The sequence below is a fragment of the Dermacentor silvarum genome, chromosome 2 (assembly GCF_013339745.2).
Source record: "Dermacentor silvarum isolate Dsil-2018 chromosome 2, BIME_Dsil_1.4, whole genome shotgun sequence".
Taxonomy (NCBI): domain Eukaryota; kingdom Metazoa; phylum Arthropoda; class Arachnida; order Ixodida; family Ixodidae; genus Dermacentor; species Dermacentor silvarum.
The window spans coordinates 59,626,496-59,694,431 of NC_051155.1; the positions used below are offsets into that span (position 1 = coordinate 59,626,496).

The following is a 67,936-nucleotide window of genomic DNA, read 5'->3' on the forward strand; positions in this document are numbered from 1 at the left end:
CGCTCGACACTTGCTAGCCGCGCTGTCAAAATTTTCGAGGTCAATTAGCGCACTGCTGTTGCTGTTTAAAGGTTGTTTAATCGTGTTTACGCAGCACTTCCTACTCTCTTACGATATACTCGAGAAAACAGGAACTCTTTCTTACTCTCCAAGTCTTAGGATTGCCATCGATGTACAAGAACCGTCACATTGTTGACTCGCTGAATGGCGCGGCCAGTGTTTGACACAGTCGGTGTATGTTCCTCTGTGTCAATGTTGTCAAACCAGTTTACTTGTTTCTTGTTCTGAAGGCTTACTGTAATACTGCACCGTTAGCCTTGAATTGGAACGTTTCTAAGCAAAATGAAATGCTAATGCATTAAGAGCCTCGAGTGAGTATCTCTACAGGAGTGAATACGCTTTTGTGGCTAATGCAAAGGTTAGCGTGGTCCTGTCATTGCGTTATCTTCCGTGCGCTTCTCTCGCTGAATTCGCAGCCACCCTACTCTTATTCAACGCTTCTTTAAAAGTAGCTGGCGGCTGCCTTCTTCTTCGCATTGCGACTAGAACTGCATCGCTATGGCTTTCTCTCATTGGAAAGCGACGCATGTCGACAGTCGTCTAGTCCACGTCTGCAGTATCTGCAGGAATCAAACGGTATCTCTTGAGCAGACACCCCATTATTTAGCTTTCCTTATCCGATGTCGTGGGGCAAGCGTAATGTCTGCATAGAATCTAGTCGGAAGATTCAAAGTGTCCACGGAGCATTCTCACTAAGAATCGTCTGCTGCCAATGTACCTCAGAGGCATTAAATCTCATGCTTGATGTACTGTACTTTTGATATCGTAGCTTTTTCCGTGACGCGCGCTGCATGTTAGAGGAGCAGCGATTTTAGGACTGATTTGGCAGTGTTGGCCGTACCTCTGTAAGCCCGGGGCTGCCAAGTGGAACGCCAAATCACATTTCTACTTCCACAGCCACTTATACAATCGTTGCGTTACGCATGAGGCTGGCCTGTTACTTACCTGTGTTCATATGCCTTGCGGCAACAGGATCGAATCAAAAGGATGAGATCGCATGTGTTCACCAGTAGCAAGGCCTCGCTGATTGGTATTTTCTCACATTAGTAAAGGTAATATCCCCCACCCCCCAATTTCATAATTTTCGAGCTCGTCGTCAAGCGGAGGAACACCTGCTGTAAATAAGCGGCTATCGCCAGCCGCGTTGTGTTGTTTGAGCGCAAATATATTAGTACATAACTCAATGCATTAAGCGAATGGTGTCATCATGAGACCCTTGAAACTTGTTTGAAGCCCACGCGACATACTAAGTGCTAACTAACTTAGTACACACTAAGTTCTTCCCTTGCTTTCATACGTCTTAGGTGAGTATAGTGAAACCCGCGAGCACTCACGTGCTGTGTTTACGGCCGCATATGCGTATTAAAAGTATGAGATTCTCACCGTAAGCCATTGTCTAGACAAGGAACTTCGCAATGAGTTAAACTTTTTCCCGGGCCTGTTTCGAAAGCACCGAAAATTTCACTACTGCAAAATACAAATACATCCCATTTGCAGCGTGCGTCCTGGAAGACGCTACACAAGCACATTTGATGGTTGCTGGAGTGTGTGTCTGCCTGTGAATACTGTGTATACATCTGTGAATACAACGCAGTGTCGAGAGCTAACCGGACGCGTTTTGTACTTAAGATAGCTTTGAACCACTGCTTTTCATGCCTATCTCTCCTTTCTCCCCGTGAGGCTGTTCATCGTTCGCTCCTCCGCTATTGCTCCAGCAAATTCCCTGACGCTGGATCCTATCGAACATGCCGTGCCTTTTTAAGCTCTGCGTATAACTATTATATGTATTTGTGTATTCGTGCTATTGTGTGTGTGAATGTGTGTGTGTGCGTGTGTTGCATGGGTTTGTGAAACACACCCACCAAAGAAATTGGACGTGGCGGACGGATCACCGTAAGGCGTTTCCAAGCGTTTCCCGGGTCGCAGTTATAACCTTATCGATGACAGTGTCCCAACGATGACGAAAATAAGTCCAGGTCATTTCAATAAAGCAAAGTTTTTTTCCAAAGGATGTGTTCCAGAACGTCAACGCAGTAAATACTTTTAACGAAATAGTAATTGCACGCCATGAGGTTTTACAGCCATCAGTATAATTGGATGATTGTGGAAAAAAAGGAAATTTAACTTCTAGTGGTATCTATGCTTACAAATTCACTCTGCAAAAAGTGCTCTTATCAGCGGTAGTGATATAAAAAATTAACAAATACACCATAAGGCTTACTGTGTCTTTGAATTCCGAATATTGTGGTTATAATTTTGCACTTCCGAACGTCCCTTGCTCAGTGGCACTCCGAGTACCACTTTGATAATTACCTGACTGGATATCCAGCGGATCTTGAGTGCCGGCATTGCTGCATTGTGTTCTCTTGATTGCTACTCGAGATTGAAACAGACTATAAGCAGGAGATTGCGTGCTCAGAATAATATGGACATGTATGTCAGTTTTTGTGCGTGCCACGCAATTACGCGAACAGTGTGTGTGCCAATACGTTGCTTCACCGAATGCCAACCAATACCCTAATGCGCTGCAACCTTGGATACACGTTCAGTAATTCTGCCGGTGTTTCCTTTTTCATTACACCGAAAATTCATGCACGAGCTATTTGAACACTGTAGACACAGTGAGCTCATGGTTCTTAGCCACCTGTGGGAACGCTAGGCATGCTTTTACGTGGACAGGTCTTTTTGCAGCATGACCGACATGTGGGTGTATTGATTACACTGTTGTTCAGGTACGCTTGCCGTGTCTTCTCAATTGCTATAAGAGGCAAGTTTGTAGCGCGACTGTCGCCAGAGGTACGGCCCTTCGTTATGCGATGCAGTGACGATGTGCGGCAGGATCGCGTTTATGTTCCTTCTTTGCTCACTTTCGAATGCAAATTGTGTGTTGTTAATAGACGCGTGGTGCCTGTACATATGGCGTCTTGCTGTTTTACATATCATTATAGTTGTGTGTTACTCGTCACCATAAGTGTGTAAGATCTCGAAGAGATCATCCGCATAGCGCTTATTTTTGTTAATTCGTTGGAAGGTTTCTGCCGCACGTGAGTGGCTCACGTGTTCTTCCGCACTTCACCGTGTTGTGCGAGAAAAAAAAAAAAAAAAACCACGATCAAGTGCATGTGGTTGTGAAATCCTCGTAACGCTCTTGTAAAATTGCGGCTAGCCGTGTTCTCTCGCGAAGGCGTATGTTGACATTCCAGAAGATGAATTAAATGCTTTTTCAATGCAACTTTTGTCGAGCTTTGTCTTTTGCTGTGCATGATGAAAAAAAAAAAAAGGAAGTTGGCGTACTTCAGTGATTCCTCCTGCTTTTAACTCAGTTACTTAAACAGCAGCCGACTATCACAGCGGACAAAGCTATCCTTGTAAGATCAACAACTACGCCGTGGTCGCAGCGTCGTCTTCGTCTGCTACAGTACTACTGTCTATTGTGAGCTCCGAATTACTAAATAGACGCCACAGCTCTCAGAGCCTGTACCACGAGAACCAGCGCAAATAAACCAACCGCCAAAGCGGTGCGATAACGCACTGGTTAGGGCGCGTGTCCATTTCGCCATTTCACACTGCCGCGTCCATTTTCCCGTTGCACATTGCCACAGGGGCATGAGTTCGAATCTTCCGAACCTTTATCACACCAACGAGCTTTGGAATAAAGCCTTGGCCAGCTCCGACCTCGAGTATCAGTAACGGCTGATCGCGAGGGCCCGGGACGCGGCCCGAGCCGAAGGCATTCTGGAATGAAAACGCCTCTCCAAAGCTACATTCACACAATAAAAACGTTTATCCTCTCTCTCGAATACCGCCACTAGTGGTGGACAGAGCTTAGCTTTAAGTGCGAAGCACTTTAGGGGCCCGGGCTGTCGGCGAGTGATGTGATCTCATGTCGTCGTGGTCACGCGCAAGACCAGGGCCAGAACAAGTGCAGAATTGACCAAAACTGGTTCAAAATAAACTAACATGATTAAGAATAATTTAAAAGATAGGAATAACCGAGCATTAAGTGCATGAATTAGCAGAAACTCGCGAAAATCGCTACTAACTATCGTCAGTAAATGCTTTGGCTCCATGTGCGTGGCGGTTTCCCACCAGTTGTGCCCACAGGTGCCAGAACGGATGATGGATTGCTAAACACAAGACAACACAGGATAAAACGAGATAAACACAAGGGAAACACCGGCGAATCACTGCTTCGCACTTCCCCAGCTTACTGCCGAGTTTGCCAAGGCTTAGCTGAGTTAACGGCGTTTCATAATTTCTTAAACTCTACACTGACGCATGCTACTGTTCAGCAGCATGCTAAAGGAGCGAACGGCACGGCGGAGGGTGGCAGCCGATAGATATAGACATTATCCTAATACGAAAGCTAAGCGCGATGATGTGCGGAGCATGGTGGGCGTTATTGCGTGTGGACGCGGCGGCACAGCTTCGAGCTAAGTTCGAATGACGTAAAGAATGGGTAGCCCGCGAAGGCTAGGAAGCGTCAATGTTTGACTACCAAAATCCGCGCTAATACAAGGCGCGTTGTAAAACTTGTTGCTGGAAAATGCTCTTGAGGAGATGCCCTTTAAAAAGGTACATATTCCACACCGTTTGTAAAACGTGTTTCATTTGATAGTTTGAGAGACTATCATAAGTTGTAGTTACAGAAATGCTCTGTAAGCAGCTAGTTCGACCAAGTTGACGTTTATTTCGCTATGCCAAACGGAGTGAAACGCAGTGAAAACTGGATACGCATATCTCGCTGGCATCTTGGCATCTGACGACGATAGTTTCTTGCGGTCATTGTAGAACGAACTTCGCGGCCTTCTTCTCTTGTGTTTCTCCTCTACACCGCACTGCTTGGAAATGTCCACTCGTGCTTCAAGTTTCTCGCAGCTTTAAGAGCCGAACTTTTTCACAGGTACGTTTTCTCAGTGTTCCTCACAGACACGCACAAGACAAGGTACATTCTCGCTCACCATTGCCACAAGCGAATGTCATTTCCCCGAGGTCAAGCTTGCGAAGATGGTAAGGGGTAGCGGAATCGGCGGAAGGCTGTCGAACAAACATAACGGCGATTCTGGTCCAGACTTAAATTATGATGGTGGGGGGGGGGGGGGGGGGGGGGGGTAAGGTAAGGAAATCCAAGTCTCGTTAGTCGAGCTGCAGCTTCAGGGACGAGAGCAGCACAAGAGCATGGTGGCAGTGTCGATCGAAACCAAGGCAGGTCCACACGGCATCGAGAAGTCCGCTGACGGTTGGTTGGCGCAGTGTGCAGGATCACTGTTATCCGTCGTAATGAGATTATCTGAGGGGGTGAGGGGGAGAGTTGCGATAGAGTTTGCAACTTCCCTTGGGGATCCAGGGTTGCCGCTGTTCAGCGGATGGTCGCATTTTAGGTAAGGTTTGTGCCCACAGACAATACCAAAAACTCTTACACCTATAGGCTTAAATAGTTTTGTTAAGAAGGACGAAGAATAAATGCAAAATGCAAAAAAGGTAAGGCATGCAGACGCGAACACAAGAGAAGAGAAGTGGACAACACGAACGTCGTATTCGTATTGTGCTGTCCACTTCTCTTGTGTCCGTGTCTGCACGCCTTACCTTTTTTGCATTATGAATCCTTACCAACTAGCTCAGCTTTCTGTCGTTTAAATGCAAAAGGTAAGTCTGTTTACGTTTTTTTTTTGCACTGAAGTAAATAAAAATTGTTCTAACGCACTTTTCCTATACCAAGATGCTTTGTTCGGCCCACTCGTAGCTTTCGTTTATAACTAGTACTTTCTCAAGTAGCACTTATTGTGGTATATCCTTCAATCAGCCTCGCTTATCTATTGAAATTTCATTTCCTCGTATCTAGGCGTCCAAATGGGTCTTGTAGGCAAACTGCTGCCGATACTCTTTTACGAAACATACATTTTGTGATTGGCTCTCTTTTTCTCGTATGTGCATTTCACGGACTGAGTGAGCGTCGAGGCGAATCCTTGCTCAGATAAGCAGGTGAATGTGTCGCAATCTTAAATATCGCCTTCTGTGTGAGTCAGAGCGTACTTTACGGCAGAATAGTTAAGAGCTCGGATCGTTTTGATCTTTGTTCATGTTGCTTGCTGAGCAAAGGGGACGTAAGCACAAAAGGGAAGCGCACGGGACAGGCGCCGACTGACAACTGACAGTTTTGTTAAGATGGGCGAAGAACGCGAAAGGTAAGTCTGTTTGCGTTTCTTTGGCACTTCAAGCAAAACGAATCTTAACCATTTCGCCCAGCTAACCATCTTGACATTTCCTGTAGTGAGAGTGATTTATAAGAGGCTACACAAAGAACCTTGTCTGCGGGACGTTTGTACATCGTTGAATCGGAGTTATGATCGACCAAACTCTATACAGTCCTTAAGTTGCGTCAGACTGAAATAACTTCCACAGCTGGTGTGGTGGACAGTTCGCGCCTTTCTATCAAATGTACCTCAAAACAAGCGGTCTTACAGAGGCGTTATGGTCTTACGTTACTTTAATAAGAAATTTTCCGTGTAGTGCTTACTTGTTCGCGCATAATTTATCCCACCAATGACAGGGCGAAACAGTGTTGTAGACGCCACTTTTCAAACTACAACGCGTCTGTGGCCCTCTGTCGCGAACTAAGGAAAACTGTGCCTTTCCTTCGTGTCAACAGATGACAGTGCATAAGCCCATTAGTTGCGAATGTGTCGCTGGATGCGTCACATTCAAAACACGTTAAGCGGGTCTTCACACGCACAGCGCTCGATTGTGGCTTGAACGTGTGTGTTTGCGATGAAGGCTCCTTAAACGTGCTCGCTCTACGCCGATCTTGTTAAGGGAATATAGTTGGCGGCATAGGAAAATAATTGGCGGCATAGGGTAAATAAATGAACAAACGAAAGCTACGAGTGGGCTGGACAACGCATCTTTGTATAAAAGAAGCGGCGTTAGAGCCCTTTATTCTTACATCAAAGAAAAAAAAAACAGAAAAAAAAATGTGACAGGTATGATGTTATACGTGTGTGCTTGAGTGCGCATTGTTGGGTGGTAGGGTTGCATTTTTGAATTTGTAGGCAATGCCTTGCGAACAAATGTAACCCCGCTCGTTGGAATTTGCATTTAATGTGATAAAATGAGTTGCGTCACAACCGGTGAGTGGGATTTTTTTTTTTGTCTCCTTGCGATGTGACAGAATAAATCTAGGCTATATCCCCGCTTTTTAAACCGCCGTTTTTACATACAAAAGGGTGCTGCGTAATTTGGTGCCTCGAGCACCGGTGTTTAGATGTTGTGAAACCGTGACAGTAAGTGTAATCGTGGCCACTGCCTTTACGCAAACACATGCTATGTTTTCGATCGTTTTCATTGCAACATAAAAGACAGAACTACGCTGAATTGAAGCTAATCAGAGCAGCCCATGCGTATTTGTATGTCGAGCTGTGGAGCTGTAAATGCTGGCCAACATCCTGATGAACCGGGCATTATGAAAATTCCATTGAACCGACTAAGAATAATCTCGCTTTAAGTGTTTGCTCTCTCCAAGTAACGAAACGAGGTTACGAACTTATGAAAGACCGGCAACATTTTTGCGCAATTTTTAGATAGCTGCAACTGATACAACCTTCGGAGTGTAGAAGACACGGATGTTTATTTTTGGCACTTCCATTTATACGTGTATTGTATATGACTCAAGCAATTCATAGAAGATGAAGCAGACTGCAGGCTTTTTTTTTTTGTCCTTGTCTTCAGGTAACATGACTGCACACATACTTGGTAGCCTGGAATCGCGACGTGTTTCGGGAAATCGATAGCAGGAAACTCGGACATGTTGGGCAGATACATTAAGCGATCATTGAGCTCATAAGATATATTAGGCTATTTGCCACTTCACGTTCATGCGCCTTGCGATAAGAAATATTGATTTCTTAGTCATAAGACAGGACTATAAATTTCTGTATAGCGCGCACAAGACATGCATGGTTTCTACCGAAATATGGGGAAGAAAAGAAGAAAAAAATGTCACAGTTTCGCCCTAAGGGCGAAGCATTGAATGCGATAGCAACACGGCAATGTCATACGAAGGTGAGCGGCTTTGGTAGCAATATGAATTGTAGTTAACATGAGCTGATTAAGTAAGCAGGTGTGCTGCGGCGTAAGTAGACCGACATGAAGAGAGACTCGATGACCACGAGAAGGCGCGTGTGAAACGGTGGTGTTGATGAGAAGCACTTCCCGTGGGCAGCGCGGGCGAAGGGACACACCTGTAGCGCTGCACTGCCGACCCGGGCAGCATTGCATGTGTATATAGCGTGCGTTGGAAAATGTGGACCGACTATTACTAACTGTGGTGTGAGCGCGCACAAACAAACATGAATAGATCACACTGAATGACTGCAGACAACGACTGTCAAAACGCTGGCAGCAAGCGCATATACGCCGCAGCGGGCGAAGGTACGTGCGGTCTATCGCTTCAACGGAAACTGAGCGGCGAATGCACAGCGCATAAAGGTCAGAGCCGTGTGGAGATAAGAGACGGTGCGAGCGAGCGACGAGCGCGGTTGTTGGCAGAGTAGAAGTGCGCCCCCCCCCCCCCCCCCCCGCTCCCTCCGGCGCTCGCTTCCCGCTTCCTTGGTTGCGCTTGGAAGATTGAGTGCGTTCGCTCTCCGTGACAGCGTGCGTCCCCGCACGCTTCCGTTCGGGCATACGGCGCTCGGCGAAGATTTTATCTATACGGAACCTCACGGTGACGGCGACGCCGACGGCAGAAATCCGGTGGAAGTGTCTATATAATTGCTATCGCAATAAAACTTAGTAGCATTTTATCAGTTTGCGAAAGCCGCGCGGCAATTGAGCTGGGTGTTGGGGGGCTAATGTATCGTGTGTCTAAAGCAGTGGTACTTGGAGCACCAATTGTTATCATTAAACATTGTTAACCGACAGTGGTGGCTTAGTGGCTCTGACGTTCTCCTGCTGAGCAGGAAGTAGCTGGTTTGATTTACGCACAGCAAATGCATATAAGGGAGCGGAATGCAAAAATGGTCGGGCACCGAGCTTTGGGGGCGCTTTAAAGAACCCCAACCAGAAAGTAATCGGGAGCTTTGCTAAGACACGCATAATTTCTAAGTTGCATGTTTGCTTGTAGAAACCCCTATGCATTATTTTAATTAAACGCTGTTCACTTCGCATTTGCTAGTAATGCAATGTAGCTATTGCGATGAATACTACAGGGAACGCTTTGAAGCGTTTTATAGCAGGATGGCGGCACTGCTGCTTTTCAACTCTTACCATGTATATAGCGTATATACATAGTTTCAATAGTCACACGCTTCTCCGTGTTTGAGTGATGCGTCGGGGATATCGCCTATAAGATGTGTTACTCTACCTGCTGGTGCATGCATAATCGTTGGTGTCAGGCGAGACTAAACTGTCAGGGCGTTTACTTGAACCCCATAAAAAGGAATCGAGTCCGCTTGTCGGGCAGAGGTTTGCCTTTCAGGCTCTTGTAAGCACTAGCTGTTCGATTTGAGCGAGCGTATAGTCGGGCTGAGCCAGCCAGACCCACCTAAACACGGATAGGTCGGGTCGGTCAGCAGAGATTCATGTAAACGTTGCCTGTGAGCTGTCTGTCTTAACTTGCCATCAGCAGACTTGTAAAAAAAAAATCACCGAGGATTACGATACTCTCTAATGCGTAATTTGAGCGCAGCTCTATACGTGTTTTCATTTCGCGATATATTGGCTGGCGCGGACAATCTGTCTCGTGCGGCGCGTTCCAAACGGAGCGAAGTGTGGCGCGACTGCTTCGCTAAATGGCAGATCTTGAGGGCGCGTGGCTGACACGTGGGCGCGATTCACAGCAGCCGCCGCAGACAGACCTCTGATCATGCAGCGCTTTATCAACAGACGACGTGTAGAGTGCCTCGATGCGCTCGCCCCCGCGGACGGAGCGCAGGCGAGCGAACGCATCGAGGCACCCTAAAGACGCGCGCTACTCTGGCGCCATCTCGTAGCCATCGTCGCCATACTTAGTTTTGCGCGGCACTACGCTTTTCGCTTTCGCCATATCCTCCTCCTCCTTCGCTTTCCTTCTTGCGCTATCTTCGCTCTCGCCGTCTTTCATCGCCCGCTGCGCTTCGCATTCGCTCTCATCTTTCGCTGTGCTCGTGCGCTCGGTTACGAGGTACGACGTTGACGCTCGCCGCTGGAACGGGCGCATATGAGCTGCGCTCTAAAAACAAGACCAGGTACGGTTTTTTTAATGGCTCAGTTCGCTGCTTTCTTTCGGGTGGAACGTCTTATGGAAGCAGCATGGGCTCTAAAGTTCTTCTTGTGGCTTCCGTTGGCCTTTCTGGCGGCTATGTGCGGGAGATTTGTCATTGTTTTCATCGCTGGCAGCTGGTCATATCGATTTTTAGGTCACTACTTCGCCGAAACAGCACGACAAGCAGCCGTGAAGTATACATTGTAGCGCAAACTGGAAGAGCACAAAAGGAAGGCATACGGATTGATGCTCAGTCTCGCAGTTGTATACGCATGGACTTTAAGCAAGCCAAAAGCAGGAGTGATTGCATGAACGTGTTGCTGCAAGGTTGTCACCTTGCAGCTCATAACCTTGCTGGGGGCCGTTTAGTTAAGGCAGCGTGGGCAGGCACCATGGCGTAAGCAGGGCCCTTTATCCACCCCAAATTGTTTGTCATTTGCGATTTGCATTTCAACCGTAATGAAAATGCACGGAGTGCTGTCGCGCATATCAACAGTCATTTTTTTTTCATGTTCGAATGCTTTAATAGTATAGCTTGTAACCGAATGGGTCAAAGTCGTCAGTGTTTGACTACTCGTACCGTTATACTCTCGCCTTCTAAATGGGAGTACCGGTGTCCCGAGCACTGCGTGCGACTGCGTAAGACGACCTAACGCTATATTAAAGCGGTACCATGCCACAGTCGTGCTCGATGGTCGTTGATAATGTTGCTCTACACTTGTGCCTACTTGCATGCATGCCTATATTGATGCAACCTATATTGATGCTGCATTCGCTGGGTGGTATATAAGCTTCGTCTGTTTTCTCCACACCTACTGTCCTCTCAACGATATTATGAAAGAAAACTTGTAGATCTTGTAATCAGGACACGGTGACTTCGTTATACGACCGAAACAGCAAAAAAAAAAAAATTAGAGTGAGCTTGACGAATGGTGCGAATAACGCAGGAATCACGACTGAATACCTTCCCTGAAGCCAAGTATATTTTTTGCGTTTTAGAATATGTGCATTTAACAGGGCAATGGGGGCAAGATTCATTGACGAGAGGCGGCACAAGGGTGCCGCCTCTCTCTCTCTCTCTCTCTCTATATATATATATATATATATATATATATATATATATATGTATATATATAAAGGGTGTTTCAGCGCACACTTTCAAAGTTTATTTAAGGTTGCCTGCGGCAGGTAGCACAATTCTAATTCATGAGCTGGTCTACTCGAAGAGGCAGACATTACTTCCACAAGAAATTGAACTGCATAATCGAATGATTCACAAAAATTCACTAATTAAGTTTTAAACTAATTACCTGATGGCCCATATTGCAATTTACACATTGAAGCCGCGGAGTTCGTAAGGCGGATCCACTTGGAATTGATTCTCAGGATGACACCAGTTTCGAGATATTAATTCCCGAACTTTGCGGAGAAATGCATTGACGTTACAGTTAAGTTCGTTCTTCAATGCATAAAGCGATGTTTTGTTAAGAACCTAACTGGAACGCCAATGCATTTCTCCGCAACGTTCGGGAATTAATATCTTGAAACTGGTGTCATCCGGACCATTCGTTCCAAGTGGATCCGCCTTGCGAACTCCATGGCTACCATTTGTAAATGCAATATGGGCCATCAGGTACTTAGTTAAAAACTTAATTAGTGAATTTTTGTTAATTATTCGATTATGCATTTCAATTTTTTTGTGCAAGTTATGTCCGCCTCTTCGAGTAGACCAGCTCAGTAACTATAATTGTGATATCTGCCACAGGCAACATTTATGAATTTTTGAAAGACCCGCCGGGGTGGCGCAGTCAGCTAAGGCGTTGCGCTGCTGAGCACGAGGTCGCGGGATCGAATCCCGGCCCCGGCAGCCGCATTTCGATGGAGGTGAAATGCAAAAACGCCCGTGTGCTTGCGTTGTAGTGCACGTTAAAGAACCCCAGGTGGTCAAAATCAATCCGGAGCCCTCCACTACGGCGTGCCTCATAATCAAAACTGGTTTTGGCACGTAAAACCCCAGAAATAAGAAGAATGTTTCGAAGGTATCGTTATCTTTATTTTGGAGAAGTGAATTCGCGAATGTCAGGCTAAGGGCCATTACGTCATGCGAAATAGAAGGCAAAGGCAGAGGGGAATCATAAAATAAAGGTGAAGCCCTGACTCTAGCAAGAAGTACAGAAAAGAGCGTTGGTACAGGACACCTGTATACAGGGCTGAATGTCCGGTAATCGTTTAGGGTGCAAGTTTACACGACGAAAATGGCGGCGCCGCGTCCAATGAACACCCGGAAAGCTCCAGAGTTCTGGGACGATGTGAGCTACTATTCTTGCTTTTCAATGTTAAAAAAAATAAAGAAAGAAGACTTGTATTGGTAAAATGGAGTTTGGACTGTGAAAATTTGTTAGTAGCCGAAAAGAGGCACCGCATATACGAACTCTCGCTGGTAATCCCAGTACTTGTCGCCCTCTCAGAAGAAAAATTGCAGTTTTCTTGTCTTTTATTGACATTTTCTAGTCGTTCTCTGCACGTTTCTTCGAGAGCGCATAGCCTATAATAACACACTTTTACTGCATATTGATCAGCTGTTTTTGCTCATAAAAGGACATTTACACTAATTCGCTGACCTTCGATGCGTCGGGTGCATGCGCGTGCGAATGCGCGATGTCGTCTCGCGTAGTTGCATAGGCGTCCGTTGACAGTTTTGACCCTACGGTAGAACTTGTTGCTGGGCGAGTTGGTTGAGATCTGAGGAATACATTGTTGCGCTAACAGGAAACGGAGACTTAGAAAGAAAAGTAGGAAACGATAGGTCGAGCGCCGATCGACCTATCGCGCTCGATCTATCGTTTGCCACTTTTCTTTCTAAGTCGTTGTTTCTTGTTAGCACAACAATGTATTCCGCAGACCCGACGGTGACCGCGGCACTTGCGAACGCAAGAGCCACGAGGTCGTCCTTTTGAAATACAAGTGTGCACAGCATAATGTTTTGCTCTATTTCTTTGCGTGTTGAGTTACGGTATACGTTAACGTCGGACGAGGCATGGCTCCTGAACTTTATCGAAGTGTCTTTGTTTCACTCACTACGGATGCAGAGTTCCTGTTCGTGACCTGTTGGTGACGTTCGTGCCCAAATGCATTTATTATATTGCTGAAATAGGTGCAGCTTATATTTATTCCGAAATTCGACAATGCAAAAGCATGCCAAGCCTAAAAGGTGGCCCAGACACCTTGACTGTACTGCATCTCACTGGTAGTTTGCAGCATCACCGAATGTACGAGGCGTACACAGGTAATACCCTTGCGCAGCAGAATGTAGTTCCTGGCATAACTGTCTCATTATTGGCGGTGCTAGAAAATTTTATTTTTGCTTAGTACATGACACGTTACTGCGATACGGGACATGTTGCACGTGCGCGTCGTGTACCGTGAATTACTGGGGTGGTCAGCAGAAAACGCGGTACGGATGAACACACCTCGAGGGGCATTCGGCCTTCATATTTCTCGATGGACATAGTTGAAATGATTCGGATAACTTTTACTTTGTCCGTTGTAGGGATGCTACAAGAAAGTATTTGCTCTACAAAAACATGTGGTCTGGATGACGTTCCGGCAGCACTCATTAGAAACTGTTCTTGGATTTTTGTCGTCTTTTTCAAAAAAGTCGCAGTTTCGCCCGAAAAGTGAACTGCGGAATACGCAGTTGCTGTGAGATTACAACGCCGCTCCCCTCCCTCCCCACCCCCCAGAACCTAGCGCGCGACGGAAGATGGCGCGTTTCGTTCCCGCCTTCCTCCCTTGCGCGCGCGAGATTGAGCCGCAATCGTCGGCTCCCCTCCCACGCTTTCTTTCTCACATACTGCATATAGCGCGCGGCGACGGTGTTATCGCCCTTGGACTTTATACGGAACATGACGGTGACGGCGACGCCGGCGGCAAAAGTGTGCCTGGAGTGTGCATATTATTGCTATCGCAATGAAATGCTGCAATTAGAGTGCGGTACTTTGTTGCGTCCCGAATCGGCAGAGCGCATTCTTTGGTTGTTTCCATCGAGGCAGCCCCTTTCATCAGCGTCGCCCAAACGGCGACAGTGCCCGACACCGATGGTGACGGGCAAACAAGTGCCCCAAATGGGCAGTGCGCATCCTTTGGGTGCTGCCCCCGATGCCATCCCTTTCATCAGCGGCCGCCTACCTGGCGACGCGGCCCGACACCGGCTGTGACGCGATGACAAAGAAGCTCACTTAGAAGTGACCACAACTGCCACCCTTCGTGGAAGTGCGAACCAGCACGAAGGTCTCTCTCCCGACCCTGGCAAGACGAACGCCACGGAGGGCAAGAAACCAAGTCGACGACTTTCGTGGAAGGAGTGTGAATCCCCTGTTTCGAGATTGACTCGACCTTGCTTCGAAGGTTGGACATCGGAGGTGGAGTTCTGTCGACAATACGACCCCTCTGATTGGCCGCATCAAGGCCATCTAATTCCCTTGTGTAGGGAACTATATATATGGGGAAGACGACTGTTTTATAAGCGGACACTTTGGTGCAGTGGTGTGTCCTGACGTGTTCTTATGTGTACCGAGACATGTAGTGAGGCTGACAGTCAAAGTGCTCCTACATGGAGTGGGCTTTCATATTTGGAGCCACTGTAAATATGTCGAATAAATCACTCTTTCTTTCGCTTCTACTCCCGGACGTACTCATCCCTGTGGCTGAAGGATCACTGGCCCAAACGCTACCCCAAGTCCCAACAAACTGGTGGCAGCGGTGGGATGAACCCTTCGGCCAATGCCAGCCGCCACCAGCTGGTTCGCGAGCAACTGGATGGCAGCAGCAAGATGCAGCCTGCAGCAACGCCAGTCGCCGGCAAGTCGTTCGTGAGCGACTGGATGACAGCGGCAAGATGGAGCCTGCAACCAAAGCCAATCGCCGACAACTGGTTCGCGAGCGGCTGGATGAACGCAGCGCATCGTGACTGCACGGTACAGGGTGAGTGCCTGGCTTTGCGCTTGAGTCATCGGATCTTTTAGTCTAGTCTTTCTAAAAACAGATAGAGCGCGTACAACTGCCCATTTTGATACAGTGGTTGTTGCGCATCTCAGTGGAAGCAGCTTTCAGCATAGATCTGAACTAGCTACTAAAGCCAGACCTCGTACCCCTATGTGGGAAGGACGTAGAGACCTACCGGAATTCTAATCAATTAAAGGCGATTTGGCACACTTATCCAGGGAGTACGTCGCGAAGGTAGCTCTTGCAGAACTCCGAAGTGACACGGATTCGCTAGATAAGAGAACCAGTGTAGAGTCCAATTCGTCAGAAAACTGCGGTAAAGCACAATGTAGGCAGGGCAGTGCAGTTGTGGACAGCTCCCAGGTATACGAGTTACCTTGCGCAAAGGAAAATAGCTGCATTGTCCCTAAGTGTTTCAAGCTCTCCACCAGTCGAGGTAGCATTGAGAGGAATGATTTACCCGCAAATTATTCAGACTGTGCAGTTGAGACGTAAAGCGTGACCGACGATATAAGCGCCGGTAAGCACGAGGTGCCAGCGGAAGGCTCAAATATGAGCACTAGAAAACGTGCTAGGATGAAGCGGCGTCGCTCAGTCAGGAATGCGGCGGAGAGAGCAACGCGGCTGAATGAAGGCGCTAAACCCAGTGGGGAGCGCAGTCAAAGAGTTTGAATCGCGCGTTTGTTTCTTGGAATGTGTTTCCAGACAGAGCGAGTCCGAACTACCGAAGGTGGAAACAACACTTTGTTTGTTTCTTTATTTTTACTGTTTGGTTAAAGGTTTTGTTATCTGTGAGACTAGAGATCGTTTTGATTAGCACATATCGAGCATTTTTTTTTATTCGTTTATCTTAGAAACTCAGCAATATTCCGAAGGAGATGGTGTGCGCGCGCATAAATTTTTGTGAAAATTATTTTCGACGTGTGGTTCTTTTTTGGGCCGATAGGTTTCTTTTTTTTGTGTGTGAGATACGCTTGCAGCGTCAAGTCCAGGTTATTTGTTTAAATACTGTAGTGGCGCGCTTGAGTATCAGTTCACTTTTCGGTAGTGTTCGCGAGCTTTTCTTTGAAAGTAAAACTCCGTCGTCGATTCGTCTTGCTTTCAGTATTCTCTGCAGCGAAACGTATTCGAATATGGAAGTCCAACTAACTCCTCTGCATGATTGAAATGATGTATTATAGGAGCTAAGTCCTCCTAAATAAAAGCTGTTGATTGCGGAATCAGAGAAAGCACAGAAAGCATTGCCTTCGGTGTGTGCGAAATAGAGCGATATTCCACTTATACTTCTTTTCCCATATTCCAATTCTTTATGAGAATGCGTACTTAGCCTGCCGATTGTTGGCCAACAATTGCCATTTACAATTTGTAGGAAGCTTTAGATAAACAGTACATCGTAATTTCTAGTGGGAACAGGACTACTGCGAAGTTACAATGACACGATTGTGGTTAAAAGTTCGTGAAATGCACTATAGATAATAAAGAGTGCCTCTGAGTGTATGATTTAATATGATATTCTACCATGCTGCTCGGTAGACACTTCGCAAAATTCGCTGTTAATATTACTGACAGGCTCGTGCAGGCAGTCTTCAATATTTTCATGGTGCAAACAAAATTGACACTGCAGGCTGCAGCAGAGGCCTCACTGTTATAGAAAGCGTAAAAAGTAGCCAGAACTGCCCCCCCCCCCCCCTTTCTTTTGCATCTGCAGCTCGATGAGGCCTCGCAATAAACAAATAGAGAGTGGGAGGTGGAAGAGAGATATACAATTGAAAGGCATAAAAATTACCTCAGAATTGGGCCCGGTTGGCTACACTGCATTGTGGCAAGGGGTAAGGGGATGAGAGAGAAAGCATGCAAGAATACAAGAGAAAACAAGAGTTTAGGAGTCGCCGGTGTATTTCAAGTGTCAGGGCTGCGTCCAGTAAAGGACAGCAAAGTACAGACTGTTCGTGATCACGCTTCATGGGCCACATTTATTGGACAATATCTTCTGCATGTGTGTAAAAGCTTGTGTTGCTGAATTAATCTCCCGCTCCTTGGAAAACATCGTTTCCTGGCAGTCTTCTCATAAATATGAGGTCCCCAAGGTTTGACATAGATAAATGTCTCTACGTACGGTGTAGCAGGTGATGAACCTGTCAACTCTGCTTGCATCCGCGCACAAATAACCTTTTCTGACAAACTCTCCGACCATCTGCGGAACATTTACCTGTTTAATTTGTAAACATTTCACTTAGTAAGTGAATGCTTACTGCAATTTATATAGCCTATAAAACTACAATTCTTTCTTCTTGTAGTTATCTAGTACCTTGCCAAAGCTATCAATGCTTCACTTTTCGGATGAAGTTGCGCCTTTTTTAAATATCACTGATACTTTATACGTAACTTCATGGGGAAGGTGATGGCGAAAATTTTCCTGGTGTTTTTATATAATTGGTATCGGTATATATGTGTACAGTCGAGCGCCTTTCTAACGAAGTGCTCGGGGCCTGCGAAATCATTCGTTATACATGTCACTTCGTTGTAAAGGTCGCGCACCTCGCACTGCTCACAACAAAACCGGGACAGAATTATTCCTTCGTTGCACAGGTCATTTGGTTGTAGAGGCGCTCGACTATATATAGGCTACTACTTGTGCAGTGAGCAAAATAAAGCCTTTTACGGCATTGGTGGTCAGATATCTGGTTGCTACATGCGTTTCCGGCAGTATAGTTGTGCAATTATAAGAGAAAGAGAGAGAGAACCCCACACACTTTGGCGCATTTCGTTCGATGTTTACTTTGTTACTCGTAACGTTTTTTTCTTGTTGTGCAGTAAAATTCCCAGTTCATTTTCAATTCAATTCAAAATGCACTTCTTCCACATGTACACCACGTGTTTATTGCCTGGCGCTAACAACTCGTATAAGAACGAGCAAAGTGAAGGCGCCTTTCTGTTTGTCTTCAGGTATTTCGAGTCCACCCAAACTTGATAGCCTGAAAAAGGAGCAATATGTAAACGGTTGTTTATCGTTGAAATCCGGGATATTCACCAAGAAGAAAAGCTAATGTTCCTCCTTTATGTCCACTGATTCATTTGTTACATGCTCAACTTGCTCAACACAATAGTTGCCATTTCAGTGGTAGGTAAGTTGAATAGAATTTCTAAAGAGCATACAGACTGTGTTCATTTCTGTAACTAAAGTCGCGCGATATGTGGCTGATCTTAGGGAGTGTAATAGTGCGTTAAGAAACCGCATTTGCCGACTGCACAACGCAGAGAATGATTCAAGGAGTATACGCGCGTTGCAATTTTTAAACACAGTCAATTGGCACAATAATAAAGAAAACGTGGCAAGCCGCTTAATTAGTGTTTGAAATATCCTGGTACCATGATAGTTGCAATATACTTTGACACTAGAATAAGTATTCTCATTGCTACAGAGAATTTTCCAGCTAACAGCTGCCATCGTTATTTAGGTCCTTTCAGGAATAGAGACGTACCCAACATTGAGCTCCAAAAGAGAATGCAGTGCTCGTAGTCAGTGTATACAACCTGAAAGACTTCATTGTGCACTTGTCCCCCTGGAAAGTAACACATATGCACTTCAGAGTAAAGAAAAATAAACGTGGTGTAACAAAAGAAAAAAGTAGGTATTTATCCTATCGCAAACAAAATGGCGATGGTGCGCAGTTATTCATAAAGGTAGGTGATCGTGTGCCTCATACTTCAGTATGAGGTGTGCTTTACTTCACATTATTCGCACGCACGCACGCACGCACGCACGCACGCGCAGACATGTAATTGGGCACATTGAATTGGGCATCTTTTTTCCATGATCGAGGACATACAACGTTCTTCTAGAAGCTTTGCATACGCTGGGGCATCATAGTAAAGCCACCTTTCAGCACAAATTACGAAATCATAATATTGTTCAACACTACACATATTACTCGGTGCATTAAAGAAAGTGGTAAAATCAATGCAGTATTTACATGATCTGCATGCATACTTAACGTTAACCTTTCAAGATACCCACCATGATCAATACCGACGCTGAATTCGTTATTATGCAGATAAGCTTCATCTGTTTTGTTCAGTTGTACTGACGTGATATTCCACCTGTAAAATTAACAGGTAAAGACATATTGTTCATTACCACTTGTCTCATATGTGGAACGGGGTGAAGAGGTATACGGATGAAGTTATGTTGATGTGAACGTCGTTGCATCGCTCTTACGCATGTGCAAAAATCGCTTGAGCGTTTCAGACGTGCGGTTAAGGTATCAGTGCATTATTCTATAGACCCTTTGCATAGTGCCGACAACCCTGAGCCTAAAATGGGCTCCTGTCGCCATCGTGAAGGATAGACGGGCTGACTATAGGCCAGGACGCGCGTAGAATGTTTGTGGCCCGCGCGTGCTCCGCTCCAGTTCACATGGAGTTAGCTGTGTGTTCTGACGTATGTAAAGTGTGTTCGCCGCATAACAAGGCCCTGGAACGCAAGCTTGATGCCCCGCACCGGAACGGGATAGGTGGAATATCTTAGCATGCCGCCGCGCTTATACAACCACGAAGATGTCGTTTACTATTGCAAGAAAAAAGCGGCTACAGGTAGAGGTCCTGACTACATGGAGCTACAACTTCTGTAGAGCCTTACGTCACTCAAGATATTGTTACATAGTAGTGACGGTGAATAATACAGCAGAAAAACTGCGAATAACGAAACTAACTTTTTATTGGGCGAACTTGTACCCAAAAAAGGAAGTTATACACTCAAACCACAGCGATGGCAGCGATGGCGGCGATCGTCGAAATCTGATCAGCGGGTCAAGCATGTCGGCTTTTATATATGAGTCATCGAATGTTCCAGAGTAGTCGCTGGTGCCCGCGTGTCTTCCAGAAGGTACTACACAATTCGCGTCGCGCATACAATCAGATTACACAATGCTCGGTTACAACAGACAGTGCATAGAACCATCGATAACGTTCGAGAAATTATGCAGGCGCGTCCTGCGCTGAGCTATAACATTTGTTAACCGGTGAAAAGTGGTCACCTGAGAAAGATAAACAAGTACACGTGTCAATATTGTAATGGAAGACCACTTAAATTAGCAAAGCAAACCAAGAGGCGCGGCAGTATTATTCCGCTTAGACAATAAGCTGTATAAGTTAGCTTAATGCTTACCGTAGCTCATTTTTATGCCGGTAGCCGTACACGTACATAGGCACGTGTTTGGTTGTTGAAAATGGGGCTTTTGCAACGCAGAGGCAAGGATATTTGAAACGAAACGTATTATTCTCTGAATGGTATAGAAGGAAGAAGGTCGTCGTCGTTGCTTCGTGCATAAGCTGTGTAAGCTGTAACAAAAAATAGACGGCTATATTTCCCGCCATTGCAGAAATGTTCGACGATAGTAATCTAATGAGAGTGCATGAAACAACAACAACAACAACAACAACAACAACAACAACAACAACAACAACAACAACAACAACAACAACAACAACAACAACAACAACAACAACAACACATATTTGCATAGCGCTTTGTATGTCTCTCTTTTGTCACGTCCATTGCTTTACGCATTTCCTTTATGTGAAAAATAACCGACTGGCCCGAATTGGCGCTCTGGCATCGATTATCATTTTTATTTTTATTTTATTTTGTGGACGTAGAAAAATAGGAAGGTCGGCTACGTTAGACCCGGCTCCCGAAATTATTCGCACACTCTTGCCACACGTAGCGCATACAGCAAAATTGATGAAATAGAGGCTGACAACTACGTCACTGTAGCTGGAAGCTACAGAGGAAGGCCATACACGTCGCTCTGAAACAAAGCTTCTCAGCTGAAGGATAATTATACGGGCATTACCGGCGCCTTTCTGCGGCCGACGCTCCACTAAGTGAGCTATCCGAGAAGACAGGGGATGGAAGGGTAAGAGCGAGTCAACCGTGCACTCAACCCGAAAGTGTTCTGCTGAAGTCCGAAGTGTTGAAGTTTCCTTGTGAAAACGAAATGCGACGTCCATCTAAAACACGACCAATATGCAACAGAGGTGAATGTAATGTTTCCAATTCACGAATTTGCCTCCTGCCAATCAATGCCCTGAGGCATCGTACGGCTACTGTATGGAAATCTCTTACATCTATTATACGAGTCCTTGACAAATAAGAGATACGCATATTTTTCCCCTTCCACAAAATCTAGCACGGAATATCAAGCTTTCATTACTGAATTGATTCACGCGCGTTCTATCCATCTTTTAACACGAAAGTGTTTTATGCCGGGGTCCACCAAGACTTCACTGACGTATTTCCGTCACGGAAATACGTCATAGAACATAATACAAAGAAAGAAACCAGAAGAAAAAGTTCCATAAACATGCAAAATTTGGAAATCGAACCCACGACCTCTCGGTCCGCGACGATAGATCGCCGAGCGTTTAACCCATTGCGCCACAAACGCATTTGCAGAGAGCTACACAGACGCGACTTATATATCTAACACTCCTCCGTGTACCCGCGCTCTTGCTCGGGGCGGTGCCGCCGCCTACGAGCAGAAAAGAGAAGTACTGCATTATGACACTAACGCGCACCGACAGTGAACGCTTCGGTGGTCTCAGCACTACGACGCCTCGATGCCAGCATTCGAAGGGACGCTGGCATCAAGAAGCACTACCAACGCCACCTAGGTGGCGTTCACCGTACTCAGCACAGCGGAGCGTGGCCTCCGCAATTAGCTCTGAAAATGTTTCTGAAGTTGATCGCGGAGGCTGCAATTACGACGCGCTGTACGCGCTGATTTGACTCGGTGACGATTCAGTTACGTGCTTTGTCTTGCGCGTTGTATTAGTGTGTCAGTTACGTGCTTCGTCTTTCGCGTTGTGCTAGTGTGTGCAGCGTAGTGCAGCTTCCATATGCACCACGGTTGCTCATGGTCATCGACGTTGGTAGTCGTGATGGAGGAGACGTGCCACCAGGCGTCAGCGTGGGTGCATCAACGCCTAAGGGCGCTTTAGCCACAAAACACCAATAGACATTATATATCAATGTGCAATAAACATTACACTACTTCTGTGAAGACACGTTTCACTTTCGTGTTCTATACCGATTCCTATATAAGAGGGATCAACCACATTTTTTTTAATTATCTTTGTTCGAGAAGGCGCTGGTGCCCGGTTACTCCCTTTGTCATTATTTCTGCCACACTCAACGATGAGTAAATTTCATGCAAGGTTAAAAGAAAAGATTATATCTAACAGTAAGATCGACAAAACGAGAAAGAGAAAGACATAGCCAGATCAACACCGTTACAGCCGTTCATGGTGCAGGATTGCAAGTAATACTAGCTAGAGCTAGGTCGCTTCTGCTGCTTTATTTTCATTAAGAATTGTAACAATGCATTTTAGACCTCCGCTGGGACGGCTCACGAGGTCGGTATTCCAAAATGATTTGTTTTGACAAGGGTCTGTCATTAACGTGAGCTGGCGCAGCCGCAACCGATCGCCTCTGTGCACTGTATCGAGGAACTGAAAACTGGGGTTATAGTACGTTCGGTTTCGTCTCACCTTTCGCGCATTGGGCGCATCTTCCAGTGCTTTGGCGATGACGTCTCGGGGCGTGCACACGTGTGCGTTGACGACGCTGACGCGTAAAACGATGAAAAAGCTTCCGAGTGCAGTGTACATGTTGCGCTTGGCTATAGATACTGACCGCACAATGCGTTTGTCTCCGTTCTAGTCACTCGTGGACGTTAAACGCTATGATTGTGTGCAAACACGATGCGAACTTCTCGAGGCCGCGCGAAGGGCGGCTTTTGAACTTTCTTTATTCTTTTTTTCTCCAAATGTCGACACTCTACTTAGATGGACGTGTCTTTCAAGGAGTATAACGAACTGAGATTTCTACCGGTACTTTGCCGACAGCTATTAAATTGTTCTAAGGACCCTTGTGGGTACACAATATTAATTCGGAAGCGATTACGTAAAATATTTGCACCAGATATAAAATAGGTTGCTAAACTGGATGGGAATTGTCTGGACAGATTCTTTCCTTCAGGATTTCCGTGAAAATTGGCTCTATCTTGATGTAGACCGTGTAATGTCGTTACAGATGAGGAACAACGCAGAATTGCCGCGCGCCTGGCCGCTCGAGGCACTTTGCGTGTATTCACGGGCTTCTTTCATGCTCGGAAAAAGACTTTTATGTAGCACGTATTGAGCAACTGAAAGCTGTATCGGTAGTTTTTCATGGTGCTCTACACTTTTCTCATTAACACTTTTATAATTAGGACAGTAGTTCTCGAGGTAGATAATTATAATTACCTAATGAAATCTGAGTAACGAAAAAATTACTGACGGCTACTCCACTGCACTGGAAGCAATACGCACTAGGTTTGCTTCGCGTAACGCGGTTCCTCTTTTTGTTTTTAATCGTGCTGCGTGATAGCTGGGACACCCTGTATATGTGGACTTATATTAGGCCGTTTTCTGTGCCAGGGAAAAATGAAGGGTGAGAACCTCAAGCTGTTATTACAGCAACTTTTGGTTTTCTTCGTACCATTTTAGGGGCGAAGCTCCTTAGAGTCGAGCCTTGTCCGCCGTCGCGCCGTCGTCGCACCGTCGCGCCGTTGTAGCCACGCTAGTACTCGCCGCTCCCGCTAGAGGCACAGCTGTGCTCTCTTTCTCTTTCTCTCTCGTTCCCGACACGCTCTCTTTCTCGTCCGTAGCTAGGGGCGCTGCGGTGCACAAGGGCGTTCGTTCCCGTCCCGACGCGCTCTCTCTTCTCTCTCCTCCGTAGCTAGGGGCGCTGCGGTGCACAATGGGCGTTCGTTCCCGACGCGCTCTCTCTTCTCTCTCGTTCCCGACGAGCTCCTCTCTCTCTCGTCCGTAGTAGGGGCGCTGCGGTGCACAAGGGTCGTTCGTTCCCGACGCGCTTCTCTCTTCTCTTCTCGTTCCCGACGCGATCTCTCTCTTCTCTCTCTCGTCCGTAGCTAGGGGCCGCTGCTGTGCCAAGGTCGTTCGTTCCCGGGACGCGCTCTCTCTTTCTCTCTCGTTCCCGACGCGATCTCTCTCTCTCTCTCGTCCGTAGCTAGGGGCGCTGCGGTGCACAAGGGCGTTCGTTCCCGACGCGCTCTCTTTCTCTCTCGTTCCCGACGCGATCTCTCTCTCTCTCTCTCTCTCTCGTCCGTAGCTAGGGGCGCTGCGGTGCACAAGGGCGTTCGTTCCCGACGCGCTCTCTCTTTCTCTCTCGTTCCCGACGCGATCTCTCTCTCTCTCTCTCGTCCGTAGCTAGGGGCGCTGCGGTGCACAAGGGCGTTCGTTCCCGACGCGCTCTCTCTCTCTCTCGTCCGTAGCTAGGGGCGCTGCGGTGCACAAGAGCGTTCGTTCCCGACGCGCGCTCGCTTTCTCTCTCGTCCGTAGCTCTGGGTTACCCGAATGATCTCCCGGTGCTTCGCCCACTCATCATCATTCAATTCGTGGATATGCGGTGACTTCTTTGTTTATGTTGCATAAAAAAAACTTCACCGACGATTACGATACTTCCTAATGCGAAACTTGAGCGCAGCTGTATACGTGTTCTTATTTCGCGATATATTTGCTGGCGCGGACAATCTGTCTCTTGCGGCATGTTGCAAAGGGAGCGATGTGGCGGCGCGACTGCCTCGCTAATTGGGAGACCACCAGAGGGGGCGCGTGGGTGACGCGTGGGCGCGATTCACAGCAGCCGCCGTAGACAGACCTCCGCTCATGCAATGCTTTGTTTCCATTCAGACGATGAGGATGATGATTTACTGGCATGTCCTTTGAAACAGGGCGGTGACAAATAGTCACCTAGCTTGCTTGATTTAATTTGGTCTGCTATACATGTTTTTATCTAGTATTTTTGTATACATCTCCTTAATCTTCTTTGTCTTCCTTCAAAATCTACCTTCTACCCCTACCTATGACTGTAAGAGATCCGGTCGTATCAATTTCTTCTCTGAGTTTTTTTTCCACCAATACTCTAAACGTCTCTTGCTTATCTCGACGGCTGACCGGTTGACGCTTCCGTCCAAGTTAAACCCAAGCGCTTCTGAAAGGTTTACATTACCTACGGTTCTCACTGCACATCCCTTCGCATTCCATTAGGATGTGCTGAGCGGTCTCCGGATTTTGGCTGCAGCATACACATGCCTCATCTGTTCCCAATATTTGCTTCAGTTCCCTAAATTTGTCCATAAACAACCGGCTCGAGCCTCAAATAGCAAAGCCCTTTGTGCTATTGTACAGATTTTCCCTTGTAATTTCTTTCTTCTCATTCTTGTAAATCTCCCTGGCCCTTTTTGTTCCCATTCTTTGCACCCAATTAACTGTCTCTGTTTCTCTCACTTTCTTTCTGATGATCGACTCCTGGTTGTCTATTTAGTTTCAATTACACTGTAGTGGTTGCCAACTTTCTTGACCTCTTCCTCCATTCGGTGTCCACGCTTTTCAAGTACAGATACTTGTGCACTTTAGCTGCCCATTTATTTCATCCATGTTCCTGAGTCTTTCTTCAAAACTAATTTTGCTTTGTGTTTCTCTGACTTCAAAAGACGGCCAACCATGTCACCCTGTTCTGCCTCAACGCGCGCTACTCTGGCGCCATCTCGTGGCCATCGTCACCGCAAAGCCCCTCGTGCACAGCACTAGGCGTTTCTTCTCACTGCTTTCGCCCTACCTTCTTCCGGCGTCAAGGTGCGCTTAGGTCGAGCCATATCTCGGTGGAGTGGAGAAGCGCGCGAGTGAAGATTAGCGAGGTCCTCGCTCAACCAGTTTAACGTTGCACACCGGAATTTTGCCAAGCTTCAACAGCTCTGCTGTTAAAATGTTTTGGAATGTATGATAGATGCAGCGCATAAAAACAACAAGCTGAACTGCAGAGACACGAAATGCGAAATGCAAAGATGACCTATAAGTGATGCACGAAAACCTTTAACAATTTGTTAATCATGGGGTTTCCGTGCGAAAGCTACAGCAGAGCTGCGAGAAACTTCTTATTGGGAGGTGCAGGTTAAATTTGACAAGCCACTGCTGTTAAGTGCGACCACTAAGAAGCTTGGCTTTTGAACAGTTCGCTATTTCATTGGTAGCAAAGAGCAAATAATCAGACGACTGAATATATATATATATATATATATATATATATATATATATATATATATATTACTAACATAAGCAAGAGCTTTCGCTTACGACTGGAACAACAAAATTGACAATTTATTTATTTATTTATTACTTCTAATACTCCCAAGGCCCGGAGGCATTACAGAGAGGAGTAGTCTAAAAGAGCCATAGGCCTGCGCGGCCCACGCAGCACAGCCACAGCGTAAGCTGCAGGAGCGGCTCCATACGAGCTTCATTTTCGGCCGCACGCACTAGAGGTTCTTCGCGGCGAAGTATCTTTGCGTCGATTTCGCGTGAACTACGAGAAAAGCCCCCTACATGGCACTTGGGTGCTCCAGGTTTGTGCTGCTCTCTGCACAGCGTTCTGTTGAGCCCGACATTGCTTGTTTGCAGCCGTAGCTCTAAGATTCGCTTCTTCAGCAGGGGTTCGTACCTTGCGAGGAGCCGCCATAACGCAACGTTACTCGACTAAGTTCAGCTGTTGAACTGGCCGTTGAACTCTGCTTAGATTTGCCGCCAGAGGGCGGGAGCGCTGCAGGAAGAGGTCAAGAAAGTTGGCAACCAAGTACAGGATTGTTGAAACTGTAAATAGGCAACCAGGAGTCATCAGAAAGAAAGGGAGAGAAATAGAGACAGTGAATTGGATGCTAATAATGGAAACGAAAGGGACCATGGAGATTTACAAGAATGAGAAGAAAGAAATTACAAGGGAAAATCTGTACGATAACACAAAGGGAAATGACTTGCTTTTTGAGGCTCAAGCCGGTTGCCTAAGGATCAAAACATACCGGACCAAATATTCGGAACTAGAGGAAGCATGCATATGCTGCAGCAAAGATTCGGAGACCACTCAGCACATCCTAAGGGAGTGTGAAGGGATTCACCCAGTGAGAACCGTATGTAACGTGCACCTTCCAGAAGCGTTTGGGTTTAAAGTAGACGGAAGCATAAACCGGTCAGCTGTCGAGATAAGCAAGATACTTTTAGAATATTGCTGAAAAAAAAAAAAAGCAGGGAAGAGATTGATACGACCTGATCTCTTACAGTCGTAGTTTGCGGCACAAGGTAGATGTTGAAATGTATACAAAATGATAGATAAACAGCATTTATAGCATACCTGATTAAATCAAACATGCAAGGTGACTATTTGTCACCGCCCCGTTTCAAAGGGGATGCCAATAAATTATCATCATCATGACCATCAGCTCTACGCGGGTGCAACTTTGCGTTGGCAAAGGCGCTCGGTTCCTACGACTTCGCAACTTACGAACGCAACAAGTGTTTTCACCGATGCCTTTTTAACAGCGGAGATGTTTAAGCATGGCAAAATTTCGGTGTGCAACGTTAAAACTGCTTGAGTGAGGAGGAGTGCGCGGCCTCGCTCGCACGCTCCTCCTCTCTCGCAAGCATAGCACGCGCCGTGCGCTATGCTCGCAGGAAAGGGGCCTGGACATTGTTGTGATAGCTGCGCCGAGCACTTCTTCAGCAGAGTCATGTGACCGCGCTAATGAAAGCGTGTGCGCGCCGGCGCCCGGGCATTTCTCCGCTCTACCGAGGTATGGCTCGACCTAAGCGCACCTTGACGCCGGAAGAAGAGGCTGCCCGACGAGAAAAGCGCCTTCAAGCCACGCGGGAAAGGAATCGCCGTCTTCGTGTAGATCCAGCCTACCTTGCCAACAAAGCCGCCGATATGCGACGCCACCGAGCCGATCCGTAATACCGAGAACGCGAGAATCAAGCCAAGCGTCAACCCCCAGCCTTGCCATGATAGCCTAGCCATTCCCTGATAGCCTAGCTTTGCCCTGATAGCCCAACCTTTCCTACAAAAAGCCAAGTTAAGCCAAGTTACGCCTACATCAACTAGTTGCTAAGGTGTGTCGCCCAGCTCCGCTGTTTCTTCAGACTTGGCACGGCTAGTGTCGAGCTGGCCGCATTTTTAATGTTTTTATAGCCTCGCGTTAAGCAGATTGATTGAAAACTTTACTGAACCATGAAAATGCTGCTGCGCACCCCCAGAGCGCGCTGTTGGAGTCCTTAGTCCAGGGCCCCAGCAGCCCTGGTCGTCCGCTGCGCTCTACCAATTAGCTGTTGGTGATTAGTACTAATTAATTATTAATGCGAATGCATTGTATGGCTCATGAGGCGGAAAATGCGGCGTAGGCGGCGTTGGCGGGACGACACGATGGTCTAAAAAGTCAAAGGAGCCCAAGTAAGCCAACTGAGGTAGTTGATGACGTTAATTAAGGCAGAGCGAATTAAGGGGAAGTTAAGGCACAGTTAATTAAGATAGAGTTAATTAAGGCACTCGAAGCCATGACTATTGGTGGAAGTCGAACCCACGACCGTTGCTGTTAATTAAGGTGGACTTAATTAAGATAGAGTGCAGGCAGTCACAGAAGTTTGAAAACTGAACCTAGTCTAGTAAGGTTGCCATAACGTGTACCGAAGAGTAATCACAAGGGTCGAGACTACGCGGCGCACATGTCACATCCCTTGACTCGTGGCACGATACGATGCTGTTGATGATGATGATTTATTGGCATTCCATTTGAAACGAGACGGTGACAAATAGTCACCTAGCCTGCTTGAGTTAAGCAGCTCCCACTTCATACAACTGCTTCATGTCGGGGCACATGGTGGCATATAGCGCAACTGCAATGCAAAGTTTGCACGCCTACATTACAGTCTCTTAGGCGAAACGTCAAATTTGCGTCACGTTACGAAAGGAAATCGGGGCCATCAGCGCCATTTTGTAAGCGTCGCGCCTACGTCACGCCTCGAAGAAAATGGCGGAATGTCCAGAATAGCGGCTCTGCGCCGCTGCGACGCCAACTTTACGGGCGTGCCGCCGACTCGTCGTTTCCGTCAGTGGGATCGGCATTGCAATCAGCGGACCGTCGAGCGTGCGTTCCAATTATCGGCTCCAGATTGCAGGTACGTTATTCGGCGATATAACGTCAACGGCCTTAGTGAAGTGATACGAAACACATCATATTGAGACTTGTATTCCAGTATGACGGGGTGCAGCGCACCAAACTGCACAAACCGCACGGAAGGGGGCAACGCTTTTTATGCGGTGTCGAGCGGACGGACAGACGTGCGCCGGCAACTGGTATGGCTACTGCGTATGGACAGAGACGGCGTGCTCCGAAAGGGACCAGGATATACGAGGTGTGCTCGCGTTGTTTACACGTAAAGCAACATTTTTCTCGTGTAACACCCATGTTAACGCCTGGCATGAGAGGTTGTTCACTTGTAAGATTTTTGGCGTGTACGTGCAGCGCGACCACGGTGTAAGCACGACACAGAAGCGCGGCAGAAAGAATGAACGATACCTCTGTATCGCGCTGCACATATACGCCAAGAATGTTACCAATTCGCCCAGCTCGCTGTGTTGCTTGTACGATTGTTCTGGCTATGCGGGTCCTAGAACAGTGTGTTCAAAACAGAGTAAACACTAGCAGATACAATTTGCCCGCTGCACCCTGGTTTTTCTCTGCACTGCTTTTTTTTATCAGCGTTTTGAGTTTCCAGGTAACGTTGGTTGATGTGTTAGTGCCCATTGTTTTGTATTAAGCGAGAACCTCGCGCGCTCCCGCTTATGAGACAGCTTCAGCATTTACCACCCGCAATATCTTGCTTGTTGAATCGGCGTTGGCTGAAATGAGGAATGTAAAATTCTGACTGTATGTTTAATAAGCGCTGTGTTATAGTAAACTGACCTTAAGGTGGCTTCCCACTCCGGCGGCACGATCCCTCCGTTTTCACTACTTTTGGAGCAACCGTGGCGACTCTTCTACTTGGGATATAAAGCCTGGGACTCTTCTACTTGGGAAAAAAGCTTAATTCTTGTGCATTCGAACTATGTATAATATAAAGAAATTGAATAATGTAATCTAGAAATAAATGTTCAAGATCCATGGTTTTTGCGAACTGTGTCTCAGTTGTGACCATATTTAGAAGACACTACCGCATTTACTGCATTTCTGCTTGCTCTGTAGCTTTAGGACATATTTATCTATTTTCTAGACGCAGCAAAATAATGTTGAATTTTTACTTTTTGGATAATTTGCTTTTGAAGATTGCCAAATAACGCAGACTTCTGTTGTAAACAGCCCGGCAACTACACGCTCAAGGAAGCTAAATTATGGATAAATTAGAGTTCAAGGAATTTTCATTTAGGACGCAAAATTTCATTCATGTATCTGTATTAGTTTTAAACCGCAGCTTCGTAGCTTTAGTACCTTCCCGCAAAAATGGGCAAAAGTAGGACCAGAATTCTAAATATTGCTTAATTTCGGTCGCATTATTAGGGAAACTAATAAATTTACATGAATGAAATTTTGTGTCCTGCTTCCATCAGCCATTGGTCATCCATTCCTTTGTACGAAATAAATTTGATCTAGAAGCTCCTGCATCTTGAATCTTTTTCTACTTGCAGATTTGCTGCTACGAAGAAGCTGTTTAGTCTGCGGTATTAATGAAGCATAAAAATAGGCTTTGCATAAAATGTGCGCATGTGAACATTTGAAATGCGTTTAAGTCTACGTGTATGCACCACATATATCGAAAACGTGCAGCTGCTGTGAACGACGGTTAGTTATAAATGACGCTCTGTTAAGGGTCACTGACATAACTGCAGGCACAATAGTTATCTTGGCGTCGATGATTAATCAGCTGGTTTGGGCAGCCAAAATGCGCTCACATAATTGTCTACCTTACGTGTGTGAAGTTTTTTCTTTGCAATGCCTGTCTTTGGCGAGGAGACGCTGGAACACATTCTATGTGTTCACTGTGCTGTGGGTCCCGATTCGATCAGCAATCAGATGCTGACAAAATTAATGTGCCATCCGAACGAAGCCGAGCTCTTCTGGTCATATTTGATCACGTCTGGAGCACAGGAGAGATCCCAGAGGCGTGGAAGATAGCATGGGTGGTGCCAGTACTCAAATCCGGAAAGGATCCTGCGAACCTCGCCTCATATCGGCCAGTATCGCTAACATCATGCGTATCAAAGTTGGTGGAAAGACTAATATGTACGAGGTTAACATGGTATCTTGAGCAAGGAAATAGACTGCCATTGTGTATGACCGGATTTCTTCCACGGTTGATTGCCCTGGACAGTGTCTTGGATTTACTAAGCCATATCGAGCACCATCGCGCAGACGGCCTTTCCACACTCGCCATCTTTATGGACGTTGCCAAGGCATACGACTGTGTGCTTCATACAGGCATCATCAGCGGACTCCGAACCATGGGCGTCTCGGGAAATGCTCTTCGATTCATCCATGAATTTCTAAGAGATCAATGTGTCCAAGTTAAGCTCGGAAGTATCATCAGTGATAAGCGACGAATTTCCCTCGGCGTCCCACAAGGAAGTGTCCTATCTCCCTTGCTTCTTAACGTTGCCAAGGCCAGCCTTCCATATGCGCTGAAAGTAGGTCGGACGGCAGTTAAAATGTCCATCTAATCTACGCTGAGGACATCTGCATTTGGATCTCGGGGTACCAACACAAACGGTTGGCCCGGATAGCCCAGGGCGCAATCTCCACCATCAAACGCCACTTATCGACGCTTGACCTATCTTTATCAGCGGAAAAATCTGCCTTCATGCTTTTCCCGGGAGTGAGACGCAAGTCAACACGCCTGACGCTGAATATCAGCGGACATTCAATTCTTCGTGCAACTCATGTTCGATTCCTGGGCGTCACCATCGACAGCAAGCTACTATGGCGTCGTGCGGTCGAAAGTGTTGTGGCTGCATCAGTGCAAAGAGTCAACGCACTTCGTCGATTGGCAGGTGTACGTTGGGGAAACAATACTACGTCCATGCTTAAACTGAATGCTGCACTGACAAAAAGCCGCGTTCTCTATCAGCTCCCTCTGATATCACCATCATCGAGTCAGTTCGAGCGCTTGGAGGCAGTGCACAGAAAGGGACTTCGCTTGGCGATGGGAGTTCCACGGGCGGCTTCAAACAAGAAAGTCACTTATGAGGCAGAGTCTCTTCCACTCCGCCTCTTGGCATCTCAAGCGTTGCTGACGCAGCTATTAAGGCTGGGCGAGTCCCGCGCAGGCACGGCACTTCTCCGGCGGCTAAGAGCAAGAAATCGCTCACATTTCCATGCGGCGCTGAACACTTAACAATTTTTAGGATTGGAATGGCCTAAACCAAGTCGCCTTGACCCACCAAGGTTTTTTTTTTTTTTTGGACGTTACCTGCAGCCTCAGTGTACCCCATCTACCGGCGACACGCACCATTTCAACTGCAGAAGCAAAGTTTATTGTGCTGGACTACTTGAGCACAGCGTTTCAAAGCCACCTACAAGTGTACACAGACGGTTCGGTGTGCGCACAAACAGATAGCTGTGCAGCGGCATTCTGCATACCATGCCTTGATGCGTCATGGTCTGGCCGACTGGATCGCGTAGTTTCCTCTGCAACAGTAGAAAGCGCCGCAATCACCGCGGCTTTGCGGAAACTATGGGCCTTTTCTGCACGAGATGTCGTGGTGATGACGGATTCCAAGTCAGCGTTACAGAGATTACATCGTGGCCTACCTCAAGAGGAATTTACAAGGCAATCTCTGGCACTGATATAACGATCTAACGAGCAAAGTATTTAACATAAGGTTTCAGTGTATACCATCACACATAGGAATTGATGGAAACGAGAAAGCCGACGCCCTTGCACGCCTAGCGCTGACATGTGTCCCAAAAGTGAAAGCTCCAAAAGCTTTTCAGAACCCCAAGGGTGCAATCCGCCTTCACTTTAGGGAGATCCACAAGAATCCCCACGAAGCCTGTGTGAATCATGGATTTACCCGCGAAGAAGCGACGCTTTTATACCGCATCAGGACGGACTCCGCGTACACCCCAGCTTGGTTATTCAAGACTGGGCTTCGCGCTTCCCCACTCTGTGCTTTCTGTGGTGACATTGGTGACATCGAACATTTCATTCGGCTATGCCCGCAGTTTGACACAGAAAGAAAAGCGATGGTCGACAGCCTACAAGAGAGCGGTCTTGCACACAGGACCTTTGAAGACGTTGTTTTCCCCGGAGAACCCGCGGCAATCAGGAAGAGAGCGCAACGACTGCTGATAGCCTTCCTGCGAGACACGGGGCTCATCGACACCTAGTGACACAGCCCTGATCTCAACTCGAAGGAGGATCAGGTGGAACAATTGCCGGCTATGTATGCCAGGCTAACCCCGCCTGCTTCGACTTCACCACCACCCATATTCTATGCGACTGTCCTTAATATAATGTTCAGAGACAGTCCCTGGCGTCCGTGGTAGTGCGCCTTGACAATAGACCAATGTCAGTTTAAACGGTTCACATGTCGACAAAAGACATAGCAGCTGAAGGCAATGAAGGGACTGCTTAAGGTTTTGAAGGAAACGGGCTTGGACAAGCGGCTGTGACAGTGATGTCACGTACCACGCAAGAGTGACGGACTGACTGACAATGTGTGTGCCGTGCTATGTGCTCTCTCTCTTCTCCATCTTTCATTCTCCCCCATCCCGCTCCAATGTGTAAGGTAGCAGACCGGTTGTGCTAAACTGGTTAACCTCCCTGCCTTTCCTTCTCCACTCTTTCCTTCCATCTTTAAACACCCTTTAAAGACTTTCTTGCTTTCCGGCCTCGGCGAGAAAACTTCATATTGACACGTGTACATGTTTATCTTTCACCGGTGAAATCCACCAGATGTCACGTAGTAGTGCCGCTGAAGAAAACAGTCGTAAAACTGTGCATGACGAAACTGATTCTTTATTGGGCGAACATGTGCCCACAAAAGCAAGCTACACTCGAAGCACAACGATAGCGGCGAACACAGACGGCGATCGTCAAAATCTGATCAGCGGCGAAACGCGTCAGCTTTTATACATGAGTCATCGAAGGTTCCATATTAATCCGTGGTGCCCGCGTGTCTTCCAGAAAGTATTAGACCATTCGCGTTGATCATACAATCAGATTACATAAGCGTCGGTGACAACAGACAACGGATAGAAGCATCGATAAAGTTCGAGAAACGTCCAATACATACAGGTGCGTCCTGTGCCTAGCGATAACGTTTAACATTTGTCAGCCTGTGAAAAGCGGTCATCAGTGAAAACATGTACACGTGTCAATATGCATGCTGAAAGACATTGCACCGCTTTTTGTTGCAAGGTAAATTAGCGCTCTTTTTACGTCCCTGACGATGGCATGGATGGATGCAAAACTTTAATGAAAGTTCTGGGGTACGCGACTCAGCGCGCAGCGGGCCGCTCCCACGTTGGGACAGTCAGGCCATGCCCGACCGCCGCATCGTGGGCCCTCTGCACAGCCCATATAGTCGCGCCTCGGCATCGGGGCTCTTGATAGCGGAGAGCCACTTGTCCTCATTGATTTGTTCCGTGCCTCGCAACGACGGGCAACGCCAGAGCATATGGTCTAAGCTAGCGAAGTCATTGCAGTGCCTGCAAGAACTACTGGCATAAGTGTCGGGATAAAGCTTGTGTAATAAAGCCGGGCTAGGATACGAGCCTGTTTGCAATAATCTGAGGGTCAATGCCTGCGCTCTATTTAACTTCTTGTGAGGAAGGGGAAAGTCTCTCCTGCCGAGATAAAAATGCTGCGTAATTTCGTTATATGTGGTCGGTCGATCTCTGTTCTCCACCAGTGCGGACCGGCGGGGGAGTTCTCCATGGTCGCGGAAAGCGAAACCTCGCGCCTTGGAGTGGGCCAGCTAGGTTAGAGGTTTGTGGGGCCTCCCATGATGGATCCCATGTGATCGGGGAACCACGTGAGAGTGTGGGTGGCGATGCTTTTGCCCGTCGAGGATGCGACAAGCTTCCTTACACACGGCGCCAACGCTGAAGGCGCGGATGGCTACCCTGGAGTCGCTGAAGATATTGCCATGTTTGTCGTCCAGGAGGGCCAAGGCTATGGCCACTTGCTCGACCGCACACGACGACCTGATTCTTACCGAAGCGGCGTTAACGGTCGAACCCGTGTGGTTGATTGACACTATTGTGAAATTGTTGCTGTTGCCATACTGGGCCGCGTCAACGAAGCAGCTGCCGCCAGCTAGGGAGTTCTGTCGTCCTAAAGCCCCTATATATCGCCCGGCGCAGGAGCGCCACCGCCCTGGCCTTCCTTCTTTCCACGTTGCGCTGGGGATGTATATTGCGCGGGCGGGGGATATGATGAAATAAGCTGCGCGATTTTGAATGCTTTCAACTTCGTGGATTAGTGTAATGTGACTATGGGGTCTCAGATAAAAGGAGGAGTATGTGAGTTTAGAGCGAACTAGGTTTTTATACAGTGTCAATTTGAGCGAGGTAGGCTCAGTGTTGAAGTTGCGGCGCAAGTATTCAAGCATGCGGCTAGCGTTGTTAGTAACTTACTTCTATGTCAGTATGCCACGGCAGGGTGTTGCTAATGTGAGGGCCAAGGTGACAGGAGAATTAGGAACGCCGTATGAGCTGTGTTAGTTTCCGAACAATGAGTTACTCACATAATCCACATTTGGCCGGGGCTAATTGTCACGTTGTCCGTTGTCATTAAAATAAATTATGGGGTTTTACGTGCCAAAACCAGTTCTGATTATGAGGCATGCCGTGGTGGGGGACTCAGGAAATTTAGACCACCTGGGGTTCTTTAACGTGCACCTAAATCTAAGTACACGGGTGTTTTCGCATTTCGCCCCCATCGAAATGCGGCCGCCGTGGCCGGGATTCGATCCCGCGACCTCGTGCTCAGCAGCCCAACACCATAGCCACTGAGCAACCACGGCGGGTTCCGTTGTCATGCCATTGTCGTATTTGCACCGTTGTCACAAAGTCACCGCCATGCCGTCGTCATCATTGCATCGTCATTTTGCCGTAGTGATTTCATTATGTGTCATGCTGTCGTCCGCGTACAATTGGCGTCATTTTACCATCGCCATGCCATTGTCGGCATACCATTGTAATTATTTGAGCATCGTCAACCCATTGTCGTCATTCCAACTCCGTCATCCCAACTCCGTCATCCCATCGTCCTTGTCATGCCGTCGTGGTCGTTTCGTCGACGTGATGCGTGGCATGTGCATGGTCGAGCGCAACGAGTTCATGTTGAGCGAGGCGGTTCCCAATTAAAATGTGTCCAACTGGTTCATGCGGTATATACTTGCCAATGATCGCTAAGCAGGAACAGCGTTCTTTGCACACACCAAGGAAAGCTTCGCCTAAACCTATTCCCACAGTGCGTGGGATCCGCAGATCTTTTTTTGTATTTTTTTTTCAATTCCTTTTTGCACATGGACTGCAGTCGGCATGCGTTCTAGCGTGTCAACTTGAATTGTGAGCTTGTAGCTTTTGTGTCATGTATTGTGAACGACACGGCAGGAACTCGTTTTAGTACATTTGTATTATTATGGCTTTGCTCTTTCCAAATTGCTCCTCTTTTTATTGCACGTCGGTGCAAAAGAGTAGCTGGCGCCTATGCAAGGCGTTACCATAGTTTAGACAGATTTAATAAATAAACAGGCTTGCTGTTTAATTTGTCGTATAGTCAATCGTTACTTAAAAATGCAGGGCTACCATTACTTTTAGTGTACTAGAAAAACTACGTTTAAACAATAATTCGCTGTTAAGCTTGAGCACAAATAAAAAAGCCCCAACGTCATCTGAAAAAAAAAGGAAAGAAAAGATTTACTGGCGTTCATTACGAAGGTATATGATTTTGAATTGCTATAGGTAGCAATCAAAATGATTGCTACCTAAGAGTTCTTGTTGTCCGGTTTTGAACAGTGACCGTTATGGGGACAAAAGTTCCAATCATACGCCCAATTTTTTTTCCTTCCAGCGCAGGCTTCGTATAACAGGGTACACATATAAGGTATCTTTTTGTACTTTAGTAAGTAGTCCGTCTGCACCCAGACTTGGTGGCCTGGAAAAAAAAAAGAAAGCAAAAAAAAAAAAAAAAAATTCAGAGCCCTTTCACTACTGTGAAGATGGAAGCCAGCGAAGCTGTGACTATGGTGGATCTGCTATAGTGAATATTGCTATATTGAATTTATATACTATCATAATTGACTATATTGAGCGTCTTCGGCATGTTAGTCAAAGAGACAGGACACCGGCGTCTTGTTTTCACCCGGCGCGATGGCCAAGTAGTGCGCTTGCTGCGCCAAATCCGCCTCATCGTCATAGACTAGCATGTGTATGAGTCACAGCGTCCATAGCCGCGGCACACTGCACGGCATTGTCAGGATCCTTGAAGATGTGGTTAAACGAGCGTCTGTCCTATGCCGAGTCGAAAGGGCAACTGCTGACAACAGCGCATGCGCGATCTCTACGTCCCAAAACAAAGGGGCACAATGATTGGTGGGACGTACCGCCGCCGAGTATCACGACACTTGTGAAAGAGGTCTATAACAATGGGCCATCCATCATCCGTTTTGACACCTGTGCTAAGGCACAACTGGCGGGAAACCGCCACGCAGATGGAGCCGAAATTGTTGTTCAACGCGTCGTTTTGTTGTTGCTCCAGGTGTCGTTGAATGCCGTGCCAAGCACGAGCACGTGCTTGGCACGGCATCCAACAGCACGAGCGCAAACCGAGGGGCGCCAACGAGTCAGCTGCGGAATAAGACGATGACACTCTAGCCAATGCTGATGATGATAGTTTTGTTCTCCACGTGGACACGATCCTGGGGAAGTTAGCCCTTAACAGCTTCGCTGCAAAAAATTCATATTATCTAACATTTAACAAGTATTTTATGCCAGATATAATTGTTCATTCATTTTCGAGGCCAGTACTGAAATGCCGTGCACTTTCGGGGAAATTACGAGAAAAATTTGTCTTCGAGATGGTCGAGGACGAAATCGTTTGTCCGATGATTCATTAAACACACCTCATAATAGCGTTAAATGTGTCAGTCATTCCGCACAAAGGTGCTCATCTTTCCTGCAATACAGCTCAATAGCTATGTGAAATAACTCATTTTTGATGCCTCTAAACAGATCGGACTCACTTTACCTTCAAAATGTTTGTAGGTAAAGTGAGTCCGGTCTGTGTAATGTATCAACCAAATGACGGCTGACAAGAACTTTAAGTTGGTGCTGAGTAACGGTGGCCAGGGGGAGCCGAAGGCTTCCTCAGGTCAAGTCGGTGGCTCCGCCCACGATGGCACCGGGAGGCGAAATCCCGTTGCGATGTCGTGGGCCCTCTGGAGTGCCTGAAACTGGATGTGGTGGTGGTCGCTTCTGAGGAATTCCTCCTACTGTTCCTTTGTGGCAAGTATAGAGTTTTCTATGGCTGGGCACAGCCAGAGAACATGATCAAAATAGCACGAATCGGCTCCGCATTTGGGGCACGACTGCGGGAAGTCTGGGTCTATCCTGCTAAGGGACCGCGGAGTGAGGGTACGTGCGCATTTGTAGCATTCTGAGCGTACTAGCTTGTGTTTTGTTTAGTTTTGGGTAAGGAGGAGAGAACCATCTCCTTCCCAAGCAGTAGTGTGAGACGATTTCGTGAAAGCTGCACAATCGGTCTTTCTGGATGCAAGCCTCGTTACGAGGATGGCTGTTGACGGCTGCGCGGGTCGTGAAATCGCGCGCCAGCCGGTGAGCCTGTTCGCTGGGGTTGCAGCCGTGCGGTTGGACCGAGTCCTCCAGGTGGGCTGGGAACCATGAAATGTGGAAATATGCTTCCGTGCCGATTTGACCGAAATTAGTGAGCGTGTTGATCGCAATCGTATTCGCCGTTTGGATGCACGCGCCGCCGAAAAGGACCTAACGGCTGTACGGGAGTCCGAGAAGACGAAGAGGGGAGAATGTGCGCTTTGTATGACCAGGGCGATAGCCGCCTCCTCCGCTTCGTGAGCAGAATTCGTGCGCACAGAGAGCACATTCGCCAGATTGCCTTTCACGATCCACAACCAATAGGGCGAACGCGTCTCCGCTGTCGTATCTAGCGGCGTCTATGAATAGAGCATGTAGTCCCTGAGTGATCTGTTTGAGGATTGCCGAAGCTCTCGCGCGTCTCCTACCCTCGTTGTGTACTGGGTGAATGTTCCGCGGAATCGGGTCTACCTTAATTAGGGAACTAACGTTTTTAGGTAGACAGACTTTATCCTCCGGGTCCTGCCTGGGCTGAATGCCCGCCTCTTCTAGTATCCTAACTCCTGCCTTGCTGGACGATAGTCTATAAACCTGCACCGCTGAGTGGGCTTCTATAATTTCGTCGATCGTGTTATGGAGCCCTAGCTTCAGTAGTCGTTCCGTGCGCGTCGATTGGGGAAGTCCCAGTATACGTTTGAGGCCCATTCTTATAAGCGCGTCTAGTTTGTCCTTCTCCGCCCTGCTCCAATTAAGGTAGGGGGTTATATAGATAATGTGGCGTATAAAAAAGGCCTGAAAAGGTTTGATAAGATTGTCCTCCTTCAGCCCGCTTCTTCGGATGGAGATGCCGGTGATCATGCTGATGACGTTTCCAGCCTGACCAGAGAGCTTACTGAGAGCCGTCGCGTAGCAACCCTTGGCGTCGATGAGCAGACCTAGAATTTTGACCGAGTCTACCCTCAGTATTGGCTGCCCGTTTTTGGCTTTGATAACTATCGGGAGACTTTCCAGAGGCTCGAGCTTTCTGACCCCCTGTCTAGATTGTCTGTACAGCAAGAGTTCCGATGTGGACAGGGAGAGATTAAGCCCTGTGCCGGAGAGGAACCCCTCGATGGTTGCTAGCGCGTTCTGTAATGAGTGTTCAATCGTGGCCATTGATCCTCCCGGCACCCAGATCAAAAAGTCATTCACGTAAATGGCGTGTTCCACGTTCGGAATCTCAGCGAGGCGAGCGGAAAGCCTGTGCATGGCTATGTATGAACAGTAGCGGGGAGAGGACCGAAGCCCTGCGGGGTACCACGGTTTCCCAGCTCGTATGGACCTCCCGAAACCGTTCCTAGCCTGATGTGTGCCTTGCGGTTTGCCAGGAAGGACCTTGTGAACGTATTGAAAGTTCCTTCCCAGGTTAAGGGCAGAAAGTTCTCACAGTATGTGCCTTTGTTTGACCCTGTCGAAAGCTTTGGCGAGGTCCAGCGCGAGGATTCCCCTTACGTCGCGGGTCGTATTATCAAAAATAGCCCTCTTGAGAAGAAGCATAGCGTCCTGTGTTGACAGGGACTGTCTGAACCAGACTAGGTTGGGCCTAAAGAGTTCCCTTCTCTGAATATGTGCAACGATTTTGCTGTGGATCGCGTGTTCCGCGACCTTGGCGATGCAGGACGTAAGAGAGACGGGCCTGAAATTGTCAATGTGCCGGGGCTTATCCGGCTTAGGGATGAGTACTACTTTGGTGGTGCGCCATTCTTCTGGGACTTGGCCGGAATTCCATACCCGGTTGATCTCGTCTTTAAGTGTTTCGATGGCCCTGTCATCCAGGTTCCTGAGGAGTTTATTCGTGACTCCGTCCGGCCCCGGCGCCGATCTGCCGTTAAGGTCTCAAATGGCTCGTCCAGATCTGCGCCGGATGGCCTTCGTAAGCGATTTCCTCGCCCCGGCCGTCCGAACTATGGGCCAGGGAGACGTATGTGTACGCTAGGTTTTTGGTTACCTCCTTCTCTGTGAGGCCTATCGAGAATTGTTTCTTGACGAGTCTATCTGACGCGGGATTGAGTTTGCTCCTGGATTGCTTATCGCTGTTAAGATTTTTAAGCAGGCTCCATTTACATCTACTTCGCATGCGACCGTCCGTTTCTGCACATGTTTCATCCCATTACTGTCTGGAGATTTGGGATGCGTAGGACTCGATTTCCCTGTTGAGGCACGCGATTCTCGCCCTGAGTCTGCGGTGGAGTCTATGGGTCCTCCACCTTTCCAAGAGGGCATTCTTTGCCTTCAGGAGGTGGGCAAGCTTCGAATACATTTTAGGTGCCTCTATGTCCGTAGTGATTTCTTTGGTCGCCTGTGTTACCGCGCTGGTAAGGTTTTGTATCAGTTCTGTATAGGTTTCGCTCGGTGGGGCCGTTTCGCCTCTGATTTTGCGGAACAGGTCCCAGTCCACGTACGTGTACTTCCTGGGTGGTTTGGGGTTTACGCGCACTAGGAGTTCCAGAATGCGGTGATCGCTGCCCAGGTCCTCTTGGAGGTTGTCCCATGTGTCTTCTGCACTTCGGAGGAAAGCGAGGTCAAGTGACGTGTCACGACTGACCGAATTGCCGATTCTGGTAGGGAGCCTGGGATCTGTAATCAACGTTAGGCCGAGCTCCGCGGCGGCGTTAGCTAGGTTCGTGCCCTTGGTGCTTGAGTAACCATCTCCCCATACCGTGTTGGGGGCGTTAAAGTTTCCCGCGACTATCAGGGATGCGTTTTTCGCAGTGCGTACCGCGGCGACCAGAAGCACCTTGAAATTCCTTCTTCCATCCACTGGGGAACTGTATACATTAAGAATAAATACGTTCGGCGTTGCTTGTTCTGCTCGGTATGATTTTAACACTTGAGCTTCGAGTCCTGCCTTGTACGAGTGTCATGAGTAAGAGGCATGCGGCAGGAGAAAAGAAGAGGACGATGTGCACGGAGCGGTCCAAACGGCACGAGCCCTCGAGGCGCGGGACCTGAGCCGTAATCGAGCGGGAAACGGCGCTGTCCTGGGATTATCGACGTGGTTCTGGGTCAGGAAGGTCTCATCGTCAGCATCGCACTGGTGACGGGAGCCTTGGAGGTTCGGTCAAGTCCGTGACGCTGGCAGTCCCGGGTGTGGCCGTCGACCTCGGCGAAGTTCAAGTGAGGCTCCTTGGACTAGCTGCAGCATCTCACGGTAGGGCCGGGCACTCTAGAAAGGATGCCCCTTCATCGGCAGACCAGCGCGTTCGATAATTCCCGGGGCGTCTCGTCAGCAAGTTGCGTGTCCCGGAGTTAGGCCTAACCTGTTGTGCCTAGGTGCCACGTCGCTGACAGAGTTCGGTACAGCAGCATCTGCGACGAACGAGTTGACTGGCCGACGTTCACGGAGTCGGCGAGAATACCGACATTGAGGAAGATCCACCACGTTTCAGACTGGGAAAATACGTGCGACGGCAAAAGTCAGTAAGAGCGGTCTCTTCTTGTAGCGTCGCAGTCTGAGGCTAGGGTTGCCTGACTTTCGTGTAGTAAACGCCAAGAATTAATGTAGGCGGAACCTAAGGGCATGTTTAGTGGCTATTCATTTGGTTGTACATTTGTTAGTATTTATTCCTTCAGTGTGGTTTAGTCTGAGTGAATTTTGTTTTGGGTTGTGTGGGATTAAAATCTGTTTGCAGTGCTACCATGCGTCTTCCAGCCCCATCTCTCATAACACCCTCATGCCCCCGAGATCGTTGACAAAAGCGACAATGAAGGGAACGTTGTGCATTATAAACGAGATGTTTTTCCTAATTAGAATCGCGATACCTCTAGCTCTTTCCCCCTTGTCCCGCTATTGCGTGATAACCCGGGAAGGAGATTTCTTCGCCGCTTAACGTTTATTGTAACAGAATCGCGTGCTGTTTATCCGCTATTGATCTGATGAGTTGGCTTAGTGGGACCTTGCGCCTCTGGAAACTCGCACAATTCCACTGCTAAATCTTTAGGTCTTTGGCGTTCGCCATTTTGATTATTGGGGATGACAGAATGGCCCTTTTTCACTGTTTCCGGGATTTGGGATTTCTTGTGGTTGCTCTGCCGACGCCAAGGGTCGGCCTCTGGGCTGGATCTTGGGTCTTTCTAAGTGTGTAATTCTTTCTTCTATCCTGGAGAACAGCTCCATGATTCGCTTTTCGAAGGAAGCTAGTCTGGCAGTTAGCTTTCCTCTGATGCGCTTGGTTGTGGCGGCTGGCCCAACGGCACCGGCATCGGTCGGGGTCTCATCCGGGTCCGCCATTTCTTCCTCCTCGTCCCCTTCCGTCTCGCTGACTGGTTCGAGGTTGGGGCTTTGCGTTTGATTTTACCCGCTAGTGGGCGTGCTTCTCCAATTGTGACCGCATCGCGATTTGTGATTTGCGCGTTAACGCTGTTAAGTGCTCGCAAATGAATTGATTTCAATCGGGATTTGGTGCATTTATGCGTAGTAATGTAGCTGTTCGGTCTAAGCGAGTGGATTACTGTATGTCTTTTATAAATTATACAGTGTATTCAAAATATATAGTCCATAAAGCGGTTTACTATCTAGGTACAACTGTATCCAATAAATCGTCAGTGGGTATGTGGCGTCCTGCTAGTGAGTGCGGGGTCGCAGGTTCGACTCCAGGCCATGAAGGTCTCATCTCGGTTGTTTGCGGAACGCAATGCTCGTGTATTAACGCGATAGAGTGAAGGGCTCGGTGTCGCAGAAAATCCGGCGTGGGCGTGGATGTCAGCGTTCGTGGCGGCGAAAATAATTCCGAACTAATCCGACCACGCAGGCCCTCCACGTGGTGCAAGGTATTGGTGAAAAAAAATTGAATTTCTCACAGTGGAATCCGTCAGAAAAATGGTAAAGTACGACTTAACCACAAGCTTCGGACATGGTGGCGTCGGATTGTAATTTGAATGTACGAGAAAACATAATTCTGTTACGAGGACATTCAAGCACAAACCCCTTTTCCAGCATTTCTACCATACCAACACCGGTGCGTTCGGGTAGTTTACTTGCGAAAATTCCATCCAGATGGCGCTCGCATCCTCGGCAGGTCAAATTGGGACTTCGCCTGCCTAATGCGTTTTAGACACGCGCGCGCGTCGGGGCAATAGCAAACAATTAATAGAATAATAAAAACGTGCTAGGGCCTTCACATTTTAATATCAGACGACTTATATTGCCCTTAGAAAAACGTCTTCCCAGCAATGTATTTCTGTTTAAAAGTGAAACCGACTTTAAGGGGATCGGTGTAAGCTTGGTCTTTGTAAGGTGGCGTTCTCACGTTCTGTGTTGCAGGGAAGCCCACTGAACAAAATGCGATGCGAAAGGGGCCCGATAACGCTATCACGTTCCACTCTTAAAGGCGAAGCTTAAGCGTCTTCCATTTTTTTATTTAGGTGCGCGTAAAAAGGCCTACGTGATTGACATTTATCCCGATATCCCCACTAGGATATACCGGGTGTTTCAGCGAACGCTTTCTAAAATTTTAAAGGTTGCCTGTGGCAGATAGCACAATTCTGGTGGTGGTGGAAAAAATTTATTATCTATATACAGTTCTGGTTGATGAGTTGGTGTACTCGAAGGGGCGGACGTTTCTTCCACAAATAATTGAAATGCATAATCGACTAATTAACAAGAAATCCCTAATTAGGTTTTGAACTAATTACCTTAGGGCCTATATTGCAATTTACAAATTCTAGCCCTGGAGTTCGCAAGGCGGGTCCACTTGGAATGACTTCTCAGGATGACACCAGCTTCGAGATACTATTTGCCGAACTTTGCGGACAAATGCCTTGGCGCTCCAGTTAACTTTTGTGCATGACACAACGTTTTGTTAAGAAGTGACTGGAATCGCAAATGAGTTTCTCCGCGAAGTTCAGGAATTAATTTATTGAAACTGGTATCCTGAGAATTATTTCCAACGGATCCGCCTTGTGAACTTCACGGCTAGAATTAGTAAATTGCAATATGGGCCATAAGGTAATTAGTTTGAAACTTAATTAGTGAATGTCTGCTTAATTAGTCGAATATGCATTTCAATTTCTTTTGCAAATAATTTCTGCCTCATCGAGTAGACCAGCTCATGAACTAGAATTGTGCTATCTGCCACAGGCAACCTTTAAACATTTTGGAAAGTGTTCGCTGAAACATCCGGTATAGGGTGTCGCAGCTTACGTTAGCCAAGCTGTTGCAATGAAAAAAAAAAATGATGGACAAACACGGTGCAATGTATGATTTTAAGACCAATGGTGCTGGGTTGTCAGAACACTGAAGACCGAACACCGTAGGTCTTATAATTATAGATCTTGCACCGTGTTGAACAGCTTGGCTAACGTTAGCTAGGACACATGGTAAAGCCAGTGTGTTGATTTGAGACGTTAAACTTCATAAAATATATTCAAATAATTTGGTTGTTAGTCAATGCTAAATATTTGTGTTTCTTCCTCTGCGCCTCTAAACCTCCTGCACCGCTGCTTTCCAATGTTGAAAATTGAGCGAAATCGCCCAACATTCGGCTTGGTTGCATTGGTGAAAATAACACATCTGTGCATAAATTTCCTTTCTCAACCCGTCTCGCACGCAAAGGATCAGATGAGGGATATAATTACAATGTACTGCCCGCTTTCATAGAGCTCGACCTCTACTAGACGGTCAAATTTTGTTTTTTTTTTCTTGAAATTTGCGCCGAAAACATCAATGTGACGCCGCTGATTTCAAAATTTCTTTCTTGATTCGGATTTATGCCGTTGTGGCTCACCAAATGTTCTTGAAACTTGCTATGTTCAGTCTTTTGCTCCTTTAGAATAGACTGTAGTCCATCTTTAGCGATGAAAAATTAACTAGGCCTGAACAAATGCCGTCAAAACCCATGACGTATCGACAAGGCCCCTTGTCAAAGGTTGCGTCGATACCCATCTCAGCGTTGGGCTGCTGGGCACGAGGTCGCGGGATCAAATCCCGGCCACGGCTGCCGCATTTCGATGGGGGCAAAACGAAGAAAACACAAGTGTACTTAGGTTGAGCTGCACGTTAAAGAACCCCAGGTGGTGTTACTTAATAGGGAGTCCCCCACTACAGCGTGCCTCATACTCGGATGGCGGTTTTGCCATGTAAAACTGCATAATTAATTGTTATTACACCCATGTCACTCTATTGGGTCATTTCCTGCTTACCAAATTTCTTGTCATGGTAAGTGTAGCCGTTTTGGTGTTGTAGATGGAAAAAGTGATTAATGCAGCTCAAATAATTTTTCTCTCTAGTGTCTCTTTAAAACAAAACATTCGTGTAATCAGCTATACATAAGTTTACGTTGTAGTACTTTCCCAGTATAGCTTTGCTCCTGTATCGGAATGAGGGAAAGCGAGGCGTCAACTTTAGCCCGAAACCATAGGCACTGTTCACTAACTACATTTAGGGAAATTTTACGATTCAGAATTTTCTTTGTGCGATGTCAGATAGGCAATGAACGAAACAGAAAACACGAGGCACATCACTATTCCGAGTCAACGCAGTCTAATGTGTGTATTGGAAGGTTGAACCAGCACTCAGTTGCGTTATTACCTCGCTTTTACTTCCTCTAATTGCGGTAAAAATTACACGTGCCTTATTTTAGGAAAGCGATCTGAAAAGCGGTTCTGAGTTTCAAAGTTTAGTGCATTTTAAACAATAAAGAGATACCTTACCAAGTTCTTCCGACTTCATAAGTATACATGTTTTCTGATCCGTGTAAATTACTTGGTTGTTGCTAACCAGCTTATCAAAATGAAAGGAAAGTTTCGTGTCTGGAAAAAAAGAACGGCGGACGACTTGTAACAGTCATTTTATTTAGCGATAAGAACAAGAAATATCTCATATTTTCCGCTTACCTAGAAAAAGGACACGTACCGTAGCTCACAATCACTGGAAGTACTTAGGTCATGATTCTAGTATGCGGAAACGTCGCGTTGAACAATGCGTCATTTGGCTGAACAGCATCGTCGTATCCAAAAAGAATGGCAGCGCTGCTGAGCATTCATTGGAGCTCGCGGGCGACGCGCTATGTAGGTCGCTACCGTTGACTGCTGTCATTTCCACACGTCTAGCCAGAGCATATTCATCAGACTTCTACGTGACGACTGACATCTAATTAATTACTTGTGCCAGTTTTGTAATTGATCAATCACATTTCTTTACTCAGTAACGCTCACTGTAAACCGATTACCTTTTAAAAAAATACATGTGACCAGTAAGTGAGTGAGTGAGTGAGTGAGTGAAATAACTTTTATTACAGGTCCGGCGAGGACGCGAACTCGTCGCGCACCCGGCTAGTCCCACGTCGGGACCGGCAGGTCTAGCCCACCGGCCGGGTCGCGGGCACGCCGGACAGCCAGGATTTGCTTGTCTAGAGCGGGGCTACGCAGAAGCGAGTCCCACTCATCCTTTCTGAACTTGGGGTATCTCGACCCGCACTCCCAGAGCATGTGTGCTAGAGTGGAAGTCTGCCCACAGGATGGGCAGGCGTCGTCGCGATATACGTCAGGGTAAACTTCGTGCAGAACGGCCAGACACGGATATGTGCCGGTCTGTAAAAGTCTAAACGAAACAGCTTGCGCCCTATTCAATTTGGGATGAGGGGGTGGAAAGACCCTTCTGGACATGTAGAAAAATTTTGTCACCTCGTTGTGAGTAGCGGGAGCATCCCTGTGGCCGTAGGGGGGAGGGGGTGTCGGCTCTCCTTACAGAGGAAGCGCGGTCGGTGAGGTCGCGCGCAGCCTCGTGAGCAGACTCATTGAGGTTCGGGGGAGCACCCTCGACCGACCCTACGTGAGCGGCAAACCAGTGAATCGAATGATGCGTGAGAGCATCCGGATTGGAGACGCTAAGAAGACGAGCAGCCTGCTCGGCGATGCGACCCTTCTGAAAAGCCCTAACTGCCGTTTTGGAATCGCTGTAGATCTCAGACCCACGACCGTCTAGCAGGGCGAGGGCGATGGCGGCTTGCTCGGCGACTTCGGGGTCTGAAGTGCGAATTGAAGCGCTATTGGAAAGCTTGCCGCTGGAGTCGACCACGACGACGGCAAAGGTCTTTCCATCGCTGTACTCCGCTGCGTCGACGAAGCGTGCTCTGATGCCTTGTTGATAGATCTTTTTCAGAATTGCTACTGCTCTCTCCTTGCGTCTGCCCTCGTTGTGGACGGGATGGACGTTTCGAGGCAAGGGGGCCACTTCGAACTTGTCTCGAATGCACCTAGGAATCGGGGTACTGACCCTCGAAGATACCACAGGAGGGTAACCCAGCTCTTCGAGGATGCGTTTACCTGCCGCTGTGGTGGTCAGGCGAGCGAGTTGCGCGCGTTCTTGCGCTTCGGCAACCTCCTCGGCGGTGTTGTGTACCCCCAGCTTGAGGAGATCTTCAGTATGGGTCCTAATGGGTAGCCCGAGAGCCCTTTTCACTACTTTGCGGATGAGAGCATTGAGCTTGTCTCGCTCCGCTCTGAGCCAGTTGTGCATAGAAATCGTGTACGTGAAGTGGCATAATACGAAGGCGTTGATAAGGGTGAGGAGATTGGTTTCCTTCATGCCTCTGTGTCTGTTTGCGATTCTGCGAACGAGGCGGAAGGCGTTGTCCGTCTTTGCGATGATCTTGCGGAGAGCCGTTCCGTTCCCGCCGTTGACTTCGACAAACATGCCCAGGACCCGAATGACGTCGACCCTGGGTATCACCCCTCCATCACAAGTGTGAAGACAGATGCTGCTTTCGGAGACTGGCTTCCAATCGTTGGGTCTTCTTCCCTTCTCTTTTCTGTAAAGCAGAAGCTCCGACTTGGCGGGGGAGCACCGAAGTTATATATTGTTTAACCGCTCATCTCTCAAACGTGTAGAACAGGCGGCGTGTCGCACTAAAGTATACAAGCACTTTCTCGGTTCTTTCTCTGCACGTAAATGACTGTGAGTGGAGCGCTGTAATGCAGGGGTAATTAACTACTGCTGAATGTGATGAATGTACCCATGAATGAATGTACCCATGGCGATGACACTGCCACTAAAAGGGGGGGGGGGCTGTTGACTTCGCACGCCCTTTCGTCATGTCTAATTGCCTACGGCAAATGAGCCATAATGGCAAGAACCCTTTACACGGTCTATGAATTGCGTGGAGAAGGTGCAAAAATTCGAAAGAGGGCGAACAGTCCAGTCTTCGAAAGCTCATAGAGGCCAGCGTAGTGATAGCATAGAATTCTACAAAGCGCTCCTTTGACGGTGCGCTTGTAAATTACCGGTGCACGTGTCACTTCTGATTAGAACAACAGAAAGGTGAGCTAGTTGGCAGGGATTCATCGGGAAATAAGGCAAGGTGTGCAGACATGGACACAAGAGAAGAGACAGTCACTGAGCCATGCCCCCACATGGGAGGCAGAAACCAGTGACTCTTCTCCATCCATCAAAACACCTATATAAGAGAGCCACACACCGCAAACGCCGACTATCAACTGAAGGGCGCACTGTGGCGGAAAAGAAAGTAGGCACTAAACTTACCTGCGCATTCACAGGTATGGTAGCGCCACCTGTCAACCATGCAGGCACACGTGTGGGTCTACGCGAGAGATTACTGTTTAGCCATTTCATTTCTTCTTTATGCAAATTATTCGAAGGCTGGCTCAGGCATGCGCCTCCACTACTATTGATATGCCAGGTCTCGACCATTAAACGTCATTCTTCGTTCTTGTGTCTGTATAAAACAGCACAGTCATAGAATTTTGGCGCGCATTTATAATCTCGACACTGCCGAGATTGATGTGGTTTGTACGGAGAGATTGCTTTAATTTCCCGATTACAATGAGCCCACTGAACCAAATTTCCAAAGTTAATTAATGGATTCTAGTTAATTAGTGAGTAATTACCAAGTATCATCCGTCGGCACGCCTGCGAAGGAAGCGTCCTTTTCTTTCAGAATGACTATTTTTAAATAATCCTTAATGTCTTCGCAGAAACACCATGTACATTCAGACAGGCAGACATGGGCTACTCTTAAGGGATCCACCACATATTGGCCGACAAATATAACTAGCACCACTATGGCGTGATAACAATAGCCACTTGGGACGTTCGTCCTAGGAGATCACCTAGGAACGATTTTTCTAGCTTCTCATTGGCCCTACCGGAAGGGCCTTCCCCGAGCCCCAGCAACAATGTAGCGCTGTGCTTCATGGGGCACCTAGAACCGCGCATCGCGACATTGAGTAAGATTGTGCCACAGTGTTGTGCGCAAGGTGCTCGTGCGTTAAAATACCACCCTTCTTTACAGCGCGCACGTAGATCGAGTTTTCAGTGTCGCTGCCAGATGTCCCCACAAGCAAACGAGGGAAAATTACGGAAATCTTTTTTTTTTTTGAAAAAGCGATTGTTTGAGGAGATAAAGAACGGGTCAAACGTCGCAGAGGACGGTGTCAGAGAGTCAGGTCAGCTTGTTGTATTTACTGTATTTGTGCTATGTTAAAACTGGGAGGAAATATTCGTGAAAGTAATCGGTTACTTTTTCAGGAATCGCCAAATTATTTTCGTTGGGCAGTACAGGGCCACTGTAATCGATTACATTTTTGAAAGAAGTAATTGTAACTGTAGTCGGTAAATATTCTTCCTAGAACGTGTAGAATTAAATGTGATATTCATGTACTACATCCCAAATGCGTCAAGCTGTGGGGTCTCACACGCGCTCTTGGGACAAAGGAACGACAACACAGTAGTGCAAACAATCAAAATGGGCATTTATTGCACCTTTCATACACTAATACACGCTAGCCGAATTACTACTCATAGAACATTCACATGGGCGCGCGACAAATCAAGGAAGTCCGACTCACCGCGACCAGATAGCGAGCTAATATGTTCGCCCCCTGCTATGACACCATCGCCTAGTCGTTCACGTGTACGGTCACGCGAACGGTGGCGCGTTCGAACGATCCGTGTTCGTCCATACCGGTGCCCTGCTCCTAGCCACGCGAGACGGTCTCGCGAAGCGTGGATCGGCGCACGCGCGAAGCGTTCGTGCGTGTTCGCCGCCGATCCCAAGCCAAAGAGGAAGCGCCCTCGACTTTTCTCTCCCAAGTCACCCCGCCGTTCGGCGGCGTTAGCATCGCGACACTCGCGCCATCTCCCGCAATGCGCCGCAACCACCACGACTGCCGCGGGCTTAGCCACGCGGAGAAGCCGGACTACAGGAGACATGCGGGGAAAACAACATCAGGGGACGCGTGTGAGTCGCGCATCCCCACATCCCCCCAACCTTAAATCACTACACATACTCCAGCGAAAAATGTCCACGCGCTTTCCATAACATGCGAGCTGACATTGTGTCTGGTGTTCACCGCTGGCGTCCGTTGGTCACAGCACCAGCTCTGCAGATTCGATGGCACGACTCTAGCACAGGACTCCGGAAACGGCGACGCAGAAGTCGGCACGAGCAAGCGTCGCTCGCGCCGACGCGCCCTGCCGGCGAGAGCCGCTGTAGCCGTTGGTGACTGCCGGCTCTTTTCCCAGCCGCCGAGGGTAGCGAGCCGGACACAGGCGCCGCCGAAATCGCTGCGCCGAACTGGCCACAGGCATCTGCATCGCCTGGGGTAGCTCGATTGTAGTCCGGGGCAGCAGCGCTGACGATGTGCAGGTGACAGCAAACCAGGGGCGACTCCGCTCACGCTGCGTACACTCAACGCACTCGACAAACACTAAAGTAGTGCAAGGGAGAGGAATTCGGCATGCGCATCGCCCACGTGGTACGATGTTCAATTCGGCCAGCGAAATTTCGGACGGCATTTCAGATGCAAAGTTCACGTGAACAAAGCTTGCTTTCTTGAGTCGAGCGAGTAATTTCAATTCGTGCGAGGCGAACTAATGAGGGTAGCAATCTGCGACACCTCAACACCACGATCCATCAGGTTGTGTCCCTCAACGTGCGACAGGCGGCTTTGTGAAGCGCATGCCCACAGAGTTTCCACATTTGTCGAGGTAATTTCTCGGCGTGGACTATGATATCTCCTGCCTTTATTTCGTTGGTGGGTCTCTCATTGGTAAAGTGCTCTGATCGAAGTTGCAGCAGATATCTTTCGTCCACCTCTTCCAGAAGTTCTCAGTTAGCCGTTTCCTCTAGGCATGTCGTCGGACAGCTTCTGTGCGTGTAAGTCCACTGACACGTCGTTGCTGCCCTGTGGTTGCGTAATTAGTCTCCGTCCTATGATGAGGTCTGCTGGTGTTAATGTGCCAGGTTCTCCACTGTCCGACTCAACATAGGTGAGAGGCCTCGAGTTCACGACCTGCTTCGACTTCCGTAACCACAGTCGTCAGCTCTTCGAAGTAATGTGAGCTTTGCCGAGAACCTTTCTTCGTGGAAGCTTGATCGTCCTGGCCAGACGCTCCCCCGAGCCGCCCCACCATGGTGCGCTGGGAAGAATAAACTTCCAAGTGATACTCTTCTGGCTGAAGTATGCCGTTACGTTCTCTCGGGAAAGCAACTTGAAGACCAAGTCTTTTGACGTCTACTTAAATGTTCTTGCGTTGTCTTCGCGCTACAAAGCGCGGTAAAGACATGAGGAAGTCTTCTGAGGTCATGCTGGAAACCAGTTCAAGGGGCACTGCTCGTGATGTGGCACATGCGAAGAGCGCTATGTAACATTTTGTTTCTCCGGCTTGAGTCACAACAAATAGTGGTCTTGCGAAGTCAACCCCAGTGACTTCGAATGGGTTCGTCGGCCTTGCACAATGACGTGATATAGGAGCAGTTGAAGCGTCGCCAGGGCCAATTCTGAGACATCTGCACGTATAGCAGCCGTGTATGACTTTTTTCACTAATGTTCGTGCCCAGTAGATCCAATAATGCTCTCGCAACTGTGTCAGAGTGTCTCTCACGCTTCCGTGTAGTATTTCGCAGTGTGCTCGCATTGTCAGTAATGCAGAAATGTGATGATCGTGCAGGAGGATGACTGGGTGTTTTACCTCCTCAGAAGCGTCAAGGTGCAACAGGCGCCCGCCCACCCGGAGGATGCTGTCGACATCCAAGAATGGGTTGAGGTCTTTAATGCGAGAGGTTGCCTTTGCTGATATACCCGTCGAAATCAAACTTATATCTTCGCTGAAGGCTTGCTGCTGTACATGTCTGATTCAATATTTTCCTGCTTCAGTGATCTCTTCGGCTACTAGAAAACCAGGGTGGGCTTTGTTTTATTGCAATAGCAATTATATGGACACTTCAAGCAGATTTCTGCCGTCGCCGTCGGCGTGAGGTTCCGTATAAAGTCCAAGGGCGATAAAATCGTCGCCGCGCGCCGTATGTGCGAGTGAAAGCGCGCGTGGGACGCGCGCTATCACGGAGAGCGAACGCACGGCGGAAAGCAAACGCGACTTCCGTGGCGCGAAACGCCGTGGTGGTATGGAGGGAGGGAGGGAGGGGGGGGGGGCGACGCTTTGCTGCGGCACCAAATGCTTATCTTGCAACCGGGCGCAAGGGGAACTGGCGACTCAATCTCCCACGCGAAAGGAGCAAAGCGGGAAGGCAGCGCGGGAGGGAGGGAGGGGGGCGGCTTCTACTCTGCCAACAAATGCGTTCATGTACTTTGCGCTGTGCGCTTGGTTATTTATTATGTTTGCGCCGGTATGGGCTACCGGTGTTGTCGCGCGCGTCGTATCTTGCAAGCGATCTCCACACGGCTCTGACCTTTGTATGCGCTGTGCATTCGGCCGCTCAGGTTCCGTTGAAGCGATAGACCGCACGAACCTTCGCTCGCTGCGGCGGCTGCGCTTGCTGCCAGCGTTTTGACAGTGGTTGTCTGCGGTCATCAAGTGTGATATATTCATGTGTGCTTGTGCACGCTGACACCACGCTTGTTAAATCAGTAAGTGAATGTGTCCAACTGTATGCAGCTGATAAAACTACTATCCCTACTCCGAATAGATCTCTGCTAATTTGCTATCGCAATTGATGCTTCGCATTTCGGGCGAAACTGCGACATTTTTTTGAATCGGCTGTGTGATGAATCTGAATATCCATGCCGTGACCCTGAGCAGCTTTTCGATTCTGCTGTAGCTGTCAATGTCCAGAATCGATGTCGACGTCGTCGCACTGGAGATCGCAACGTGAACGGCAGTCATTTCACAGATTATCCTATCGTCTGTGCTGATAGGTTCTGGGGGTTGTAGTGGCCATCTATTTTCTGACTCGCCTAGCCAGTCTGGTCCATGCAGCCACGTACGGTTATACAATTACTTATCCATTGAAACTCCACGTGTCAGTAGGTCAGCAAGATTCGCCTGTCCTGGACAATACTTCCACATAGAAGTATCGGTTTTTCCCCTCATCTCTTTCACTCTGTTCGACACAGATTGCGTCACCTTTTGTCCATGACAACGTAATTGTGGAATCTGACCACATTGTACAGTGGATCTCAAAGTCAGTGAGGGCACCTGAGACGTAATTAAGTAGCCTTGCTCCGCTCAATGCTCCTAGAAGTTCCAGCCGTGGCAGTGTCGTTATCTTGATAGGTTTCCGAAGTCTTGTTATTGCGATTTGCTTGTTGTCCGAGAGCTCGACCTCTTCCTTCCAGGGCAACATCACTTTGTATCTTCCGTCTCTAAGAGTGATGGTTTCTTCGAATTTCATCAATACTGGACTGCGCCTGCTCTCGTTGTCGACGGCGTCAGATATTCTCACGCTATCGAGTTCCCAAAACGAGCGGATGAATTTGTCGCTCTCTTGTACACTCGTCTTCAGTACGCAGACCATGATCCGCGAAGCTGTTATATCTGATGCCATGCAGTTGGTGTTGCCTTGAAACATGCACCCTAGCCTAGAGTTCATAGCCATCAGTGCCTCATTGCTCTCGCATCGAGTGACTTCACCCGTCATCACAGTCCACATTTGGTCGGAACCGATGAGAACGCTTATGCCTGCTTCCCCAACAACGGATTAGTTGTTTCCAGACTTCTGAATTTCCGCGACGAACGGTGAGCTGGTTGTACTGGCCTCGATATCTCGGCATGTGTGGAATTTCTATCGCTTGCAAGGCAACTTCCATATCTGAGAACTGGCTCCGCAGACGGAACTGCACAACACGCCGCTTCTGCGCTGCTCGATTCGACTTGTGTACAAATGTATTGAGCGCAATGATGGTAGAGCCCACACACTACAACTTCAGCTGTCGTGATAGCCGTTCTGTGACGAATGTGCGCTGACTTCCAACGTCTATGACACCTCTGATATATCGACAGGTGACGTCTGTTGCTGCCCAAGCTCGGAACGTCGGCAGGAGCGCTCGTCGATGAATCCTCGATGGTACGCCGATCTTTCCCTAGAGATGCGCACACAGTCGTGTTTGTGCTTGGATTCCTTGTTTGTATTCTGGTAGTTTTTCTGACTGTTTACCGTGTCTTCTGGCTTACTTTTTGCGGACCACACACACTCGTCGCATGACGTCCTTGGCAGGTAGAGCACGTAGCCTTGCATCTACAATCACATGCCCTGTGACCTTTAGTCGTGCATCGAAAGCACCTCATGTCTCCTGATAAAACTTGCTTCTTTTGCGATAGGGGGGGGGGGGGGGTAGATCAATTGCGCAGTCTTCTGTGGAATGTTGACTTGATTTACAAAACACACAGTTCTCAGGCACTTTCATAGTGCTGTTGTGGACAACTGAAGACGTGGGTTTCGAGCCACGAAAATGGCGAGATGTGTTTGGCGCATTCTCTCTTCCTGGATTCGCAAACTGGCTTTTCTCTAAGCTCTCCAACTCGATGAACAGGAAATTTAATAGGCGTTCCAGCTCCGTGATAGACGCTGCATTACTGCTATCACTTGTCGCCCGAATGGCGCAAGACCGGTGGTACTGTACCACTATATCGTGTGGTAAAGCCCCGCAGCAACAGGTCGCACAGCATTGTGGAAAAGGACGCCTTGCTCACCCCCAGGGTCTCCAGTCCGCGGATGCTGATGACGATCTGGTCGTACAGCTTGCGAAGAGCTGTCGGGTCACTTGATTGGACCGAATGCCAAGTATGAAGCCTGTAGAAGTAATCGTGTTCGAGTCTCGTTCTATCGCCGAAGCGTTTCTTCAGTATACCGATGGCGTCCTTGTAGCAAGCTTCTGTTGTAGGCAGTCCCACAATAGCTGAGGCTGCGTCGCCTTTTAGGAAGAACCTCAGGTAGTTAAACTTGTCCGTCACTGTGAGGCTTCCGTTGCGGTGAATCATCTGGTCGAATTGTTCCCACAAGTCGTTCCATCAACACAAATCATCAGCAAATGAGGCGATGGTAAGCTTGGGTAGCTTGGCTCCAGAGACTCCCGCTGAACTGGCTGCCGATGAAGTCCGAAGCTCCGGTGTTCATGACGTGAAAACACGGTCTCGCTTGCTAAGCAGCTCATTCATGACACTGGTAGCGTTGTCCTCGTATTCCACAACGGTGTTGTATCCTTGCTCAAACTCTTCATCAGCTATGTGGCTCTCTAGCTCCTCGTTGATTTTGTTCAGCTCATCGTTATTCACCTTGATACGCCCGTAAATAGTGTTGAGCTGATCAACTGTAGCTGTTTTATCACTGAGAAGAGCTCTTGCCTCGTTGATAAGCTTGGTATTCAGAGATCGTCTCGACGACCACTTCGATCACAGCTTCTCCATGATGGTGAGTTCACTCGTAGCCTTCCGTGGTCTCCGGTAGTAGATCCCGTGTCTTCAGCACCAAATGTTTAAAATGGCGGACGGTTTACTGACAAGAAGCGAGGTTTAAAGCATCAGGCATGCTATTTATTCTTCGCTGTTCCGGTAGTCTCTGGCTGCACGTGCTCGTGAGCACGGGCTCTCTCCAGGAAGGAGGCGCTTCTTCTTCTTCGATCAGAGACTATGCTGAGATTAATTCAATAACTGTATGTTGCGGACAGCCGGCGCGAATATTTGCTACAGCTCTTGGGTTCAAAATCTCATGACAACACTACATAAACACGAGACTTGCATACAGACTGCGGAGGACTGCCCAGCGGTGGATAATCATTTACTCCATCTCTGGGAAGCTCGTCGCAGTCTTACGAAACGATGGAAACGACAAAAACAACAGAACGCTGAAAAGACGTATAACAGATATGACCCAGCAGGCTGTCGAGTACGCCTCTCAGTTAGCCGATTCAAACTGGATAGAGCGATGGAACACGGCAGCCCGACAGATGTCGGGGAAGAATACATGGAAGCTCTTCCGCAGCTTGATCGATCCCGCTCAATCACGAGGAGAAACACAGAAACACTTACAACGCGCTTTACACAATTTTCAAGGCACAACAACACAGCTGGCAGAGACCTTAAGGGACAAGTATCTCTGCACCAGACAGGACCCTCGAGGTCAGGAATATCTCTATGCAGGCAGAGATAATCCAGAGATGGATCAGCCGTTCCAACTCTACGACCTCAAGGCGGCCTTAGCCAAAATGAAGAGAGGCACTGCGCCCGGTCGGGACAAGGTCACAGTGAAACTACTGGCCAACCTACCCTATCGCGCGTATGAAGCCCTTCTTAACTACATTAATGCGATATGGAAAGGGGAGACTCCCGTCCCCCTCGATTGGAAAACATCACTTGTCACTTTCATTCCTAAAGCAGGGAAGGAAATTAATGCGGACAACCTGAGACCTATCTCGCTCACACCATGTGTGGGCAAACTAATGGAGGCGATGGTGCGAGATAGGCTCTCCGAATATTTGGAAAATCGTAACACTTTTGCAGACACCATGTTCGGCTTCCGCCCACACAAGTCGGCACAAGACATATTATTACAACTAAATCATGACATACTACAGCCGACGGAGCACCCTCACAACGACAAGGTTGTCCTGGCCTTAGATCTGAAGGGAGCTTTCGACAACATTAAACACAGCACTATCTTAGCACACCTGAGCGAAACCCACTGTGCCACAAACACATTCACCTATATCAAGGATTTCATGACGGATCGAGCCGCACTCGTCAGAATCCAAGACACTGAATATGGACCTCACGAAATGGATACTAGGGGGACGCCACAAGGCGCTGTACTTTCCACTCTACTCTTTAACCTTGCGATGGTACATCTCCCGGCCCAGCTACATGGTATCGAAGGCGTGCGGCACGCGCTGTACTCCGATGATATCACCATCTGGGCCAAAGAGGGAAATACAGGGCACATGGAGGAATGCCTGCAAGCAGCCGCTCACGTAGTGGATCGCTACGCAGAGCACTGCGGCCTCCAGTGTGCACCAAACCAATCAGAGTTTGTGCACCTTAAACCATCGCCTAAGGACACTACAGAAATACGCCTCTCTTTGGGTGGTGGCCCCATACACGATGCCAAGGAGATCTGAATTCTCGGACTCTTTATTCACAATCAAAGAAGAGTCGACACAACACTAGAAAAGCTCCGCAAGGTTGGGGACCAAGTGGGCCGAATGGTCCGACGTGTGTCCAACAAGAGAGGGGGATTACGAAGCAAGGACGCTGTGCGGCTAGCTCATGCATTCGTAACCAGCCGAATTTTATATTCGGTCCCCTATCTCTATCTGCGGAAGCATGATGAAGACAAAGTCGAGGTTATCCTCCGCAAAGTGATGAAGAGGGCCCTTGACCTCCCTGTCACCACTTCTAACGCGAGACTTCTCGCTTTGGGAGTGGTGAACACCTTTCAGGAGCTCAAGGAAGCTCACCTCATCAACCAATATACACGTTTAGCTCAAACAAAGTCGTTACGGCATTTGCTTGACCTGCTCCACTTGAAACATGACTATCATATTCAGGAGCGGGTCCGAGTGCCCGAGCTCTGGAGACGCGCCGTCAGAGTTCGACCCCTCCCCACAAAAATGGATAGGGAAGACCATCGTGGTCGTCGCCAGGCGAGAGCGGACGCCTTGCAACGCCACTCTGGCAACAAACACGGAATCTTCTACGTGGATGTGGCCGGTTCATGTCGTAGGCGGTGGTATACGGCAGCGGTCATACACGAGGAAAAGCAAGTAGATGGGCTCACTTTCAAAGCCCCGGGCTCAACGCAAGCTGAAGAAGTAGCTATCGCCCTAGCTGCCTCTGATCCCCGATCTCAATATATCATAACCGACTCGCGTGGGGCTTGTCGAAATTATGAAGCTGGTTGGGTCACTCCGCTAGCGGAACGAATATTGCAGAACTATAGCAACAGGGGAATTGACCCTACCCCCCGTTGCCTAGCCTGGACTCCGGGCCACCAGGGCCTAATAGGGAATGAAGCCGAAAACACGGCGGTCCGAGCACTCATCCACCGGGCATCCCACTTATAACCTGAGTACCTGGAACCTGAAGGCGGCTATCTTCTTATTTTTAAAGACATCATGACCTATTACAAGGACAGGCACCGCCAATACCCAACTCCTGCAAAGGGGCTGGGCAAGGCTGATGAACGCATTTTGTTCCGGCTTTTCACTAACACTTTATTGTGCCCGGCAATCTTAAAACATTTCGATTCTTCCTTCACTGGCAAGTGCCAATACTGTGGGGAGGTGGCTGACACCTACCACATGGTTTGGGCTTGCCAGCTCAACTCAGCTCTTCCCCCCAACCCTAATCCAACCCGAGAGGAGTGGGAGGTGGCCCTGCGTGGTTGCTCAGACCTTAAGGCCCAAAAGGCCTTGGTTCAGAGGGCTAAGCTGGCGGCTGGTACCAATGGGGTCCCGGAATAGGGACTCCACCCATTGCGAAGCCCCCTAAGGGCTCCACCTCTCTCTTTTGTTTTTAATAAAGGCTTTCAAGCAAGCGAATATTTGTACGATGACACACGGGACTATTGCTATTTTCGAGTCGCATTTTAGACTTTCTTTTCCACGATCGTTCACCAGTTATGTCGCTCACCAGCTAGGTCGCCTTAGTATTCTACTCAAGCAGATCATATTGATGCCTGCTTAGTTTATCATAAAAGTTTGTTCAGAAGATATGAGTTAGAAATATCACACATTTCCTAAAATAGTTCAATGGGAGCTATCAACGTTCGGACGTGTACGCCCCCTACATGGAACTGGCCGCACTTTCATATGTATGCAGCATGCCCAAACTCTCTCCTTCCAGTGACGTAGGCACATGCGCGCCAATGATTGTGAACTGCAGTCTACAAGGGAAACGCTCACGTCTGCTTGCGCAAGCCAGCCTCGACTACAGTGCCACGCTTAGCTATGACCACGTGATGTACCCCCCAACGTACTACAAACCACTCGTCGATTCATACGAAGCACAGGATGCATACTACAAGGCAAAGCAAACATTATGCCTACTGGCAAGCCTCTAACGATCCACAATGGCGCTAAGCGGTTCGATTATTTCATAACGTGATTGATGCAGTGTGCAAGATTTTTCTTTTCAATAAACATTGCTGTGAAGAAAAAAAATATATAGAGAGAGAGACTAAAGAAATGACCTTCCTTTAACAATTGTTAAAAGATAATATATACTTACCTATTCTTTTGTAGTAGGCCGTGCTAAGTTCATTGTCGTAGACAAAAAATTCATTGGTTTTATTTGACCACACTGTGTTAGCCCCGTACTTTCTGCAAAATAATGTCAAAAGAGTTTTACTTGCTGTAGTGCTGCTCAACACTGTGGACAGAAGGAGGAAAAGCAACGAGCTAACAAGATAATGTTCCCAATAACACATTAATCCTTCAACTGGCAAGATAAGAATTGCTTGACCCAGAGGGTTTTATTGCTTTAGTTCTTATTTACTTTGCTCAAATACATACCAATTGAAATATTAAACGGTGTCTCTAAAAATTAGGCGACATGCAGTAGGCCAAAATTATTGTTGACCAGGTGGTGAAAGGAAAATGTATGGACCAAGACTGATCCCTGGCACTTGCTTTGGCAAGGTCAATGTGTGTTCTTGAGATGTACCTTCATGGAGTTAAGAAATAAGAGGGTGCTTAAAAAGGGGAAAAAATCGCATCGGCGAGAATATGACCCCCACGTGCGCTAAGAAGATAACGACGAAGCCTTCAGGTTTTCTAACCAATACATCGGCTGCTGCTCACGCTCGACCTTTTATTGAATGCCGCAGTTGATCAGGTACATAAATAAAGGTAAATTGAAAGGCACAAACTAATATTTGGATTTGTCTAGTTTGTGCAGATGCTTTTGTTAGGTCAACAGTATTGTTGAGATACCAGTTAAATGGTTAAATACTCCATCTATTAAATCTGGGCCAGTATCTTCTGTATTGACCGGGAGTAGAAAGCACAGCGCTCAATCTTTCTGAGGCTTAAGCAGTTATACGTCAAGAAATACAATAATTTTTTTTTAAATTTCGATAGCAAAACGTACCTGTCTCGAACTCTAATGCCACAGTTACGAATTATAGAAAACGAAATTTGACCTAAATGTCAGTCTGCGGATGCAGGCATATCAATATAACGAGGCTGAAGCAATACAAAAGCGTAGAAGAGGGGTGTGGAGGTTGCTCTTGACGCCAGTTGCGGTTGACTCTTCTTCGAGTAAATATTAAGACCTCGTGAAATGTGCAATGTGAGATGAAATACGTGGCGCAATAAACATGACAACCCTAGAAATAGTTAACTGCGGATGGCTTTGTTTATACAACAGTATGTACACTTATTCGGCTCAACATTCAATGCAGAAACGCATGGAATCCGTCTGCTTGGACATGTGAGCCACGGCATCGAGAGTGCTGCGCAAATTGATCTCCCTGAAGGTCACACAGCGCCTGATTTTCGCATCCCTTGGCGTTCCGTCGCATCATGCACTGCTCGCAGAATTTTAGCGCGCCGATCAAAGCAGGGCTGAATCTGTTCAAAAATTATTCTCGATATGGATTTTGGATGCCTGTTATATTGTGAAAAGGCCCGTGGTGTCTTAAGCAACCGTCGATAACAAAGTAACTGCTTAGCTGCAGCCGCTATTCTTGCAGTTCGGTTTAGTAAGGAACAGCATTGCTACGCGTGCAATGAACCACTTGATGATGCCCGCTGTTGTTAACTTTAGCGCATCGCTGATAGCACCTGCTCCTCCTGCTAGTTCATCATGGCCACATGTGAGAACGACCTGCCGACTTACATTGAGGTGCCCATTTTCAATGTAGTGATACCCTACAGTCTTGTTCCATTTGTCGTTGGGGTAAGGTCTGGATGATGTGGTGCACAAACACTTGTATATCCCTTTGAGTCTTGCGTTTGAATGGAACATCAAATGATATCTGGGACTGCTGTGTGAAATTAGCTGAAAAAGATGAAAATAAATCTGCAATACGCCGGTATTACACTGTATAGACACTGTAAGGAAGCTTTCTCTTCCGCTTTTCGAAATCCTTACAATTTTCTTTGCCAATAAATGAGGATTATTTCAAAAACTGAAGCAACGCAATTTAAAGTAGAAACAAATTTCAGAGCCCTTCCCCTGTAGACAAAATTGGGGTAAGCGAAGCTTGTGGCAAGACGACGCTGTCGCAGGCATTCCGCTTCGTTTGCCTTAAACTCAAGGTCGGCGGCACTTCGCTGACGTTTGGCCTCAACATCGCGCTCGCGCAACTCGGAGTTCGCGGCTTTTCGCTGACGTTTCGCCTGGGCTTTGGAAACCCTCACGCTGTAGAATCGGACGACAAGCTTCGCTTACCCACATTTTCTCGACAGGGGAAGGGCTGGTGATTTTGTCTCTTTGGGTCCCACGTGTGACAAGGCTAGTTCAAGGGAGCGTTACAGGTCCCCGAGCCCACAGGCGTATGTGCCATTGAGCTTGGACCCTTTATGCACTATCGCCAGAATTGGCCCACTTTTTAACGTGACACCACCACAGTTTTTTTTTCACACCTCGTAATTCATCGACAGATTTGATATTTACTTCAGATATGCTTCAATATTATTTTTATTCTTGTAAAGTTTCATTCTGATCTCACGCTCAGTCTATGTACGGCTATTCCTTTTTTCTCTCCAGTTAGTGCGAATTCGATCATTTATCGTGACTCTTCCAATAGCGGCAAATTTTTGTAAGTTCTCCAGTACGTTTCGCGTGGTACACCCGCTGTGTTTCATTGAAGTTTCATTCCAATTCTACCTTTAGTTTATTCCTCTGTGGTAGCTTAGCGGCTATGCTGTTGCGCTGCTAAGCGTAAGGTCGCGTAATCACGTGGTAGAGGCTTGAATTTCCAACTACGTCGGACACATTACGGTAGGGTTATAACCTTGCTAAATCATCAATGCCATGAATCCTTCTTAGCTGATAAAAGCCCGATAACGCTGAGAACAATGCAGGTGCTAATGATGTTCCGCCGAAGGACAATACAAGATAAACTACATTATAAATAGCATTATCCAAACAACCATATAATATGTAACCCATCTTTGTAATTATTGTGCGCTTGATATGACAAAAAGTGAAAAATATGCCTTTAAAAACTCTGAATGACGTAAAATTTTGTTAAAATTTACTATATTCGAATGGGTCTTGCTTTCCAGAACTACGATATGATTACAAGGCATGCGGTAGTGACGGACTTGGATTAATTTTGACTACCTGGGGTTCTTTAACGTGCACCTAAATGCACGTACACGAGCGTTTTATGTTTCGCCCCCATTGAAATGCACTCGCCACGACTGGGATCGAACTCGTGACCTCGAGCTCAGCAGCGCAATGCCTCAGCCACTAAGCTACCACGGCGGGTAGTTAAGTCCCGTGATATCGTCAGAAGTTTTGCGATTAAAGTAACAGGAACACTAACTATTGCTTTCCAAAGTTCAACTACTGCCATTACATCTTATGTGCGCTGTCGCTACGTACCTTCCACGCGTCCGGGTTGTCTCCAAGACGTTTCGCTATGAAGCTTGGGTCGCAGTGTGGTTTCTTATTACCGGAGCAACCGCCGAATACGCAGACCAATAGAAGGGCTATTATTACCGCCATTATTTTATAGCCTCTTGCGAATCCTGCAGACTAGTTCACTGCAAAATCTACATTCGTGTGTTCTGAGCCTTAATTTTGGTTTTGAAAAAGTTGAAAGATCATCACTGAAGCGAGGTTCTGGGATTTTCGCTCTTTACGAGAAAAATGCCACATGGTTTTTGACCTGAGCATCTCTTGACTTGTATGTCATCACAGACATCACAGTCATGACATTTTCTAGGGTAGCAAGAAACCATCTGGAACTTGCGAGCATGTATTTCAAAGAGATATTGCTTCTTCTGCTTTCTTTCTGGGGTTTTTACGTGCCAAAATTAGTTCTGTTATGAGGCACGCTGCAGTGGAGGGCTCCGGATAAATTTTGACCACCTAGGGTTCTTTAACGTGCACTACAACGCAAGCACACGGGCGTTTTTGCATTTCGACTCCACCTGAAATGCGGCCGCCGCGGCCGGGATTCGATCCCGTGACCTCGTGCTCAGCAGCGCAACGTTTTAGAAGAGATATGGCAAGAAAAATATTCTAGAATCTATGATAGATGGAGCGCATAAAAATTCAGCACATACACTTAAGACTGCTTACGTGTGGGAATGAAAAAGCATTTGTCACAGACCCCGGTGAACGAGGCGCAGACGCCGGACTAAATTCCAAAGCCGACTTATCAGCTTCCGAAAATAATCCCACGAAAGCAAGGACAATTAAGAGTGGGCCCTCTGGTGCGCCAGCGAACGCCGGTTGCTGTCCAAAGACCGAGTCAGAGCCCAGAGTTGTCAAAACACAACAAAATATATTCTTCACACAAGGCAGTTACACACACACTTGCACACTTAGGCTAGACACAACACAATACAAATCAGATGGGTATTAACAAACACAAGAAAATAACGACAAGCACTGAGAGTCCAACACGTAAAACATAAAAATAAAAAGGAACACTAAGTGTCCAATCGTATTCACCAGTGTTGGTCTTGGAAGTCAGACGATCTCGGCGTAACTTGGGGGCAAATCTCGAAGAAAGAACTTCTTCCGGAAATGCAGACGCTCGATGAACTCGTCGACTAGCTTGCCGGGGAATCCCCTTCTTCCGCAGACGCTTGGTCTTCACGTTACATCACTTCACGGTGCGGACTCAACTCCTGAATTCCTCACTGGACTCCGAACTGACAATGCTCGCACAGCGTTTATATAGCCGTCGACGGTCCTTCTCGAACATTCGATCGGAGTTGTGATTCCGTAGCACGGCCAAAGCTTGGGAAACTTCGAGTCTTTTCTGGTACCTTCGACCACCGCCGCGTCGTCGAGGTGGGGGGTGATGACTCATGCTGTTCACGCACGCTCACACTGTAGTTATCTCTCTCGGCTCGCCGGGTGAGAAGGTGTCTCGGCGCGCGCGTGTGCTCTCTCTCTCTCTCCCTCTCCGGTTAACGTCGCTTCGTCGAGCTTCTTCCAGACGTTTCGGCGCCGTTGTTAGCGTTGTTGCTTGAGGCGTATGCGCTCTCCCCCTCTGTTGAAGTTGCCGCGGGGCCGGCGTGTTTTTTCGCTGGCTTGCGCGACACTCGGCGCGCGCTTGGATTACGCGCTCTTTTGTGACACTGCCCCCCCACTTTAAGAATATTATGCAATAATATTCAAGAAAACACAAAAGAAGCGCGCACAAAAGTCCACTACGCACGAGTCCGTAAGTCCATAAATCGGTCCACCACAATTCACACATCACTTGCGATACATCGAATACAAACACAAGTCACACAAGTGCACTTGGACTACACAATAACACATCGCTAGTGTAACTAGTACACTTATATTATACAATAATACATCTCACGATCACTGTGCTGGTGCCGGAATCTCGCAACACCGTAATTTGTTTTCCTGCCATTTTTCCGGCAAGGACAGACATTCCCTTATTGGGAAATTCTGGGCGTTGTGTCATCACCGCATTAACGACCGGAATTCTTTTTCCGTCTCGAAGTTCTACAAAGCCGTCGTTTATGTCTTCTTGATGTTTTGGTGGGGCATACACACAGGATGCTTGGGGAGTTTCCTTCACTCCGTTGCGACATGAATCGGCTTTGTGCCCCGTTCGCCCACATTTAAAACATTTAACCTCATCGGTGCGCGTAAGTTGGTACGACAACTGCTAGCATGATGGCCCAGTCGGTTACAAAGATAACACCTCGGAACAGGCTTCGGAGGGTTTCTCCTTTCATCGAATGCCGGTTTCTTTGCGTCCTCTGGCTCCTCTTTTCTCATTTTGGAGAGATTGGTGCCTCCCTGTGCTCCCAAAAATTGGTCTGCCAATTCCAACATATCTTGAAGCGTTTTGGCTTTCCTTTCTTTCAGATAGAGTGACAGGCTCGGGTGGCAACTGATGAGGAATTGCTCCTTGATCAGAAGCTCTCTAAGTGCATCGTACTCCTGTGCAGTCTCTGAAAGTTCGGTCCACCTATCAAAATAGTGACTGAGCCGCGCGGCAAATTGCGTGGCAGTCTCGCCATCGGCTGGCTTTCCAGTCCTAAACTTATCTCGGAAGCGTTCTACGGTGAACCTAAATCTTTTCAGTAAAGCAGCTTTCACCCTTCCATAATTAGAGGCATCGGTCGGCGTCAGCCGACCGTACACACTAAGTGCTTCGCCACTCAAACACGTGCTCAACGCAGTGGCCCATTGATCCTCTGGCCAATTCTGGCTTTTAGCAACTGTCTCAAATCTATGCAAATAGGCATCCAGATCATCTTTTCTTTCATCGAATGCCACAAGCAGTTTGCTTGGGTTCAGACGGAAACTAGTTTCTTCCCTTTCAGTGCTATCGACTCTTGCCTGGGCGGGAGCGTCTGTACGCTGCTGCAATCGAAGTCGTTCGAGTTCTAACTCATGCTGTCTTTGCCTTTCCCTCTCAGCTAATTCAGCTTCTCTTTGTTCTTTTCGCTCCATTGCCTCTCTTTCTTCTTTTATCTGTCGCTCTTTCGCTTCTCTTTCTTCTCTTATCTGTCGCTCCTTTGCTTCTCTTTCTTCTTTGGCCCGTTCGGCCGCTAGCTTTTCTCTCTCTCTTTCTAAAGCTTCTTTTTCCTTCAGGCTAACCCACTTCCGTAGTTCCGCTCCGGAAAGACCCATCTTCTCACCAAGGGCAACTAATTTCTCGAGATCCATAATGCCCTTCAAAGATCTAGCCGCGTGCAAAAATTATCTGCCTAGATTTCAACAATCGAACCGCTCTCTGCACACAAGTTAGCGAAACGTGGTGCAACACTCAAAATCGTTTACAAAGCAATGTAAACGACCCTAGGCTCTTTCTCCCTACTATGGACACACAATTTGCACCAGAAAGGTCCTGTCGCGGACGCCAGAAATATTGTCACAGACCCCGGTGAACGAGGCGCAGACGCCGGACTAAATTCCAAAGCCGACTTATCAGCTTCCGAAAATAATCCCACGAAAGCAAGGACAATTAAGAGTGGGCCCTCTGGTGCGCCAGCGAACGCCGGTTGCTGTCCAAAGACCGAGTCAGAGCCCAGAGTTGTCAAAACACAACAAAATATATTTTTCACACAAGGCAGTTACACACACACTTGCACACTTAGGCTAGACACAACACAATACAAATCAGATGGGTATTAACACAAGAAAATAACGACAAGCACTGAGAGTCCAACACGTAAAACACAAAAATAAAAAGGAACACTAAGTGTCCAATCGTATTCACCAGTGTTGGTCTTGGAAGTCAGACGATCTCGGCGTAACTTGGGGGCAAATCTCGAAGAAAGAACTTCATCCGGAAATGCAGACGCTCGATGAACTCGTCGACTAGCTTGCCGGGGAATCCCCTTCTTCCGCAGACGCTTGGTCTTCACGTTACATCACTTCACGGTGCGGACTCAACTCCTGAATTCCTCACTGGACTCCGAACTGACAATGCTCGCACAGCGTTTATATAGCCGTCGACGGTCCTTCTCGAACATTCGATCGGAGTTGTGATTCCGTAGCACGGCCAAAGCTTGGGAAACTTCG

At 47.8% G+C, this 67,936-nt stretch overlaps 1 protein-coding gene and 2 long non-coding RNA genes across 3 annotated transcripts in view; 1 reads left to right on the top strand and 2 right to left on the bottom strand.

Moving 5' to 3' along the window:
• The window catches only part of LOC119441513 (uncharacterized), an 8,034-nt gene extending 4,742 nt beyond the window's left edge, over positions 1-3,292 (top strand). Inside the window, exon 2 of the long non-coding RNA XR_005189926.1 lies at positions 1-3,292. This exon is cut by the window's left edge and continues 3,333 nt beyond it. This is a non-coding gene — a long non-coding RNA (uncharacterized LOC119441513).
• Positions 3,293-18,599: 15,307 nt separating this feature from the next.
• Positions 18,600-23,012, bottom strand: LOC125943024 (uncharacterized). Its single transcript, XM_049661358.1, has 4 exons — positions 22,853-23,012; positions 20,469-20,641; positions 19,320-19,402; positions 18,600-18,864 (listed from the first exon to the last, which is right to left on the bottom strand). Exons 1-4 carry the CDS (start codon positions 22,970-22,972, stop codon positions 18,752-18,754), a joined length of 489 nt encoding a protein of 162 aa, XP_049517315.1. The 5' UTR covers positions 22,973-23,012; the 3' UTR covers positions 18,600-18,751.
• Positions 23,013-37,110: 14,098 nt separating this feature from the next.
• Positions 37,111-60,573, bottom strand: LOC119441514 (uncharacterized). Its single transcript, XR_005189928.2, has 3 exons — positions 60,482-60,573; positions 46,714-46,812; positions 37,111-37,348 (listed from the first exon to the last, which is right to left on the bottom strand). It is a non-coding gene; the product is annotated as an uncharacterized LOC119441514 (long non-coding RNA).
• Between the last annotated feature and the right edge of the window lie 7,363 nt (positions 60,574-67,936).

Bases quoted from the DNA above. Each gene is read 5' to 3' on its own strand.
- LOC125943024 (XM_049661358.1), bottom strand. From the start codon at position 22,972: ATGTACACTGCACTCGGAAGCTTTTTCATCGTTTTACGCGTCAGCGTC. The intron at 20,642-22,852 runs GTGAGACGAAAC...TTTTTGTTACAG, and splicing joins ATGCGCCCAATGCGCGAAAG to CTTACACAGCTTATGCACGA. The intron at 19,403-20,468 runs GTAAGCATTAAG...TTAATTTTACAG, and splicing joins CGGCATAAAAATGAGCTACG to GTGGAATATCACGTCAGTAC.